Here is a 50,993-nt window from a genome sequence, read left to right as displayed (position 1 = left end):
GCAAGGTTTTTCTTTAGCTGCTTGTAAGCTGTCTGCATGAGTTGCTTGCAACCTGCCTGTTTAATAAGAAGCTGCTGCAAATCATTTCATTGAGCTGCTTGCAACCTGCCTGCATCAGCTGCTTGTAGATAAAGTTCAACAGAGTACTAAATGGATAATCTTCTTCAGGAAGATTATCTATAGCGGAGTAATAAATTAACATCCACAATATAATTATTTCCATAACACTTATCATAATTTATAATTTTGATAGTTGAGTAAATTTTTATTTTTGAAAATGTGAAAGTCATTTATAGTTCCATTATACACTATTTCATAACGTCGTTTCTTTCTTTGAAACATCCCAAAATAAAAGGAGTATCCCAAATTAATTTGACGAAGGATCGCGAGAATGCCATTTTCTTTCGAGAAGGTTTCCCATTAGCTCTTTTAAATACTTTTGTATGTTGCGGGCAAATGTTTGGTTTTATTGGGTTTGTCTTTGTTCTTTTTGAGTGGTGGTATATCAGCGATTAAGCTACGATTTTTATGCACATGCTGAAGTGAATATGTTTAATTCTTTTATCAACTAATTTCTTATCTGTTTTCTTCTTTTAGTTGATGTATTCCCTCCGGTCCATTCCCGAGCCGAGGGTTTATTGGAAACAACATCTCTATCCTTACAAGTTAAGGGTAAAGTCTGCATATACTACACACTACCCTCATTTTCTGTTTTTGGGTGCACATAAGTTTATTCTCATTTTGTGCAATTATTTTATGCTGATACTTTCTTCTTTTTTACTGCAAACAAGTTTTTCGACGTAGAGTTTCGAGACAGACTTTGATCATCTGTGATGCTAATCTTTATTTTCTGTTCAGCTCCTCCTTAAAAACTCTTTCACGTAAAATAGTTGAAGAGGAGAAATATTAAAGTATTCAGACTATGCAATTGATGCTTCACAAACAATTTGCGTTCTTGGAATCAACAGCCACAACAAATAGTTGCAATCAATAAACTACAGCAACAGACAGCGGATCATGTGCTCCCCTGAACCAATTACATTAATACTAATAAACAATAAAACCATTCAACAACACCCCCCCACCCCCACTCCCCACCCCGGGGCCCAAATATGAAAATATCACACTTCTCTTTGTTCCAGAATGAAGCAATAGTAAACACCAGCTACACAGGCATGTTAAAGCCGAGATCCGAGATAAGATGAGATTGATCATTTTCTGACATATATACCACAATTAATCTAATATTTGTCTTGTCTTATCAGAAAAATTGAATAGTCCTCTCTTATATCAAGCACACAGTGCAGGCCAAGCTGGCAGAAATCAATCACAATATTACATCTGAAGCAGTCTTTCGTATACACGTAGTTTTAGCAGCAAAGGCAGGCTCAGCTATAATATTCACACATATCATATTAAGCAACATTCAGCCAGTTACAGATGTCTTTGCAGCAAGGTGTGTGAGTGCACGTTTGTGGTAACTGTATCGCAGTTTTTTGTACTTCTGCACAAATGTTGTAAGATCAATTTCCCCATCAAGAAACTGTCTGTGTAGACTTTCAGATTCCTCGTCAGTCTTATTCATGGCATCTGTATCAAGAGTAACATCAGTTAGAAAATCCATCGCCAAGTCGCCTATTTTACACCCACCATTGAAAACCATAGTGCAACTTTCAAATTGGTCTCTCAAGAATGGTTGATTGCTATAAGCAATGTAAGTTCCTAAGCTCCTATCAGCCAGCTTTATTGCATATCAGATTATAAACTTCCAAGGTTAGAAAAAAGAAAATACTAGACACCTCAAATGGGAAAAATGTTTGTTGGTCTATACAGGTCACCATTGAATTTGTGAACCCCCAGCCCTTGTCCCCAAAACTAGCACAACCAAAATGAACATAAGCATCTGAAAAGAAATTAGGCGGACACAACTATGGTAAAAATTTAAATTGCAGAAAAAATTAGTCTCATTCCATAGAACTTATAACACTATGGCATGTTCCATTGCCAAATTAAGAACCAAAAAGTCCTATGAAAGCATTTTAAATATCATTATTATAGTAAAAGGAAGGTCGTATCAAACACCAAATCTATTCCAGGTGATGACAGCTAACGGATGAAAATAACTTGTTGACAATTCTTGATTCATGTCAACCTCGCTAATAGCTTCAATCACAACCAATAACGCAAAGACTTGGGTTCGTCAAGTCTTGTTGAAGAATGAATAATTGAGATTCAAGCACCAGCTCCTTAAGATCGCTTTTGTATGGAGAAAAGGGTTTTATTGGAATGTCGTAAATACTTGATTAAGAAGTAAACAACAACAACAACAACAACCCAGTGTAATCCCACTAGTGGGGTCTGGGGAGGGTAGTGTGTACGCAGACCTTACCCCTACCCTGGAGTAGAGAGGCTGTTTCCGATAGACCCTCGGCTCCCTCCCTCCAAGAACTCCCCACCTTGCTCTTGGGATGACTCGAACTCACAACCTCTTGGTTGGAAGTGGAGGGTGCTTACCACCGGAGCAACCCTGATTGAGAGAATTGAATAAATTACAAGCAGTTAAATAAGAATGTGTATACTAGTTAAGGTAGAACAAGGTAACACCATTCGAGAAAGTAATATAAAAGAGCTAGAGTGTAAACGCTATAGTATGGAGTCACCTAAACATCTAAGGCTACGGCTATGTCTATACCAAGGGTCTGGAGGACTGTGGGGGACAGTTTTGGTAGCAAGTTATAATGCATTGTGACATATAAAAGGCAAGTCTGTGTTATGGTAGATTTTAGACAAAGGCAAATAAATGACACTTAGTGAATGCGCTACTGACACTTGACTGTTCCCAGGAGCTTTAGCAGAAATCATTTAAGCAATTTGACAGAACAGTAAAGTGTAAACTACAGAACATTAGAAATTTAGAACTGTCATGCAGCAGCACCTGTTGGGTCAAGAAAGTTCCCAATGCATCAATCCTTACAATATATATATTCTTCTTTAATATTTCTTTTTGTTTTTCATAACCGCGGTCTCCGAGCCAGCTTGCGCACCCTCGACTAATTCCGAAGGGTACCTACTAGCTCCCACCAACACAAGCACAAGCACCGGGTAACTCTGTCCACCAAAATTTGAAAAAATAGAATGAAATCACCTAGTGTTTTTGCCTCCGCCGCTGAGATTTGAACCTGAGACCTCATGGTTCTGAACCCACTTCATTGGCCACCATGACACACACTTGGGTGCTACTATTTCTATATTTAAAAATGATCCTTTCTTAAAAATCCAAATATGATGCAGACTGAACTCCTAAGAGGCCCTTCACTTTGTTGAAATTGCAGCATTAAAACCATAGTTCCCCAAAATCAAAGATCTAAACTTGTTCTACTGATGTGTAAGTAACTACTTATAGTTTGCTCCACTTGTGTTCTCCGTACAAAAGGAAACTCCACCACCACCACCCCCAAACCCCCGGGGCCCCTCCCCACCAAAAAAATATGCATTTCCAGTTTTTACCTTGTAACAGATGGAGGAGTGATGCAGGAGAGTATAATTTCAAAAGCTCTTCTTTTCTCCTTTCCAGTTCATGCAGCTTTTCTTGAGCAGCAGCCAATTCAGTGGTGCGGATGATTCTGCACTGTAATCAGCAAAATAGGAAGGACACATAAAATCTTTCACAATCAATGCTTTGATGCTAAAAGGTCAAACTAGTCATTTAAAAAGTGTAAGTGAAAGTAACAGGGAGAAGTAATAAAAAGATTAAGTAATATCTCACCTGATTCCTAAGCTCCATTATCCGCGGTTCTTTCTCTAAATTCTCCCCTGCATAAAAAGTGAATTCAAAATCTATCTGGTTTAATGGATAGAAACATCTCAGCTACTAAGAAGTGACCCAAACTTACTAGCAAGCTGCAGAGTTTCATTCCGAAGCTCATCCCTGATCTGATTAGATAATTTATGGGAAAAAGGGTCAAATCCAATTGGAGAAATGAAGTAAAAAGAGATACTACCAGTTACAGCAAAATCTATATCAAGATGACTATTATTTGTAACAATTTTTGTCTCATATGTGTTAAGCGGGCAGGAGGACAAGAGGATCTGTGGCTCATCGTGGCAAGAAAAGGAAGAAAGAACAAGAAATGCTTATTGACCATCCCAGTTTGCAAGTATTTTAGGATATTAAATTGCATGAGTGAGAAATTAGAGAAAACAAATAAAGCACAGTAGACACAACTTCTACAGTAACTCTCAACCAGATTGTAAAATACTAGAACAACTCCAACGCATTGCGTCATCTTAAATTAAAAAATATACCATTTATGGAAAAACCCCATACAAAAGTAGAACAACTAAATTCATATCATTTCCTATACTTGTCCCATAGATAACTTGAATACCCGCTGTCTGAAACCATTTTTCATTCAACCAGGTACATCGGATATTTTGTGGAGCACGATAAGAACAGATCAGATCAATCATGCATAACACGAACAATCCTCAACAAAGAAAACTTAACCTCTTACCTTATTCTGAGTTTTGACAGGCTCAAGTGAAAGTAAGAAGTTCTGATAAGCATCGTCGCCAGATAGAAGCTTCCTTAGCTCATCAACACTGAAATTTTTAGCAAGACGGCAGATCAAGAATCAAACACTAAAAGTAGAAAGCAGAATGAAGGAAGACATCTAACACTTCACTTAATTGTTTAATCACTACAAACAAGATATCTCTTCTTATCAATCCCAACTCCCCAGCATGAAAACGAAGAACTTCAGTCATGAATATTTTCTAAGACAGGATTATCTGCTGGCAAAAGAAATTTTGCACAAGTCAAAGTAAAATCTTACCGTTTATCTTGTGTCATTGTTAAAATATGAGCATTTGGTAACTTAAAGGGTGCCATAAAACATTCAATCAATAATTCACAGAAACTAATGGCAAAAAAGAAACTATATATGCCTACCAAGATGCATAGCGAGATCCTTCTCAGTCTGAAGCAAACCTAAGGACAACTTCTACCAGAAAACATGTATGGCATTTGGACTAGAAAACTGTTCCATTTTGAATTAGCATACATACTTAGCAAGATGCATAGACGGGCGTTTCTCCCCTATCAGGCAAGCCTGAGAATCAACTCGTATGTTCCATCTTCTTGTTTTGTTTTCAAATCGTTTTCTTAAAACCAGAATATCTGGAAATCAACTCCAATTTTTTCTAGAAAACCCACCTTATTAGTATCGATTGTCCATAATGTAATAAAGCAGTTTTTAATAACGTCTAAAGGTTCTACAATCAAATAAAAGGAACCTGTACCATTACAGCAGATATAACCATATGCGCTCCAGTTCATCACAAACACTTGAATTTCATAAGACTCCGTAAGATAACAGGCCAAAATTCTTTTACAAAAGAATAATATTAAAAGTCTCTGTTCCAAGTGCACGATGGTAGAACTAGTGCTTCAAGATTTATCAGGAGTTTACCGAATTATTTATTGGGATTAGAGAGCTATATAATTATAATTTTGAGCTGGTTACATGACCGTTCTAGTTCCTAGTCATGAAAATTTCATGAGTATCAAAAGCTTCGTTACAGAGAACAGTGTGCATACTTCATTATACTGGATACCATACCTCTTATCCTTTAAAGCATTAATAATGCATGCAGCCTCTGCAGGGGAAACGTGTGATGCTGAGCTTGGCCTATCTGTTGGTCTTTGGGCACCAAAGCTTCCTGAAGAGCTTGGACTAGGAGTTGCGGGACGGGAAGACCCGGGAGAGCTGCTTGCAGATGGTGCATACCATGGATTATTATTACCCTCCTGTGGACGTTGCTGAGCTTGTTGCCCTTGAGAACCCCTGCAGGAAATTAACAAAAGGTACATATGTTAAATATAACAAGCTGATTTCATGCATCCTACTTACTGAGAGCATACCATGCCTATATGCAAGTCAATACAAGCTACTAAAATCTTATGGTAAAAAAGACATACAAAATGGAATTACACTCGTTAGTTGGTGCTACATGTGTAAAAGCTAAGGGGAAGAAGTTGATCATCTTCTACTGCATTGCCCTGTGTCCTGGGGTTTGTGGAGGGCAATCCTGAATCTTTTTGGTGTTCAATGGGTGATGCCAAACACTGTAAAGGAAATGCTATATAGCTGGGCCGGTTTCCACAGAAGAAGCAAGCAAAAGGCGTGGAAGTTCGCCCCGTTAGCTCTCATGTGGATAGTCTGGGGAGAGAGAAATAGGAGAGTTCTTTAGGGGATTGAGTCTCCTTTTTCACATCTTAAGAATAGTCTTTTATCTTTGATCGCTTTTTGGTGCACACATATAGCCCCTACTTGTGTAGAAGATTGGGCGTCTTTTGTAGAGAATCATGTTCTGATGTAAATTCTCTACTTCTTGGTATACTTCTTGTATGCGGGAGTTTTTTTTCCCTTTTGATTAATACAATTTACCTTATAAAAAAAAGACATACAAAACTACATGCAAAAACTTTTCTGTTTTCTGAATGCTTAAGTGACTCAGGATGGAACAGGAAAATGAATACAAGACACCACTAGCATTGTCTTACTAAATGCTCCGTTAGAAGGAGATAAAGGAGAAAATTGGAGTTCATCTGACTATACAATAGTCATCACTACCTTATGATCCTATTAACCATAGAAGTATAAGCTGCTATCTTAAAACGGAGGGACATCCAAGATTTAAACTTTATAGGTTCAGGATGCCACTGAACCCACTGAACATTGAAGTTACTACAGCAACAACAACAACAACAACAAACCAGTATATTACCACATGTGGGGTCCGTGGAGGGTAGTGTGTACGCAGACCTTACCTCTACCTAGTGAAGGTAGAGAGATTGTGTTATGATCTGAGCAATGAAGAGCTAATTGCACAGTTGCGGGAAGTAGTACTTTTAGCTTAAAGAGTAGTAAGGAATAAAAGTAGTTAAGTTTGTTGTTAAGTTCTGAGAATTACAGTTAGTATTACATTTCAGTCTATTAGTTATTTTATTTTTACACTTTAGCCCAATTCTTCTTCACGCGTGAGAAGGGAGTATTTGTATTCGTTCAGGGTCATTTGGCCATTTTTATCGAAGAAAGTCAGTTTCTAGTTAATTTCTTCTTTTCTTAGTTTAAGTAGCAGATGACACAGAGGTAGAGCAAGTTGATGAACCAGTAGAGATTCAACGAGTATTACAGGAGTTTGAGGAAGTGTTCCAAGAACCCAAAGACTTGCCTCCTCTCATGGAACAATTTGATCATCATATTCCCTTAAAAGAGGGAGCCAATCCAATCAACAGCAGGCCTTACAGGTACTCACATGTGCAGAAAAATATTATTGAAGAGATGGTGCGGGAGTTACAATCTCAGGGGTTGATACAGAATAGTTGCAGCCCATTTGCTTCTCCAGTGGTGTTGGTAAGCAAGAAGGATGGAAGTTGGAGGTTTTGTGTGGATTACAGGGCTCTCAATCAAATTACCATCAAGGATAAATACCCCATTCCCATCATTGAGGAGCTATTGGATGAACTAGGGGATCACAGATTTACTCCGAGATAGACCTGAGATCAGGGTACCGTCAGATTAGGATGGCACCCAATGACATTCACAAAACTGCATTCCGGACTCATTCAGGCCACTATGAGTACTTGGTTATGCCTTTTGGCTTAACTAATGCACCTTCAAGTTTTCAAGGACTTATGAACCATGTCTTCAGAGAACACTTAAGAAAGTTTATCTTGGTATTCTTTGACGATATACTCATATTCAGTATAAGTATGGTGGAACACATTGGACATTTGAGAATCACTTTCCAGTTGCTGATACAGCATCACCTTTATGCCAGGAGATCTAAGTGCCAGTTTGTTATATCCAGTGTAGAGTACTTGGGCCACTTCATTTCTGCTAAGGGAGTTTCAACTGATCCAAAAAAGATACAAGTTGTACAATAATGACCCTTGCCTAAAACCATCAAGCAACTGAGGGGTTTTTTAGGCTTAGCAGTCTATTACAGAAGGTTCATCAGGAGTTATGGTCAAATTAGCAAACCTCTAACTGATTTGTTGAAGAAGGATTGCTTCAAATGGACTGAACATGCATCTACTGCCTTTCAAGCATTGAAAAATGCCTTGACCTATGCTCCAGTGTTAGCACTCTCTGATTTCAATCTTTCCTTCACAGTAGAGACAGATGCATGTGATATGGGAATTGGGGTTGTGATCATGCAAAAAGGACAACTTATTGCTTACCTGAGCAAAGGATTGTCTCCTCAACACCAAACTATGTCTGTTTATGATAAAGAACCGCTGGCTTTGGTAATGGCTGTGACTAGGTGGGGGCAGTATTTGGTGGGCAGGCATTTTGTGGTCAAGACTGATCAAAATGCCTTAAAGTTTCTTTTAGAACAGAAACTGCACACAGGAGCACAACTTAAATGGGTAACCAAGTTGATGCAATTCGATTTTGATATTGAATACAAGAAGGAGAAGGAAAACAAGGTTGTTGATGCCTTGCCTAGGATTCCAGCAGTGGAACTAGCTGCTCTTACATTGTCTACGGTTAGAACTGATCTTTTCTAAGCCATACAAGATAGTTGGAAGTTTTGACCCTGAGTTGGTGGAAATACTTCAACAGTTGCAGGACTTAAATGGAGAAATCAAAGGCTACTCATTTGTCAATCAACAACTGAGGAAAAATGGCAAGTTGGTGATTGGGGCTGACACTTCTTTAAGAAGGGAAATTCTTCACTTATGGCATGATTCTGTGAGAGGAGGTCATTCTGGAATTGACCACACCTTCAAGCAGTGTTGTAAATAGCGAGCGCTACGTCGCTAATAGCGTGTAGCGAAGCGGCGCGAGGCAGTAGCACTATTTTGGTCTGTTGCGGTGCGATTCTGAAAAAGCGTACGCCTCTGCCTCTGTAGCGAGAGGCGCTGCGAGGCGAGAGGCGTAGCGTAGCGACGCTATTTGGAGAAAAAGACGCTATTTGGAGAAAAAGAAGAAAAAGGCAGCGACAGTGTAAAATACAAATATTAGGGCATGGGTTTTAACTTCTTCTCCTTCAGCGAATACAACTAAGCAACTTCAAAAATTAGGGCTTGGGATTCATCTTCTCCATAATCAAACATCAGCACAGTAAACCAGGTATGTTACTTTCTTCTTCGACTTCGACTTCGACAGTCGACACTTGGATTCGACCATTGCTGTCATCTTCTTTTTTCTTTTTCTTTTTCTTCTTCTTTCTTCTTTCTTCAGTTCAGCGATCTCCTTCTTCTCTTTTCTTCTTCTTCTTCTTCTTCTTCTCTTCTTCTTCTTCTTCTTCGACTTCGAGAGTCGACACTTCGATTTTTCTGTTTCTTTTTCTTCTTCTTTCTTCTTTCTTCAGTTCAGCGATCAACTCCTCCTCCTTTCTTTCTTCCTTCTTCTTCTTCTTCTTCTTCTTGTCTTATTTTTGGTGCTCTGTTTTTCGAGCAGAGGCAGAGCAGAGCAGGGGCTCTTTCTTTCTTTCTTCCCTTCCTCTTTCTTCTTCTCTTATTTTTTTTTTGGGTTTGTTTTTCGACAGCAGAGGCAGTACCGCAGTAGCAGTAGTCTCTTTTTAGGCTCTGTTTTTTTTTTTTTGCTATGTTTTTTCAATTATAAACTTATAGTCTTATAGAGTAGAATTAATTGCATACTGACGTGATAATTGTTTTTCTATAAAACAGCATTGAAATGGCGTCATCCGATAGTAATAAACGAAATGATATAGCTTGGAATTATGCTATAAAAGGCTCATCAAGATCCGCAATTAAATGTGTATTTTGTGAAAAAACATATCATGATGGAATAACTCGTCACAAGCAACATTTGATAGGTGGATTTAAAAATGTAGTACAATGTCCTCTTTGTCCGCCCGAGGTTAGGGAGGAAGTAAAAGCATTTGTTGATAAGAAAAATGTGACAAAAACTCAAATGAATTATGAAGCATCGGTGAATCTAATTGATGAAGATGATGAAATGGATGAAGATGATCAAATGGGACCTCCCCCCCCAAAAAACTCAAAAGATATCTTCTAATAGTTCTAGTGGGTCATCCACGGCACGTACTGTGACAAAAGGTCCTCTCAATCTTTATTTCTCGGCAAAACAACAAGAAAAGGGAAAAGATGATTCTAGTTCAGGTTTAGAAGCCAAGAAGATTTTGAGGGATCGCGCCGTAAGTGCCTTTGCAGCATGGATGTACGATGCAGGGCTTCCTTTCAACTGTGTTAACTACAAAACTTTTGATAAATTCATTGAGGCCGTAGGACAATATGGCCCAGGAATGAAGCCTCCTAGCTATCATGAAGTTAGAGTAACTCATCTTAAAAAAGAGGTGAAGAAGATAGACAAAATTATTGAGGAGCATAAAGTGGAATGGAACAAGTTTGGATGTTCCATTATGATGGATAAATGGACAGCGCGGAATGGGAAAATGATCATAAATGTGTTGGTGAACTCTCCAAAAGGGAGTGTTTTTCTTGAATCTTACGATGCTAGCAACTCTTCTACGGATGGAAGCAAAATGTACAGCTTGTTTAGAAAGACTATTGATAAAATTGGAAAGGAAAATGTTGTACAAGTTGTTACCGATAATGCTAGTGAGAATGTTAGTGCGGGTAAGATGATGGAAGCTATGTATCCACACATTTATTGGACTCCATGTGCTGCCCATTGTATCAACTTGATGTTTGGTAACATATTCAAGGAAAACCCATATGCTTCAGGTAACTTTAATATAATTATCTTTAAAGCTTTAACTTTATTTATAGTTTTATACTTATGTCCTATTAAGTATTAACTATAAAATTGTTATTGTTAATTTTATAGTTTTCACTAAGGCCGTCAAGATATATTCTTACATCAGTCAGAGGCCGTTATTGTTGAATTTGATGAGGAAATTCACAAATGAAAGAAATTTGGTGAGACCGGCCAAGACTAGATTTGCAACGGCTTTCTTAACTTTGCATAGTTTTTACTTGCAAAAGAAAAACTTGAGAAAGCTAGTTCTTTCAAATGAATGGAAAGATAATAGATATGCAAAGGAAGCTGCGGGGAAAGAAGTTGCCAAAGTTCTTATTTCTCCATCATTCTGCAATGATGTTTTTCGGGCTCTTAAAGTTGGTGGTCCTTTGATTAGGGTGCTTCGTATGGTGGATGCGGAGAGAAAACCACCAATGGGCTATCTTTATGAAGCTATGGATAGAGCCAAAGAGACTATTGAAGCGTCATTTGAGGGAGATGTTAGGAAATATGAGAAAGTTTTTGAGATTATTGATAGCAGGTGGTCGAATCAACTCCATCGACCTTTGCATGCAGCAGGCCATCTTCTGAACCCAGGATTATTTTACAAGAACACTAGAGATGACACTTTGGATTCAGAGGTTTGGGTTGGATACCATCAATGTCTTGAGAAGTTGGTCCCTGATTCAGCGATGGTAGATCAAATAGGGGAGGAGTTTGGTAGGTACTCACAAGCAGATGGCCTTTTTGGTTTACAGGCGGCCATTAGAGCCAGAGATATAAGGTCGCCAGGTAACTAACTTTAATATGGATATCCTTATAGCTTTAATTTAATTTATTTGATTTATACTTATTAACTTTTAAAATATTTTTCTATAGTTGAATGGTGGATGCAATTTGGACATCAAACTCCAAACTTGCAAAAGTTTGCCATCAAAATACTAAGCCTAACTTGTAGTGCATCCGGATGCGAGAGAAATTGAAGCGTATTTGAGCATGTAAGAAACAGACTTATTATATTAAAATATTCTATATTGTATTATTATTAGTATCTATTAATTAATCTAAACAATTTATGCGCAGATTCACTCCAAGAAAAGGAATAGGCTTGAGTTATCGCGTCTCAATGATCTAGTGTATATTAAATACAATAGAACATTGAGGCGACGTTATTAAGCTCGCGATACCATTGATCCAATTTTGTTGGATAACATTGACGAGGCAAATGAATGGTTAACTGGAACCCCACAAAATCATGAAGAAGAACAAGTATATGTAGGAGATGATCTTGATTGGGGTACTGTTTCTATGGCGGCTGGAGTTGAGGAGAATATCTATGGTCTTAGAGGGAGTTCTTCAAGTTCAAATTACAAGGTAAAAGGAGTAGCAAGTTCAAGCCGGTCCCTAAATGATGAAGACTCCGAGGATGAAGAAGATGATAGCCAATATAATGCTAACATTCATGAAGTTCTAGAATTTGAAAATCTTGAAGAAGAATAGATGTTGCGTGTTTTACACTTTAGACTTTAGTTTATGAATCTACTATGACTATCTGTTGAGTTTAACTTTTGAATTGATATATTTATTAATATATATAATATTTTATGTTTTTGTATAAATTATCGCTTCACATCAAAATGGCGAGCGCTTCGCTGCACGCCTCTCGCCTCAGTGAAGCGGACCTTCGTCGCTATTTGTCGCCGCACGCTATCCAAAACACTGCCTTCAAGAGAATTGCTTCTCTTTTTTATTGGAGAGGGATGAAAAAAGATGTGGAGGACTATGTGAAGAAGTGTGTTGTATGTCAAAATAGTAAGTATGATAACTCAGCTTATCCGGGATTGCTGCAGCCACTAAAAATTCCAGCCTTAGCTTGGAGCAGCATTAGTATGGATTTTATTGAGGGATTGCCTAAATCTAAAGGGAAGGAGGTGATCTGGGTGGTCGTGGACAGATTAACTAAGTATGCACACTTTATAGCACTTACACACCCCTATTCTGCAATGGATATAGCTAAACTATTCATGGAGCACATCTTTAAGCTCCATGGTATGCCTGAGGATATTGTTAGCGATAGAGATCCAGTCTTTACGAGTAAGTTGTGGCAGGAACTATTTGCTATTCAAGGAGTCACCTTGAATACATCTACGGCTTATCACCCTCAGTCTGATGGACAAACTGAAGTTGTCCACACGTGTTTGGAGACTTATCTTCGATGCTATTGTTCTGACTCTCCTAAAGATTGGGCACAATACCTGGCATTTGCAGAATGGTGGTATAATACTACCTTCCACACCTCCATTCAAACTACTCCATATGAAGCTCTATATGGTCAGCCTCCACCCTTGTACCTTCCATACATTCAAGGAGAATCTGAAGTTTTAGAAGTTGACAGAAGTTTAACTTCAAGGGAGTTGAAGTTACAGTTGCTGAAATTCCACCTTCATAGGTCACAACAGAGAATGATGGATCAAGCTAACAAGCATAGAGTGGATCTACAATTTCAGGTAGGGGATTGGGTCTATCTCAAGATACAACCTTATCGACAGCTCACACTTTCTAGTAAACACTTCTCCAAATTGTCTTTCAAATACTATGGGCCTTACCAAATTGTTCAGAAGGTGGGCAGGGTGGCATACACACTGTCTTTGCCATCCCAGTTACTGTTACATCCAACTTTTCATGTCTCCCTTCTTAAACCCTGCTATGAAGTGCCTTCATCTATCACACACCCACCAGTCTTAGATTTTTCCAGTCTATACTGCCCATACCATGCTAAAGTTTTGGATAGGAGAATGATTCAAAGGGGAACAAGGCTGTAGCTCAATAGTTGCACAGAAGAGTTAATTGCACAGTTGCGGAAAGTAGTACTTTTAGCTTAAAGAGTAGTAACGAATAAAAGTAGTTAAGTTTGTTGTTAAGTCCTGAGAATTACAGTTAGTATTACATTTCAGTCTATTAGTTATTTTATTTTTACATTTTAGCCCAATTCTTCTTCACGCGTGAGAAGGGGGTATTTGTATTCGTTCGGGGTCATTTGGCCATTTTTATCGAAGAAAGTCAGTTTCTAGTTAATTTCTTCTTTTCTTAGTTTAATTTCTCTGTTTGCTATCTGAATTTCACAATCCACATCAGTATATTACTACATGTGGGGTCCGTTGAAGGTAGTGTGTACGGAGACCTTAACTCTACCTAGTGAAGGTAGAGAGGTTGTTTCCAATAAATCCTCGGTTCAGAATGAACATTTAAGTTACTGGGTTCAAAATCTAATATTTGTCTTTATTTAGTAAATTTAACACATATATGGATTTGAGCCAAAACTACTGGGTTAGATTGAACCCGTAAGTAATAATGTACATCTGCCCCTGACCATAAAAGTCTGACATTATGAACCTCTATCCTATCCCTAACAACAACATCCTCGTCGCTTCAACTCAAACTAGTTGAAGTTGACTCTATGAATCATCTGTATCTATTCCGCTCAAGTTGGGCACAAACTTATTCAAATACTCTATGATCCATATTTTAAAACAAATTAAGGATTCTCTAAAACTAATGTTCTCTAAATCCTAAACTGATCCCTAAACTAACACACAAATCACGCCCTTCCCGGATTTAGTGCAAGTATAAGAAATAAACGAATTATCAACGAATTAAGAAATATATCATCCGCCATACAAAATTTAGAGTATAGTAAGGTAAAAGAGAAATTTTCAAGAGATGAATTCCAGAAAGTAAGTAAAATGAACCCTATTGAACAATGAAAAACGATAATTAAAATTTTACAAGGGAATAACAAAAACGAAATATAAATTGGTGATTAACAGAGAAATATTACCAGAACTGTTTGAACATGATTGGGATAATCAGCAGAAACTGGAAACTTAGCAGAGGAGATAGTATTTGCTTTCTTCAAAGAAACAGCGCATTAATTTTCAGAGATTTTCCTAATATTACTATTGTGAAATTGTATATACTCCACATATTAAATAGCGTGGGCCGAGGGCCCAAGTCGCTGAATATTTAGAACTGGCCCGTCTAGATTAAGAAATTTTATAATTTTTTAAACGAATTGATACGAATTTTTGAATCTGTAATGTGTTACCAGTGATTGATAAATGTAAATTTAAATTTAGGGTGTTTTGGCATGATGAGCAAGCGTATTACATAGTTAGATATTTTTATTTTAAAAAATAATTTTTATTTTTTATATGATTATGTATGGTGTCAATTCTTTTTTTACCATCTGCAACCTTCAAAACTGAGTATAATGAATCTGTCCCTATATTTTTCCTTACCATTTTTTTTAGAATCTGGAACTTTTGTTAGAACATACTAAGGTGCTTTCACACTGTTACACAAAATACTAATACCCTCAAGGGCATTACAGTTGCCAAGTTTGGCCAACATCTTACAAGCATCGTCTACTACATACTTAACAAAGGTAGCATTGTTTTTGTCTGCCACCATCCTTGTCATAACAAAAGGAGGTGGTATTTCTAAATAAATAGGTTTATTGATGTTGGTCTCGTAGGCTACTTCCCTAGCTAACAAGTGAGCTACTTCATTTTCTTCTCTGAAGTTATGCATGACCTTCAGCTTCCCTGTTCTGGATATTAGCCACCTTGTGTGAGTGCCAAGATTTAGCATGGAGTGTTCTCCTTACCATTTTGCTTGTGAGTCTTCAAAATTATTTGTTAAATTATTTATTTTTTCATAAATTTGTAGCTAGGTCGCTCTTGTTGTATGTTATCGGTAAGTATATTTGTTATGGTGTTGTCGTGCCATCCGATATAACATATTTCCTATGTAAGAGACAAATAATACATTTTGTAATTAATTCATGATTAAATATGTATATTGAATTATTGTAAGGACCAAAATGAGAAGTGACCAATAACTGAGGAAAAGGTGCAATTTTGATATAAATGTTAATGTACCCAACTCCTTAATTAACGAGCTTTGGATATATCATTTTTGTTATGAAACAATAAAAGGAGAAGAAGAATATTGCAGAGAAAAGTAGAAAGAGATGATTCTTATTGATTTGGGATTAATTACAATGGAATAGAATCTCTCTATTTATAGGGAAAAAGTGACTTAGCCACCAAGTAACAAACTCTAAAATATAAACATTCACCATAAATAAAATACTATTTATAACACTCCCCTTTGAATGTCTATTCACCAGACAATGTGCTTCGTTTAAACCTTAACTAAAATAAAACTCAGTGGGAAAAAATTCTAGAGAAAAAAAAAGAGTACACATGTTTAGAAATACGCTGTTTGGTTGCCTTGTTAAAAACCTTGTAAAGAAAACCCAATGAGACAAAACATTATAAGGAAAAAAGATTACAACACGTATTAACTCCCCCTGATGAGAACATCAATTCAGATATTTGAGTCTTTGTATCCCAATCTTGTGCACCATCTTCAAAAATTGTTAGTATAGATTTGATAAACAAATCAGCCATATTAACCTGAACGAATTTGTTTCATCTTGAAATCATCATTCTTGATAGAGATGTATTGTCTTCATATGATCTTGTTAGAATCATCATTTCAATATCTTCACATAGGGGTAAAGACTCTTACTATCGTATTATCATGCTTATAGTTATAGCAAGATATATATGTGCACAAATTGCACTTAGGATGTAGTACTTCATGACCAAGAATTCTATATGCTTTAAGCAATTTAAATCCTTCAGGGATTGTCATATAAGTTAAGTCATATAAGCCATATGAATAGACTTTAGATGCATATCAAGTTTTTATGTTATGCTAGACATATAAGATAGATAAAAGTAATTGCACACACCATTGACTTTATACTTTCAAGTGTTTGAACTGCATGTCCAAAACTACATATCTTTCATATGAAATCAATTCTATTCGAATTGTGTGTCTTTCATTTGGCCAATATTTTTGTGTCTGTATTTGACAAACTTAAGATCCTCATCTATACTTAGTGTTATCATAGATGTCGTCGATGAATATTTTATATCGGTTCCAACCTCCTTTTTTTTAATAAAGATATAACATAGAGATCTCTTCATTCATATTTTCAGGTACCTGAACCTCTCGTGAGATTTTATGAAGTGTTATGTCATGTGATCTTCTAGATCACTTGCCTCCTTGTTATGATCATTTTGATCATTTGCTCATCTTCATTATCAAGAATATTATTTAAAACTGATTTGTCTATACGTTTTAAGTGTACCATAAACTTTGTCCTTTTAGGACTTATTCTTATTGAAGCATTTCTAGTGAGAATATAGTTACTTTCTTTGGGTCAGCAAAATGTGTCTGGCATGCTTTGCAATATATTGCAGATGAATTATCTTTTTATGAACTTCAAGTTCATATTATGTTATTCGAGGATCTAGATATACAAATAATAATTCATTCCACGTAACTTTTTCTCAATTGTTTATCCTCTCTCCCCCTTATGTTAGAAAAACTAACTTGCTTCCTCAACTTTGGGAACCCATCTTTGTGCGTTATGGTGTTAATCAAACGCATATCAATAATAATAAAATGAAATTATTTGGTTCCTGACCCTGAACCACTTATGATGGGATAATGTAATATACTTTCGTATATAGTCTATATCAAACTGATATAGATAACTTTGTTCTCATAAGCAACAATTTAGCTATTAACTGGAGGTATTCAATAAATTATTTTGCTAAATCAAATATGATGTAAACTAACTTATCAAGATGAACTGTGTTAAATAGAAAATCTGAAAATTATGCTCTAAATTAAATTATTAAGCAAGTTACCTCGCAAACACCATATTGCGGGTTAGTAATAATCGCACATGTAACCATCTCATAGATGCATCTTATGTGGTATACATGACAAGTAAACGAGCCCATATTCACCTTTGATATTTGTAGCATTTATGGGATTCAATCTCAATTTTAGTTGGTCTATTAATTAATGAGAATGAGCAACATAAGAGAATTCATAAAGAACTTTCTAGTTCTTTAATATTTACCCATGTGAATTCTCTTTTATTTTTGCACATCATACTTAAATTGATATGGCTAAACTAGTTAAGCCAACCAGATAAATTATCAATATTGATAAATATTAGGTTTACACCATGACGTGTGCAATTACCAATAAACTCCAAGTTCATTACGATATAGGTTTTTATATCAATAAACTTCTAGTTTATTGCGTCATGTAATTTCACCATATTTTATATTTATATAGTACAAATCAAGCAATAAAGTGGATAGTTTTCATAAACATATTACCCCGCTACAGTTATAGTAATATAAAGATATTAAATCTTCTAATTATTTATAGTCTCAATATAACCATCCGCTTTCACGAATACTTTAGAAACTCAATAAGTTTCTTTGAGACTTACTACAACATAATACCTTATTGATAATTAATTTTATTCCTCCAAAATAGTAATAATTGGCTCTTCTAGAGCTCTCAATTAATTTGGTACTACCCCATATTCATCAACATCCATATGGTGAATATCTCTTTTAAAAAGAAAGTTATACCATTATAGTCATGGTCAAAATTATATGCAAAATCCGTTTCTTGCATTACTGTTATTCTTTAATAAATCACATTACCAAAATATTTTGGCGTACAATAGGTACGTAACCAATGACCATTCATGACATAATAATGACATTATTTTCTTATAGCATCTCAAACCTCTTTCTAGAGGTGAGTGTGGTATATTCACTACCACTAGCATGTTCATATTCTTCCAAGAATGAATATGTATTCATAAATCACATGTTATCACATTCACATCATGAATTGACCATAGTCATCTATATGTACTTTACAAAACTTCAAGTCAAATCGATGACAAACATTACTTTCACAAAGTGAAGGATATTTTGAGAATCCTTATTATTCTCATTACCACAATGATGACGATTATAATTTCGTCAATTGCCACGTCCATATCCATTGATACCTTCACGGTAATAATTTTATCTTCTTTCGGACTTATTGCATATTGCTACCACATTCTCTTAAGGGAACGAGAATGAAGCAAATTCAATGGGACGGGTTTCCACTTCTTGTGCTCATAATCATACATGAATTTGATCATGGCAAGACATAGAAATTTTACCGCTTCAGGTGGTTATAATTTCTCACAAACTCTATTAGAGTTATAATCAAAATTTATTGTCTTTACTTGTATTTAAAATCAAATTATGAAATTTCAAGAATTTAAAAGAGAAAAAAGGTAAAATACTTACCTTAAATCCAGAAGTTATTCTTGAAGGTAGTTCATGGAACAATTGACAATTATTATACTTAATATTATGTACAAGTTGAGCATCACACACGTATTCCAAAGCCTGGTGACCAAAGCAGATACCTCTACTCAATTTGTTAGAGTCTCGTGTTGATAACGTGTTATGAAACAATAAAAGGAGAAGAAGAATATTGCCGAGAAAATTCTTATTGATTTGGGATTAATTACAATGGAATAGAATCCCTTTATTTATAGGGGAAAAATGACTTAGCCACCAAGTAACAAACCCTAAAATCTCTCTAAAATATAAACATTCACCATAAATAAAATACTATTTATAACAATTTTAAAATTCTTCTTTAATTTCATATTTAAGTCATAGCCCTAATTTTCTTAATTTCTTTAGGGAAGCGTAAACTTTAATCCCACAATATGAAGGAAAGTGTGCTATTAGAAATCATAAACCGAACAAAAAAGGAAAATACGGAACAACCCCAATCCCACAGTAATAAGGAAATTAAATCGTCAACTTAACACCTATTTAAACCGTATAATAACAAACACAAAACACAAGAAGAAGAAAAACATTCACAAAATTAAACACGATGAAGCTTTTAGGTCAAAAATTAGTTCCCAATCAACCAGGTACAACCACCATAATCCCAGAACAACCAGATGATTTATGGTTTTTGTACAATCTTATTGCCAATGGTGACATAATTTCTGCCCCTACCACAAGAAAAATCCAAACTTGTTCAGACAAAAAAAACACATCAAGGGTAAAACTTGAACTCGAAATCAGAATCACAAGTTTTGATTATGACAAAAGTTGTTCCATTATTCGTGTTCGTGGCAAGACAATAACGCCGAACGATCATGTCAAGTCAGGAGTTTTTCACACGTTGGAGTTAGGAAAAAACAAAGAATTCAATCTCATGAAGAAGCTTTGGGATGAAGAAACAATAGGAATATTAAAAGATGGATCCGATCCAAATGGTGGTTCAAAGGTTGATTTAGCTGTTATTTTAATGAAGGAAGGATTGGCTCAGATTTTCTTGATTAGACAAAGTGCAACAAGTCATTGTGCAACAATACAAGGTGATAAAATTACTAATAACTCGGGTTCTAAGAGTTTTTTCGAGAATATTTTCGTTTCATTTAGGAAGCATATCGATATGGATGTTATTCCTTATGTGGTTATTGCGAGTTGTGAGTCCATAAAAGATGAATTTCGAGTTTACTTATTATTAGAGGCACATAGGTCGAAGATAAAATCAATAGAGAATAACAAGTCGCGTATACTCTTAGTGAATAAAAATAATGAGAAGGAAATTTTGCATGATAAGGTTGTGATGAGTATGATGAAGAATACGAAGAGTGAAATTGACATAAAGGTTTTGGATGAATTTATGAATATGGTATCGACGAATTCTAAAAGGGCATGTTATGGTACAAAAGATGTGGAATATGCACATGAGTTGATGGCAATTGAGACCCTTTTAATTACTAAAGAAATTTTGAGAAATGAGGACAATAAAATGAGGCAAAAGTACTTGAGAATGGAAAAATCAGTGAAGAAAGCTGGTGGGAAAGTGGTCCAATTTAATCAAGATATAGGACAAAGACTTGCTCAATTGACAGGAATTGCTGCAATTTTGAGGTTTCCTTTGCCTGATGTCGATGAACTGGTTTTGTGATGTTTGTAGTTGTTTAACATTTTGCATAGAGATTAAAGGGTTTATATTACTTTTTGACTTATGTTTACATTGTAAGTTTTACCTTAACGATGCTTTTAGGCGTGTGTTTTATAGAATATTTATTGATTTGACGAATGATGGTTTCCTCATGAATTGCAGAAAGCCAAAGTTCACGTAGTTCTTAATTAGTGAATATGCAAAACTAGGAACAAAATTGAAAGAGTTATAAATTCAGATTAATCCTACCAGTAACCAATGTGCTGAACTGAATCGATAATGCATATACCAAAGTTGCTCCAAAGCTTTATGTTTAATTGATATGAAATAACGATCACCTTTACGTTATAGCTTTCTTTTCTTTTTCCCTTCTTTTTGAAGTGCGACTAGCAAAAACTTAATATAGAAAAAAGAAGACAAACTAGGTCAAAAGACAATGGTGGTAAATTGGTAATGATCTGTGATAAACGTTTTCGACAATGGTTTTTGCCTTTATGGTACTTTAAAAATCATGACTAAGATTAAAAAAAAAAAAAAAAATTCAGTATTGACAGTTTAAGAAGCTATTAATTTAAAGCTTGATGCCGAGGGTCTATTGGAAACAATCTCTCTACCTGGGTAAGGTTACATACACATTACCGTCTCTCTACCTTAAGTAAGGTTACATACACATTACCCTCCCGGATTACACTGGATTTGTTGTTATTGTACAGGCACATGACTTATTTTTCAAGAATTAGTGTTTCAATTTCAACTTTCAGTACTTTGGTCAAATTATCTGGAAGTAGTTCTCAGAAAATAGCAAATATGCATAGGGCGCATCCCTTGAACAAGGCTAAAAAGGCAGCTAAAACACAGCAGCCAATGCCTCTCTTCTAACATATTCTGCCTGTATCATTAGACATGGGTTTACGCATAGCACAGAAATTGAGACATGGTAAGCAGAAGGCTTGAAGCCCGGGGGACAATGTTCCGATAAAACCAGAGTTCAATAAAGAGAACACAATTTCAGTGCATGATAGTCGACTAAGTTTGAGTCTTTGCAAAAGCATTTAACAAAATGCAAAGCCCTTTAGCTTCATCATGCCATACAAGAAAGAGTTTCTATGTCAACCACGTGCTTGTCATCACAAAATGGCACTGCTGACAACCTAGTTATGTGTAAAGATAGGTTTCTGTTACAAATTATCTTTACCTGATAAATAACAGATAAACAGCCTACCCCTAACTTCCTATCTATATCTATGATGAAATAAGCAACAAGAAAAGGTTAGGACTTAAAAATTACAGGGCAGAAGACAGTGGGGTAGCATATGGACTTGAGTTACCGCCACTTCTCCTCTAACTCTTTCCTCTCAGACCAAATCCATGTTACAAAAATTGCTATAACAAGGGCAACTATCGTGATGAGAAGCAAAGCATAACTGAAATCTTCAGTAAGAGAGTCATAGGTTCTTGAAGGAGCGAGCCGAGTGAAAAAGAGATCCACTCCATGAGCAAAGACAAGGGTGGTCGACTCCAGCTTTGCTGGTACAGTTATTATGTTTCTAAGGCCTTCCACTTTAAGGGCATGTGTGACATAAGCCTGCAGGAGTAACCATCAAAATCAATATGAAGAACCAACATCGATAATTATCTCAGATGTAAACAAGGATCAGAAAAGAACTTCTGAGATGCCTGAATTAGTAAATGCAAGCCAGCATCTTGTATTTATTATACAGTCAGGTATATAGAGAAGCTTGAAGGGCCAAAAAAGTTCTTCCAACCAGTATATGTTGGAAATTAAGATGTAATACATCGAAAAATCTTTCCTACAAAAGATATCTTTCTAGGAATCCCATCTTTCTATCATCATTGGCACATAGACCATCAAAGCTTACTCTGATATCGTCAAAGAAAAATCCATGTTCCATCATTGTGAAAGATGTATATATCTTGATATTTCTTTTACTATAAAATATGTAAAATGAATCTATGTAACATCACTGTGAAGGAGTCTATTTACTAGCTTGAAATTTCTTTTTTAATTTGTTGAATAATTTCCTACAAAAGATGTCAAATGCATGTACCACGCAAACTAGCAAAGTCTGAATTGTTCTAATGAAAGAGTGATGTAATACATTAACCGAGAAGAGTTTTCTTTCCTTTTTATGCTATAAACATTTGCAAGACTTCTTTCATTTCTAGCAATGTTTGCCAAGTCATATTAGCTGCAATACAAGGTGCTCCAGCGTTTATTTTTTAACTTTTTTTTCCTTATATACATTGCATTGTTATACCTTGTGAATGATTATTCATTTTTTATACAGATCATAAATTTCATTATGATGTAATGATTTTGACTAGTCAAACTGGCTGCATTAGTGAACCTGCGAAATGGTTGCTAGACTGTGTGTCTCGTCTGATTTTAGATACAATTTTCAGCAAGAAGGATGTCTCAAAGAAACTCTAGTCATTCCTCAAAGTGCAACTAGAGTACTCAAAATCAGGTCCCTAATCTAGACGCACATTCAGTACCAATTGCTTGGGCTCTGTTTACACAAGAGGATAATCAGAAAACAACGCACTTCTATCTAGACCAACATGATGAATGTGAATGCCATCTTAACCGAACCATGAGATTGGAAAGCTGGATGATGGTTAGTGAAAGTTTGGCCTTTAGCCTTTGATACACTTGGTCAGGCAACACAGTGAAAATAATGGGATTACCCAAAGTAAAGTATAACCAAGTGTACATATAGAGACCTCGAGATACAGATTCAACCAACCTATCACTTTAATTGAAGCAAATATGTTACTTCTTTACCAAGAAGATATACATATGGCATGTTCTACTTGCCTATCAAATATTGGCCTCAAAGATATGCAAGTTTTCTTTGCTCAAGAAAACTCCATCTTTGCCTTATCAGAAGTTCAAAAATAAAGTTCTCACCTGTGGCATAATTGGCAATGTGTCGGTAAGAGGTATAATCCCTTCCTCTTTTTCAGCTTGAGTAGGGTTCACTGTTCTTCGAGGATCTAGATAACGCTTGTCAAGTGCCAAAACCTGAATTATATCAATAGATGGAGCATTAAATGGATATGTAATCAAGGAAACTAAAATCATGGGTCTCCCTGGAAAAGGCTAACAAAAGTGTCTTCTTGAAATTGCATTTAAAGCATAACAGAGATGCACAACAATTGAGAAAGTTCAAACTTATCCAAATGAATAATAGTAGAGTTGCTATAGGAAGGCCAAAGATATTTAGACAAAAAATTAGTAAACCTAACCTGATCCCCAATTGTACCAATAAGCAGCTGCCTGGAAGTAATGCCTTTTGCTGTTGCCGTCACTGCCATTGTTTTCACAGAGTGTGGGAAAAAGTACGATTGAGATTTAGTTATCACTTCAGGACGTGAGTAGGAAGAGAGAGCTGCTGTGAGATTATGCTTTCCCAACACAAGCTTCAACACATCTTTGTTGTCCTACAGTTAGTTACCAATTCAAATATGGAAAAATGCACGACCAAAGAGAACAAGAAAAATATATTTCGGAAGCAAAATGTACCGCTCGAGACTGATCATAGATCTCAATGACAGACATTTCATATCTATGCGCTCGTAGATTGAAGTAGTGGTAGACAACCCAATTCTCACTAAAGACCTTCAGAGACAAAGAAATGTGTCACAATGCTCAGTTGATTTGAAAGTAAAGATGGTGAAGATAGTACTCTAAATTGCTAATATTTTCACAAGTGCTGATACATGGAGAGCAAGGTAAACTTACTGCATGGACAGGTCCCTGCGAGCCATGATGAGACATCCGGTGCAGTACACGGCCAGTTATCGTGTCAACAAGATAAACAAACAGCCAGGAATCTTCTGGAATTACTGAGCCAATCTCACCAGTAGATTTGGGTGTAACAGTGGCCACAAACAGAAGATTCTTAGATATATATTTGTACGACACATCCTGGTCCGATGTTACCTTAGCTTGTGTATGAACCACCTGAAAGAATAACATCAGAGAGTGTATTACATTCTACAAATTCAGCATCAAGAGCTGGATAGGTTAAAAGAAGGCCTGGTGAGAAACTAGAGCTACATAAGCACGTGATTTCTTTTCTATTATATGGTTCAATAATACCTACACCTGACGAAGGACCATGATAACCACCTAAAAGTCCCAAAAACAAAAACTATGTGCTCAAGATAACTTCTGCATTTGTTGTTGTTGCAGGGATCTTTTAATAATTTACATTTGACTATATTAATAGCTTGTCAAAAACTTGATTCCTTTACATCAATTTTCATGTAATTGGGTGATGAATGGACTCTATTAACCGAGATTTAGACGAGTCAACAGAAAGTGAACTGAAAGTTTAGGCTCCCAAGTTTCCTTGGGAACCAAACTTATCATCATTGATCATACTATGAAAAGAATTCTTCATCTCCGAGTTAACACAGTCATGCTGCACAAACTATTAAGTATAAGAATTAAGACCCTTCACAAATTGCCTGGATTTAACTTCCTCTTCCTCTCTGTTCCCAGAATTGGACAAGATTTCTCAAAATTAGCATTTCATCCTGCCATGATTCATGAGCCTAGAGACCTCCTTCATCCCATCCCTTTCTACATCAAAAACTATTATACCATCATCCTCATATTCTTTTTACCTTTCAAGCTTCTAATTTCATACCAAAGAATTCTGATATTTTCCCAGCATCTCATCCCTTAAGCAGCCCATCTTCTGATGCTTTATTAGTACTGAAGTTACAAGATCCTCTTCCAATGTCGCAGATAATTAGAGTAAAATCAGATGCAATAGGACCAAAAAAACATATGTTATCATCCCACCAGTAACTGAAAGAGAGAGGTTGTAGCCAACCGACTAGCATATCCAGATGGTCAGCCCAGGGCAACTCACCAATAAGATCAATGTCATGAGGCACAGATAACTAAAAAGAGAATACAAAGTAAATTGCAAATATTCATATATATCAATCAACTCTGTCTCAACCAGAAACTTGTTGGCGATTCACATATAAAATTAGAAGTACGTTATAAAGCAACCAAACCATTACATGATAGCTTAGCTAGTAAACCCAATCTGAAAGATGAAGGGGTATATATTTCACGAAAGAAAAAAAGAGGAAACAGGAAAGAGTGTCACGGGGTCCATCAATGTCTCTCCTCAGACCCAGTTAAACATTAGAAATGTAATGGAACCAGTCTCCAATCATAGCTTAGCCATCAGCAGCAAATATTTTCAATTGATATTAAAAGAATAAAGAAAAACGCAAAAGAATACCTCACTTAGTTTTCTTGTTGATGTTGCAATGATCTTTTCTGAATCCGAGGGGAATACAACAGACCAAAGGTCACTGGATTCAAAACGATAGTCATCACCTATCTCAGGTACGCAATTCTTCTTCACCACATGTCCCCTTAAGACATTACTATTTACTTCAACTGAGTACCAATATATGTTTCCCAACTCCTCCTGAAAAATGCTAATTGCCTCAGGATTTTTGGGATACAGGTGGCCATACCCCTCAGCATCTATTAGCAGATGCAGGCGCTGCTCGATGGAATCCGTAAATGGCAGTGGAATAACTTGTGAAATAGAATGATGAGGTGCTATGTAATTAAGCTCCACTCCTTTGTAAGCATCAACAAAAGAGAGAATTCCAGATGCATCTGAATTAAGTCCACAAGTGCCAACCACAAGGACTGATGGGTTCTCATCTAATGCATGATGATGGGGCACCTGCCACTGATGTATCTTGAGCCCCCTGGGATTTTCACATGTCACTGATTTACGAAAAGCATTCAGTAAGAGAGACCAAACAATTCTCCCATCTCCTGTGTGAATAGCAAAAAGTTTTCCTGCTCGCGTAAGTACAATGAGTAGCTTCCTAAACCCATTGTGGTCTCGAGTCATCTTGCTTTTCTCAGCACTTTGTAACCTCAGTCTCTGAATCACTGCTATATCATCAGGGGTGGCAAGCATTAGGGTCCCTTTAAGTTTCAGCAGATGTCCCTTGCAACAAAAGAACGAGATAGAAGACACACAGTCAGGTACAACAAAATAGAAAATCAGTGTCAAAGATATCATCAAATTAAACAAACACTGCAACAGAGATCATAGACCATAAGTACCACTTCCATTGTTATGTTTCTATATCAAGGATAAGAAGTGTAAAAAAGATTCATTATAAATTTTTTCCCAATCTTACGACCTTAAAATTAACAAATAGATGATTAAGATGTTATGACCAACTCATAAGGGAGTTAAACATAAGGTCCAAAATAATGTCTTCGAAAATAAGGAAGCTAAAGTATCAAGGATCAACATACCTTTTTTTATTGTTAGGGATCAACATACATTTTGTCAAAATAACAATGACATTTGTGTATTTATATGAAAAATTATGAATCAAAAGCTATGATGCCTTCTATATAAACTTAAATTTGAAACAGTTCTAGGAGCTTTGTACCTTGAGCCATTCAAAGAGGCTATGCTCCACTTTTGCGACAGAGACCCCATCCTTCTCTACAGGCAATTCTGAGGTTGTAACATCTATAATAGATGCAAGTCCATCTTCTCTATTCCAAACAATCTCACCCTGCTGCATCAATAGCAGTGAATGGTCTTCCATGACAATCAAAGCCCTAAATCCATATGTTCGGTCTGTCCGGATATAGTTGTTGATGAAAACCTTATGGACAAGTCCCCTATGTTGGTCTATTTTGAAACTTTCTTTAAGTAAATGGCTCTTCCAATCATTACCAGTCTTTAATGTGAGATGAATCTTGGTACCATCATGCTGAATCAGCCCAAAACCGCTTTGGCCTTCTGAAAAAGGCAAAGAATCACTTACAGCTTCAACATGAGGAATTGTATCTACCGCCTCCAATCTGCCTTCATTGGTAACTTTGATGAATGACAAAGATTTCCCAATTTTCACAGCGACCATTCCTGCAAGTTTAGAAGGCAATAGCACTGCCGAGCCTGAGATGTGCTGAACAAGATTGGCAATGTTCACCTGCTGAAATTTTATTTCTCCCTCAATGAAGCTTATAGAGACTAAAATTGACCCAGAAGAGTCCAGCACCACAGCTTTGTCACTTGCGACCAGAGATATATCACCGGAAAATCCACCAGGAAATGACATACTGCTGTGCTTCAGCAGTTCATCACTCCTAGCATTGATTATATATGCTTCAAACTGGGACAAATCACTCACTCCTATAGCATATATTGTCTCACTTCCTTCCGGATGAATCAAATGTTGAATGTCAACGCTGCAATGGAAGGAGCACATATATGATCAACATTTTTTAAGATTAAACAGGAAGACACAATATGATTTGCAGTAAGTTGCAAACCCTTTATGTGATAAATCCATCTTCCAGAGAATGTCACCATCAATGCTCGAAAGATAATGCAGGTAGCCATTGCCATACACAAGAATCACATTGTCCTTGTCAGCTTTCAAGTTCGTCTGGAAAAAGAAAACAGAAGATTTGTCCATCAATGGTGTTCACTTCTGGCCTTAAGCTAACATGGAAATCACATTTCTTCAAGTATTTTACTTAAAGGTGCTAACACTTTAAATTGTGTCTAACTGCAGCAGTGAAAAGTGTACAATTTTGATGCTCTATACATATCAAGAATGCTTGTAAGAGGAAAAAATAGTGAAATAAAATTCTGCACTTACTGGAGTCAATAACAATGACCTGGAGGGCTTTAATCCACGAAGGAACGACTCCCACACCATCTGGCCATCAGGAAGGTTCCAAGCTCTTAAAATGCTTCCCCCTGATGATAGGGTGATAACATCTGCAAAGAGATAAATGGCCTGGTAACTAGTAGCATTTAATTTCGATACCAGATATTTTTTATAAGTATACCCAAAAATATTATTTTGATAACAAAATAGAGTGTTGCAACAATTACTGTAGCCAACAGAATATTTCGTCATTACTACTTATTAAATTCCAACTTAAAAATAGACGCAAAGAAGTTCGGATCGGAATAATCGCGTGATGAAGACAAGAAACTTTCTTAAAGAGAAAACTAAGTTAATAGACACATAGTGAATGTTCAACCACAGTAGAATTTACACTTGCATTTATTAGAATGCTTGTATCTATCATGTTCTTATTCTTAAAAGAAAACAGAGCAGAAGGTCCAAATTTCGATTTCCAATATTACCCATTTGACTTGTGTAGAAAGAAAGTGACAGAGTCCTAATTTTTAATCATTTTCCTCAAGCTATTAGCAAATACAATCAAATAAATTAGAAAGTGTACTTCTTAATAAAGAATAATAACCAAAAATTGTAGCTACTAGGTCTGGCATAAACAATCCGAAGGGATGTCGAGAAAGGATGTCATCTGCTAGTCACCGAATGTTCATCATGCATTATGTTTGCTATCTTAACCTTTACTTCACACCTTTTTCTTCTTCTGACCATCTTGACTTCTCTAAAGTTTTGCCTGCACCACCTTTTGGACATTCTATTATTACCTCTCCTATATCTCCTCCCACAGAACCACCACTCTTAGCCTATCATCATCGCCAGCCAACCACCTGAGGCCCAGAGGATTTGTGCCTAGCATCATATCTTTCTTCTCTGCCGACTTGACCTGTCCATATTCCATGGTGGCAGTTTGAAGAGGTATTCGTTTTTCTCGTAATATTCTCCTATTTATACCTTTCTGAGTTATCATTGTTTTTTATCATCCGATTACGCCTTTGAATCGTCTTTGCATTCTATTTCTATTCCTAGGTTTAAATTAAATCTCTTTCTCATTCAGTTTAATGACATGCTATAGTGAGGAGACACCTACTACACACTCAAGTGCTACTTGAGAACTCGTTCCGTGCTTATGCCAAGTAAATCCACTGGTGGATATTGGAGGTGTGCACACTTAAGGTTAGTTCAAATGGTTAGATGAACACCTTAAGGCATGAATTGACTGATTTCATAATTTGTCTTGTAAAAAAAAAACACTTCCCACATGATACAAAAGGAGAGTTTATAAGTTATAACTTTCTAGAGCTGCATGTTACGTGTAAGTGTGTGCTTGTTCGAGATACAAGCAAACGAGTTTATTCAGCAATTCATGTACTATTAAAAATAGAAATCCCAATTATCAACCAATTCGTAATAAGTGAAAAACAAAAACAAACAGACGATGATACAAAGTTATTACATTTTCCCATGGAGATATCAATCGCATCAATGGTGTCATTGTCCCCCAAAACATGCCTCCAAACTGCACATAACAAGATATAAAACGAAGTCAAAAGATCAAATTTCCTCCACAAGATGCCATTAAATAAACAAAGTACTAATGTAATAAATTTGCATCAAATTGAATATAATTAGCATTGAATTATGTGACCAGAACATAATCAACTCACAAATCTCGCCGTGGCGAAGATCCAGCGAAGCAATGACATTCTCTTCGGTAGATACTACAACACGCTTCCTACCAGCCTTCTGGGTTTGAAAAACTGCGTTTTTCACTTTTCCAATGTATTGTTGATGCCTGCATAAATAATTGCTCGACAATTAATCAATCATCTAAGCATCAATCTCAAATTAATTACTATTTCCCTTTATTCGAGCTAATTTCATTCTAATACTAAGTAATTCGTATTTGACACAAATTAAGCTCCACCAGTTCAACTATCAATATCGCCAATAAATTCAATGCATATTTATGCAAATTTTAAAGTTAAATTTACCAGTCCATGAGGCCAACTTGATCTTCATAAAGGGCGACGGCATAATAAGACGAAGAGAATAAGATTAGTAGGAGAAGAAAAGCTCTAATCGCCATGGCTAATGGCGAGGAGTTGTTGAATTTTCACTCTTCGAGTGAGAAATAGATCTGACGAAGTTCGTTAAGCAGTGTTCTACTGGAAGTGGGCGAAGGCCGAAGAGTACAGAGTGCAGAACCGGTTTAAACTTAAACCGGCTAGGAATTTCTTTTTATTGGGAAAATTAGAGACGAATTTTCCAGCAAAAATAAAAACTTGTATTTCTTTAATGACAAACAACAAAGAAGAGAAAATGATAAAAATGGTCCACTATTTGGGTAGGTTCAAAATAAGTTCCTAATACCCTTAAGCAGTTTTGATCTGCTTGTTAAGGGGAGCATTTTCTATCGCTGTAAAATACTTCGCAAATTCTAACAGTTAGATTTAATAAATTTAACAGAAACCTACATTTGATGGTGCAAATTTTTTTAATTTATAATTTTTTTAGTATGTATTTCTAGTATTTGGTGCAAGTTTTTGCGTTTTAGTTTTTTTGGCATTTGACGGGAGTCCCGGTGTTTCTAGTTTAAAAAAAAAAACACAGTGAGTCTAACAACTAAAGTATATTAAATATTTAATAGCAACAAAAAAAAATTCCTTTTGACAAACTTAAAGGATCAAAATTATTTAAGAGACTATTTTAACCTACCCCTAAAATAAAGGACCATTTTTGTAACTTTCCTCAACCAAAATAAAAGGGGGACAAATGAACATAGACAAAAAGTAAGGGAAAGAAGGTACATTTGAAGTTTGTGTTTCTGAAAATAAGTTTGATTTGATTCAATGGTCAAATCAAATTGCCCTGTTACTGTTTTATACAGCTTTCATGATTCAAATTGCTCTTTAACTGTGAAATTTTTAAAATTTTGATCTGATCATGTTTTCATAGTCACGCTAATTTCCAATTATCACTCTAGTATTTTTCTTTCGCTACCATAATATAATGTACACAAACAACATTTTATCTCGGCTTCTCGTTTGGTGTGTTTCGTGTTTCTCTCTTTATTAATGTGGTGCTTTATGCTTTTTTGAGCCGAGGGTGAAAACAGTCTCTCTATCTCAATAAGATAGGGGTGAGGCTGCGTACACACTACTCTTTTTAGATCACACACATAAGATTATATTAGATTTTTTATTGTTGCGGTTGTTGTTTTAAGAATATATATACATAGCACATGGATGGAAAAGGATTGGCCTTAATCTCATAATTAAATTCAACAGTACCGTTACAAATTGTCTTTATTCACAAGTTAAAGCTCACATCACATAAAAGCTAATGAACATGATCAATATAAGGAGGACATGTCTCACTAAAAATAGATAGACCTTTAGCAAAGGGAATTTTGGTCCCTAAAAATTCGAACTCTAGTCGATATAAGTTTGGATCGATAAGACGTTTCAACAGGATTAGTCAATTTCATAACATGCATATTGTATTAATAAAAAGAATAATAAACTCATAAGATATTTTAATAAATAAAAATATCATATCAAGGTTCAATTTGATTGGTCAGTTGTATTTAATTTTGAAAGTCGTAAAATTGTATTTATATCAAATAATGTCAAATATTTTGAAACATCTTAAGATGAAAATAGTGATATATAAATGGAACAAATAAATAATTTAATTTGTATTGTGATACCTAGCCCTGTTTTTTTATTCTATCAACTGTCTCAATTTGTAAAAATATATAGCTTTGCACTCAATCAATATCTCTCTCTCACTCTCACCCTAAGACTTAGACATCTATGCAAGTTAGTACAAACAATACATATTTTGATAGCGTTTGGACATAGATTATGTTGAAATTTAAAATACAAAAAAAAATGCGTTGAAAAATAGTTTTTTGGAACTTGAAGTAGTATTTGAACATATATTTTACTTGAAAAAATCATAAAGTTATGTGAGTGAAAGAAAAAATTTCACCCAAACTAATTATGAAAATTGAATTTTTTAAAAAAGAAACTGATCATATTTCATGAACAAATAATTTTTTTATTTTTTATTTTTGAAAAATATATTAAAAAATCTATGTCCTTTTTTAACGGGAGCTTTATCCCCATCTAATATGCTCTGTTTCTTTTTGTTTTTTTTTATATCCGATAAACTACTTATGGACAGTTTTGGAATCATTAATCATTAATCAATATCCACTAATAAATTTTTAGCATTGTAAAAGATATAATTTTTTAGAGAGAAGGAGGGATTTTGTACCTTTTCCACGTATGTTGTACTTGTAGATGTACTTAAAAAAAATATCAAACTCTTTTTTTTTTTTTAAGAGGGAAACCCGTAGCCGCTATAATCTCTGCCCTTCGGGTGAACACTTTGTACGCATTGGGTAAACCTCCCCATGTGTAATAGCCCGCAAATCACACATGGGATGTAAATCGAACTAGACAAGCCAGGCTCAACTCAGAAGGCATTGAGGGAGGATTCGATCCCAAGTTAGGACCTTCTAAACCAACTGGGCAACCTGAAAGGTATATCAAACTCTTTTGCAATATAGGTTTTCATATGTATCTTCGAATCTTTCTAGCGTGTCAAAAATATTTTATTACTTTCCACTTGAGAAAGAACATCATATGTTGCTTACGTACTCGTGATTTGTTTAACCAAGTCCCCCTCCTAAATTTTAATATTCCCAATATTAAATAGGACCTTAGCTTCCAGTAAATAAGTTGAAATCTAACAGAAAGATTTATCCCGCTTTAAGTCCGTTGTTTCTCAGTAGCTCAGTGATAGAGCGGTCGGTTGTTAACCGATTGGTTGTAGGTTTGAATCCTACTTGGGGAGAATTTTTAGTTATCGCTTTTCTGATCTAGCGACCCCTGTCCTTCTCCTTTGTTTCTAGACTAGCAGAATCGTGGGACATCAAAAGCGGTAAGTTGATTGTTGGTTTTTATTCCTCACTCTCGTATAGGTTAACTTGGTTCGTTCCATTCTTAGGGATAAAAAGGATCCACTGGAAAGACTGGAGTAGTATCTTCATTAGCCGGAAGGAATTAGTCTCCACTAGCGTCATTCGAAGAACGAACAAGAAAAGGTTTACTTTTTAGGATAGATAGATGTGTCCCAATGGCTAAAGCTCTGCCAGCTTCTTGTAGACTGAACTCTCTTCTCTTTAGGCTCTGAGTTCTTTTTTGGGGATGGTCTAATTTACTAGTGGCAACGAAGTTCTTGGTAATTAGCAAGGGGGGAGGAGGATCTCCACTCATTTTATTTATTTAGTACCTGCGGTGAGGCGCGACCCATAACAAATGAAGGGGGAAAGCTTGCTTTGCTTGCTCTAACCCTATTTTTCTAGATTAGGCTTGGTAAGCGTAAGCTATATTTAAGTAGGCTCGCAGCTTCGCTCAGCAGAAGAGCCTGACTTTTTATTATATTAGTAAAGCGCTAGCGCCCAACCTATACAAAGGCTTTGAAGGGATAGAGGAAGAAGAGAAAACAAAGAGGGTCATTTTCTTTTAGGAATATGGCTCCTTCATTCATTTGCTCATGAACTCGTAGCTTCGCCAGAAGCGATGAGGTGGGGCTGGGGAAGGCCGACGACTATATGAGGGGGAAGCTTTCGTAGAAGCTTTACCCCTTGCTTTACAGAGATAGTTATGAACTGACTAAATGACTAGATTCTCCCGGAACGCAAGCTAAACTAATCGTCTTAGTTCCCTTCAATTAAATCAATAAGCTTTTTGATTGATTTAGGGCACCACCCCCCTTCTTAGAATTAGAACCCATTGAAGGGGGGCTCGGCCTGGGAAGGGGAGAGTGGCCTAGTGGTCAAAAGTAAGGCAAATTTGAAATTTATGAGTTCTGAATTTCCTACAGAACTCATAGCTCGTCCTAGTTACAAGGTTCGCAATTTAATATTTATACATATTTAATAAATTTCCTAAAATAAATATAATTTTTAAGCAAAAGTAACTTGGTTCGGCCGAACCCGTACACGATAGACTAGCTCCGTCTATGTGTATGCACTAAATCTGTAAATTTTATGTGTCATTTTTTTGGTAACAAACAATTTTATTAATCACCAAATGAATATTTGTATATCATTCTTCTTATTATGTATTAACTTTTACCATTATCTCAATTTAATAGGTATTTTTTTATTTGTATTAACGCTTACTCTACGAGTTATGTTTTTGACGGAGAAACGATTAATTATACTATAGTTTATATTGGCACCTACTAACATAACTATTAATTAATCAATTGTCCTCCTAACTTGATTAAATGCAGTGAATGTTCTTCCTGCTCGAGTTTGCATATCTTTTGGACGTAGATTTCTGACTTAACCTACTTTATTTACGATTATAGTTGGGTCCAAAGTTATGTGCCTTACGTCTAATAATTTGCTTCACTCATTCGTGCTTGGCTTACATTTTTCCTATACATTGGCTAATTGCTTTAGGTTAGGCAGCCGAAATTAACACGGGGCAGGCAAATTTGCTAGTGCATTCATGGTTCAAGTAATTAATTTATCATGTGCTATAAACTGCAAATACGTTGTTATTGCTCAGGGGCGGCCTTCCCTAAAGTAGGTAAAATACCTACTTTAGGCCTCACATTTATAAGAGCCCCATTTTTTATTACACTTAATAGGTTATATATAAGGGGGGGAAAGTCTACAAAGTGAAAAATACAAACGCAGGAAATTGCATAAAAAGGGAAAACAAATTTGACATAGTGATTGAATGTTCTTTAAAGCATAACAATCAATCCAATATTGATAGTTTAGATTTATTTTCTAAATTGAAAGTATTAAGGGAAATAGTACAAGTAGAAGATAATAGTTTAATTGATATACTCAATCAAATATAAAGACTTTGTTCTTTTTCAAAAGTCTATATTGCTTATAAAATAATGTTAACAACTCTTATTACCATTGCTTTAGCGGAAAAGAGTTTTTCAAAATAAAATTAATAAGATCTTACCTAAGATCAACAATGTCTCAAGAGATTAAATGGATTAGTTATGTTGTCAATTGAGAAAGACTTATTATGAGAAATTAATTATAAAAAAATTATTAATAATTTTGTATCTAAAAAAACTAGAAAAATAGACTTCAAATAAAAAAAAATTAATAAAGTTAAGGTCCCTCATCAAAGTTTAGCTTTAGGTCACAAAATCCGTCGGGCCGCCCATATTAATGCTAAGGGCCATATTGGCGTAAGTGTACCATATGTGTACTAATGGTGTAAAAAGTATTTAGAGCATATTTGGCCAAGCTTTTAGGAGAACAAAAGTACGTTTTTGTTTGTCAAAAAAGTACTTTTTGAAAAATTTAAAGTATTTGACCAAAATAAAAAAAGTACTTTTAAGTAGTATTAAAAGCATTTTCCTATTTGGATTTTTACCTTCCTATATTACATATGAAACTTTATTAGCCTCCCTAATCAAGTTTTAACTTAATTACATGGCCATATATAATTTACCTATTATATACAAATTAGTTTTAAATGAATATCTCTTTAAATTAGGAATTGAATAAGGAATCAATTATTTCTCATCCTTGTTCTCGCTCTCTCCTGCGCTCTCTATCTCTGTCTCTCTCTCTCTCTCTCTCTCTCTCTCTCTCTCTCTCTCTCTCTCTCTCTCTCTCTCTCTCTCTCTCTCTCTATCTATCTATCTATCTATCTATCTATCTATCTATCTCTCATTCTCTGTTCTTTCCTCGGTTTTTCTTCCTCTGATATTCTCTACTTTTTATCCTTTTATGTTGTATATATTTTTAATGGAATTCATCAATAAATTTTATTCGTTTTACTATAAAGTTTTAACTTAGCAATTTCCTTTCATGTTGCACAATTAGTGTTCAAATTGAAATTGTCAATCAATAAATTTTGAAGGTGTTTGACTCTCCACCACTTACAATCATTAAAAAGCTTTGAAATCAAATTTGGATTTTTAAAAATCATTATTTGTTTGGATTAGGTGTTGTTGTGAACAATTGAGAATATAGTTTGGAGTTTATATCTTAATTTTGAGGGTGTTTGGCGAAGATTAAACTTGATTTTGGCTGAATTTGAGATTGAAACTCGAAGAAGAAAAAGAAGAAGAAGAAGAGAAAGAAGAAGAAGAAGAAGAAGAAGAACACATGACATACAATATACTTACGAAATTGTAGTAAATTTGTATTATAATTGTATGTAAATTGTATTCTGTTGTGTGTGTGTGTGTGTGTGTGTGTGTGTGTGTGTATATATATATATATATATATATATATATATATAAGTTGAAAAATAGTTGTATAATTTATGAATGTTATATAAAATTTGTATTTAAGTTATCAATACTATCTGTTTACATAAAGTTGTTGATATGTATCAAAATTATATTAAGAGGGTAAGTTTTGATTGGAATTTGTAACGATCCAACCGGTCGTTTTGAGCATTTGCACTTCGCTCGGTAGTTTATGGGCGTGAGTAGCTATGTATGATGTATTTTGACTTGTGTGAATCATCGGTTTTAGTTTTCAGGTATTTCAGAATCGAATTGGAAGAATGAATTTCATTGTTGAAACTTTAAATTAGGAGAGTTGGCAAAGTTTGACTTTTTAGCATTTGACCTTGGATTAGAATTTTGATGGTTCTGTTAGCTGTGTTGGGTGATTTTTGGACTTACGAGCGCATCCAGATTTTGATTTGGAGGTTCGTGGTGCTCGAGATTTTGGAAAGATTGGCCGAGAGTGAATTTTTTGATATCGGGGTCGGAGTCCACTTCCGGAATTTGAAGCAGGTCTGTAATGTCGAATGTGACTTGTGGACGTGATTTGATAGGTTTCGGCATCGGTTGTGGAAGTTGAAGTTTCAAAGCTCATTGAATCCGGATTGAGGTGTGATTCGTCGTTCTGATATTGTTTTGTGTGTTTTGAGGCCTCAAGTAGCTCCGTGTTATGTTGTGGGACTTGTTGGTATATTTGGACGGGGTCCCGAGGGGCTCGGATGTGGTTCAGATTGATTTCGGATCATTTTTTTTCATTTTGGTAGTGTTGTGTTCTGCTATTTTTTGGTATCTCAGTTCTTCATCGCGTTCGCGTGGCAAATGTCACTAACGCATAGTGCATTTGGATGGCAGCAACAAATTGTTCTTCGCGATCGTGAAGTATGTCTCGCATTCGCGTAGAGTTGGGGCAAGTCCTCTTCGTGTTCGCGTATGGAGGATCTCGTTCGCGTAGTGTTGAGGTTGGCAGCTGGGAATTTGAGTGTTCTTCTATGCGATCACGTAAGGTTAGTCGCGTTCGCGAAGCTTTGGCAGCAGTGTTCATCGCGTTTGTGTGGGTTGCATTGCGAAGGGGTAGAGTCTTTTGTGGCAGTGTGCTTTTTGTTCATCGCGAACGCGATGGTTTTTTCGCGTTCGCGAAAGAGGAGGCCTAGGCAGATTATAAAGTACTCTATTTCGAAGGTTTCAATCATTTTTGCATTTTGGGAGCGATGGAGCTCGGATTGAGACGATTCTTGAAGCAATTTTTCACCATATAAATTGGGTTTCGAGCCGTTCGGAGGTCAGAATGCGCGGGATGGCATTTTAGAGCATCGCTTGGCTTGCTCGGTGTTGGAATTGGCTTGTTCGAGGTAAGTAACTCTTCTAATCTTAGTGCTGAGGGTATGAAACCCTGAAATACGTGTTATGTGATTGGTATTGATGTGACGCACATGCTAGGTGACGGGCGTGTGAGCGTGAACCATGTGAATTGGGACTTTGTTATTTCCATGGCACTGTATAGCGGTCCTACTTTGTTGATATCCGTGTTTTCATCATGTGATAAAGTAGTTAAGTTGTCAATCATGCTAGATATCATGTTTAAGCATTATGTCAATATTTTTTGGACCCATAGTGGTCATTTTTTACTGCCATCTCAATAATTTCATTGATATTTCATACTTAGTCATATTCATGCATTTATATCATATCTCAGTCTCAGTTATTTATCGATACATCATATTATTGTTGTCGGGCTAGTTTCATGACATTGTGAGCCCGTGAGTGAGACTGAAGAGATTGATGACTGAGTGAGGCTGGGGGCCTGTTTGTAAGGATGTGGTCACTATAGCACGTGAGTTGTCCGTACAGCACGTGAGTTATCCGTGCGATTCTAGATGTTGATATTATTGCACATAAGTTGTTTGTGCGGCATGTGAGTTGTCTATGCGATTCCAGATATTGATATATTTGCACGTGAGTTGTCCGTGCGGATTATAGCGCTTGGGCTGAAAGGAGCCCTTCCGGAGTCTGCACACCCCCAGTGAGCGCAGTCGACTATAAATAGGGATCAGGCTGCACGCCGCAGCGGGTATGGTACACCGCTGAGTGTTTGAGTGTGCTGAGCATAATGAGAGAGAATGCAAGACGGTGAGATTGAGTACTCTGAGAGTGTGAGTACATGAGCTCATCGTCGAGATGCATTGCATTTGACATGCGTACTTGAGATACATGCATAGAGATGCATTTCCTTCTGCTACCCAGTTTTGGGGACATTTTTATGATTTTACCTGTATCTTGACATGTAGGCATAGAGAAGTACCTTCCTCATGCTATCTGGAAATGAAACATCTCACTATTTGTCGAAATGAGTTTTTTTTTTTGGAAAAAACACAGTTTTCAAACTTACTCGTATTTTGGCCTTTTCGGTTAAAGATTTGGATTTTCACTGAGATACTTGAAAAGAAATGCCTTTTTTTTTTTCTGGAACTGTGAACGGATTGAGCCTTTTATTTCTGAGATACTCTTTTGTTACGTGTACTATGCTGTTATGAACTGTTGTGGAATATTGGTATTGGCTCCGACCTTTCTGTTAGCTCGTCAATACTTTCAACCTAAGGTTAGGTTTGTTACTTATTGAGTACATGGGATTGGTTGTACTCATACTACACTTATGCACATTGCGTGAAGATGTTTGTTGTAGTTGTATTTGATGGGAGCTGGATTGAAGATGTACCTGCGTCCCGGCTGTAGCTGCCTCTTGTTCGTGGTAGCTTTAGATTTGTAAAACTCTGTTTATGTACTATTCAAACAGACCATGTATTTATTTTATTTCCGCTTTGTAAACTCTATTCTTAGAAGCTCATGATTTATACTACCAGTTCTTAGGGAATGTATTAAATTCAGATATTTCTTTTGAATAGTTGTCTTATTAATATTATTGGAAATTGGATAGTTGTTAATTGGCTTACTTAGCGGGTTGGGTTAGGTGTCATCACGACTAGTTGGATTTTGAGTCGTGAAAGAATTTTAGAGAGAAAGAAGCACACACCACATACATTAGACTTATTTTCTCCAAATTACTATGGAAAGATACAGAGGCGTATCTAGGATTTTCGGAGGATGGGTGCACCATTACTTTTAAAAAAACAATTAAACAAAAAAGTTGGCAGGGGATTTGATTCCCTCACCTTATGCTATTGGAAATAAGAGACCAAAACTAGTGCACCACTTTGTCTCTTTTGACCATGGATTCCATCAAATATATATATATATATATATATATATATATATATATATATATATATATATATATATATATATATATACTTTAAACCCGAGGACCACGGGTTCAAGTGAACCATATTTTACACTGTGGACCCGCCTCTGAAAAGATAGAAAATTCAATTGAATTAGTTATACATACATCTTAACTAAAAACTCATGAATTCGTGATATTGTGGTTCAGCGTGTGTCTTGTGCCTTTTTCTCTTTTCTTCCATTCTCTCATGCTATTTGATTAATTTTTTTCTTTATTCTATTTAATTGATTGACTAATATTTTGGAAGAAGAAGAAGAAGAAGAAGAAGAAGAAGAAGAACACACGACATACAATATACTTACGAAATTGTAGTAAAGTTGTATTAGAATTGTATGTAAATTGTATTATGTTGTAGTCATATATATTTTTTTATTTGAATGTTGTATGAAAGTTGAAAAATTATTGTATAATGTATGAATCGTTGTATAAAATTTGTATTTAAGTTATCAATACTATATTTTTATATAAAGTTGTTGATATGTATCAAAATTAGATTAAGAGAGTAAGTTTTGATTGGAATTTTAGAGAGTAAGAAGCACACACCACATAAAACATATATACAAATCAGATACAAAATATACAAAAGACATATTGTATAAAATTTGTATGAAAATTGTATTTAAGTTGTATGATATTGTAGTTATATTTAAATGGGTAGAAATAATGTATGAAAGTTGTAGATGAGTTGTAAATAAGTTGTATACTATATAATTAGTTGTATAAATTTATTTTTACTATGTATGTTGTTGTAGATATTCAAATTTGCATTAAATTTGTACGAAATTTATTTTAAATTTGTATGGTGATGTACCATACGTTGTTCTTTTCTCGGTTGATTTATTAAGGAAAGGAAAGTAGAGAATGAATTCCAAATCGACACATATGCACTGATTCATATTTATTTGAACGAAAAACTTGAATATTGATGGGAACTGAATGATTTGGGTGGAGAAATTTCAAGTTTCACATTAAAAGTGTCATCGTCGTATTTCGGAGAAACTGAGTTTTATGTGAGATTTAAATTTTGTGTGAGAAAATAACTGGGTAGCATAAAATTGTGCTTAATGATTTAATCGAACATATGAACCGCCAAAAGCATCATATCACATACACAAGGTATGAAAGACTCCCACGACTAGCTAGAGGTTTCGCTCAACTGGATAGGTGGGAGATGGCCTCATTCAGAATAAGATAATTGAAGGCAGCAGAGATTCAGTTCGAGCCACCATGAGTGTTTAGCTATAGCTTTCGTTCATTTGTTTACACGTTAATAGGTATAGGCAAAGGAGATGGAGATTACTTTGATAATCTCTCATATGTAACCAGGGGCTTTAACCCCACAACTTTATTCTCTGCCCAGTTTTAATAAAAGGAGACGGTTTGGTTAAAACAAAACCACCAAAATATAAAACCAAGACACAAAAAAAGAAATATGACAACTTCAGCAGTATCTCATGGCTTTGACGGATGTATCACAAAATAATTATCAAACAAAAATCCCTAAATATAAGTTCGATCTAGAGAGAAGAAGGGAGAGATGAGAGAAAAAAGAAAAATGATGTAACTAAATTCTTTGATTGAATGCACTAATAACAGATTGGGAGCCTTTTAAGGTGAAATGTATATAATTTATAAGTAATTCTTATTTAGGGCGGGTAATATACAAAATTAGAATAATTTTGGTAAATAAGTTTTAAATATTGTATAAGAACGAAAAAAAAAATCCCTTTTCTACTTTTAGGGAGAAGCTACAAATTCTAGCTTATTCCACAAAGTAGACATAGAAAATTATTTTGTTCAAGACAAAGATAACCTTACAAGAAATTTATATTTCCAAATTATCCCTAATTAATTTAATATTATTTTTATTTTCCTTTTTATTTTTATTTCTACTATACATTCTTCTCCTTTTTTTAGTTATATTTTTATTCTCTTTCTCTTATTCCCAACAGTAGATTTTAAATTTATATTGAATGATGTATTTTTTGACATATTTAAATTATTATATAAACAATAAGTAATACCAAGCACAAGGGTTGTGCATAATTTGGTAAATACCGAATTAACGTACCAAAATCTTCAATTTTGGTATTTGATATTCAATGTTTTGATATTTTGGTATGGTATTTAGTTTAAGTTTTTTTTTAAAAAAAATGGTATTCGGTATTTAAAAATAATATACCTAAATTTCGATACCGTACCGAAATATATATATATATATATATATATATATATATATATATATATAAAGTTATACAATACTCATATTATTGATTATAACATAAATATAAAAGTTCTAAATTTTTCTTTCCGTTATTTTTATAGTTTTTTAACCTTTACCACCTCTATTTTCCATTATAATTGCTTTTTCCCTTTTTCTTTGGTTGCCTACTTACGTTTCAACCTTTCTCTCGTCTAGGTTTAGTATTTTTTATTTTTATCTTTTTTTAACTATATTATATATATATATATATATATATATATATATATATATATATATATATATATATATATATATTTCCGTATTTGTGAGTATCTCACTTAAGAATATTACATTCTATAGCTTTCTAGTTAATATTCGAGCTAAACAACCGAAGTTACTAGAAAGAATAAACCAAGACCGAAATGAGTAAAGGCACATCGTACCGAATTTTATTAGGTATGTTATTGCTATAACATTTTAAGAAGGGAAAAATTCTAAATTTGTCCCTCAACTCTAATAAATTAGCCACGTTTATCCCTAATTCTACTTTTGGTCCCTACCGATAAAATTATTGCCCAAACAGAAGTCCACCATGACACCGGGACCCTTCTCTTAGGGAAATATTAACCCAAATTTTAAAGACCCATGCCCATTTCTTTGACCCATCTATAAAAATATGGGTCCCACCTTTCTCTCTCTCACTCTCTTTCTCTACCGAAGCTCGCCGGCGAACCAGACCCCCCAACATGGGGCCATGTCACCTGCCCTCTCCACGGGCAAAACATAAAAATTTGTTTCTCAGATCGTCACCTTCCATCTCCCCTTCCACCCTATGTTTTCTTTTCTTCTCATTTTTATTATTCTCAAATCTCAAAATCTTCTAGTGTGCTCCAATCGGAAGTAACTTATTCTATGTTCTTATATTCATTTTCTCCTTTTTAGTTTCCTGTTCAAGCCCCTTTATGCAAAAGATGATCAAGAATTATCAGTGAGGAAACTTATCGGAGTTAGGTTGGAAAAAGCTTCAACAACTACTCCTTTCTATGTCTTGCCATCAGTGAAGAAACTCATCGAAATTTGGTCGAAAATCCGGCTTTACTAGTGGTTTTAGATCTATTGGGGCATTTGGTTCATTAATATCTATTTACGAATCCAAGATGACGCCACAACCCAAAATTTTCACCTTCAAGATCGCGATGGCGCCTAACATTTCACTTGCCAGGCAAGCCAACGTTAAAATAATTTTAATTATTTTTAAGCAAATTAAATTAAACAGAAGTCAATTACTGACATAAAGTGCGGAAGGCCATAGCTACCGAATCATCACAATAGATCCCCGAATTTGGTGTCACAAGTGCACGAGCTAGTAGAATAATACAAATAAAAGTCTGAATAAAATTCAAGATGTTTGAAAGATATTACACAACTAAGATAAGATAGAAGGGGATTTCAGAACTGCGAACGTTGTGCAGTTATACCTCAAGTCTCCTCTGAGTAGCTAAATCCGAGCACGTCTATGGTACGCCACTGGGACCAACTCTAAAATCTACATAATAAGTCCAGAATGTAGTATGAGTACTACTGACCCCATGTACTTCATAAGTGTCAAGCCTAACCTCGACGAAGTAGTGACGAGGCTATGATAAGACACGTACGTAAACAACATGTACAAGTATATACAGATACGAAGCAACAATAATACAATAAATAATAATTTATAAATTGGAAGGGGACATGTGAAGAGGAATGATATAATAATTTCAGCAGGAGAAGTATCACTTAGCGGCCAATTAATTCATCAAAAATAAAATGAGCAATTGATAATATGAAAATGGCACGGCACCACCCTTCGTATTTTTACTCTCATTCCTCCCATAAACTGATAAATAAATAATAATAATGGGCACAACATCACCCTTCGTGCTTCAACTCTCTTTTGGCTCGACATCAGCCTTCATGCTTTTACACTCTCTGAAAATGGCACGGCATCACCCTTCGTATTTTTACACTCAAAAATGACACGGCATCACACTTCGTGCTTTTAGACACTTTCTCACCATGACAATGATAGTATAAATAATAAAAATGGCACAACATCACCCTTCGTGCTTTTAAACTCTTTCTCACCATATTCAACAATAATTAAATCAATAAAAATTTCATGAATAATGATCAATCAATCAATAATAAACTTAAGCAGGAATATCTTAATTAAATAAGCAATTATTCAAAATGAAATAAATTCCTCCAGCATGCTTTGACTCAACCTTTGCCTCATGAATAATGATCAATTAATCAATAATAAATTCCAATAAACCTTTGCCTCGCGAATTCGTGTCTGAAATCCTCAAATCTAGTCATAAACAATTTAATATACTCAATACAAATCGTAGGAATTAATTCCATATAAATTTACTAATTTTCCAGATCAAAACCCGAAATTCATATAAAAAATCAACAGTGGGGCCAACGTATCGAATCTTGGAAAAACATACGAAATCTGAACATCCGTTCCGAGACGAGTCCAACCTTATGAAAATTATCAAATTCTGATGTCAAATGGACCTTCAAATCTTAAATTTTTATTTTTGAAAAGTTTTACAAAAATTCCAATTTCTTCCATATAAATCCGAAATAAATGATGAATATAGATATGGATTTATGAAATATAATCATTTTTGGTTATAGAACACTTACCCAATTCAAAGTCGTGAAAATCGCTTTGGAATCGCCAAAATCCGAGACTCAAAACTCAAAAATGAGTAAAAATGTCTAAAACCTGATTTTATATATTCTGCCCAGCATTTTCGCACCTGCGGACTCGCATTTGCGAGACAAAGCTCGCATTTGCGGAACATGGCAGCATGTCCAGCGCCCAGAAATGTCGCACCTGCGACATCGCAGAAGCGCTCCATTGACCGTAGAAGCGGTCTTCCTCGCAGAAGCGGCTCGCCCATCACGGAAGTGGTTGCGCACCTGCGCTCATTTCTTTGCAGATGCGGAGCTCGGCAGGGCTGTCCAATGTCGCAGAAGTCCGTAGGAGCGACCACGCACCAGTGCACAGAATGTCGCAGGTGCAACGCACTAGAACCGGCAGTGGGCAGCAGGTTCCAATTGCTCCATGGCTTGTCCGAAACTCATCCGAGCTACTCGGAACCTCGTCCGAATATTCCAACAAATCCAGAATATAATACGTACTTACTCAGGATTTCAATTCACGTCAAATAACATCGAAATTACAATTCACACCTCGATTCGAATTTTGATTTTTCAAAATATTCACTTTGCAAAACTCGTGCCAAAACATATTAAACGAATACGGAATGACTTCAAATTTGGCACGCAATTCATAAATGACATAATGGAGCTATTCTAATTTTCGGAATCTCAATCCGAGTCCGATATCAATAAAGTCAAATCCGTGGTCAAACTTTGGAAACCTTTAGCATTTAGATTTCTTGTTTTCGTTAAATAGCGATAATTTGAGCTAGGGACCTCCGAATTCGATTTCGGACATACGTCCAAGTCCCAAATCACGATACAGACCTATTAGAGCCGTCAAAACACTTATCTGAGTCTGTTTGCTCAGAATGTTGAGCAAAGTCAACTCAGTTGAGTTTTAAGGCTCTATTTCATATTTTAATTCATTTTTCAGATAAAAACTTTCCGAAAAATTATACGGATTGTGCACGCAAGTCAAGGAGTAATGAATAGTGCTTTTCGAGGCCTTATAATATAAAAATGAATGTTTAAATTAAATATGATATTTTGGGTCATCACATTTTCCACCTCTAAAACAAACGTTCGTTCTCGAACGGAACTCGAAAAGTATCTGAGCTGGTGAAGATGTGTGGATATTTACTCCGCATGTCCGACTCAGACTCCGAGGTAGCTGTCTCAATTGATTGATCTCTCCATTGCACACGAACTGAAGGATAACTCTTAGACCTCAATTGTCTGGCTAGAATAGCCACCGACTCCTCCTCATAAATCAAATCCTTGTCCGATTGGACTGAGCTGAAATCTAACCCATGGGACGGATCACCTTGATATTTTCGGAGCATAGACACATGGAACACCGGACGAATTGCTGATAAACTAGGCGGTAATGCAAACTTGTAGGATACTTCACCCACCCTTTCGAGAATTTCAAAGGGTACAATATACCTAGGGCTCAACTTGACCTTCTTTCCAAACCTTATTACACATTTCATAGGTGAAACCCGGAGCAATACTCTTTCTCTAACCGTGAAGGCAACATCACGAACTTATGGTTAGCATAACTCTTTTGTCTAGACTGAGATGTGCGAAGTCGATCCTGAATAATCTTGACCTTATCCAAGGCATCCTGTACCAATAAGTACCCAACAACCGAGCCTCTGCCGGTTCAAACCAGCCAACTGGCGAACGACGTCATCTTCCGTATAATGCTTTATATGGAGCCATCTAAATGCTCGACTGGTAGCTGTTATTATAGGCAAACTCCGCAAGTGGCAAGAACTAATCCCAAGAACCTCCAAAGTCTATAACACAAGCGCGAAGCATATCTTCCATCTCTCTGTGGATGAAATGGTGTACTCAACTCAACCTGCGTGCCTAACTCACGTTGTACATATCTCCAGAAGTGTGAGGTAAACTGCGTACCTCGATCAAAAATAAAAAGACACGGGCACACCGTGAAGGCGAACAATCTCACGAATGTAAATTTCAGCTAACTGTTCTGAAGAATAGGTAACTGCCACTAGAATGAAATGTGCCGACTTGGTCAACCTGTCCACAATAACCCATACTACGTCGAACTTTCTCTTAGTTCGTGGAATCCCAACAATAAAATCCATAGTGATACGCTCCCACTTTCACTCAGGAATTTCTAACTTCTAAATTAAACCACCAGGTCTCTGATGCTCATACTTGGCTTACTGACAATTTATACACTAAGCTACATATGCAACAATATCCTTCATCATTCTCCTCCACCAATAATGTTACCGCAAATCTTGATACATTTTGGCGGCACTTGGATAAATAGAATACATGGAACTATGTGCCTCTTCAAGAATTAATTCACGAAGCCCATCCACATTAGGCACACAAATACGACCCTGCATTCGCAGAACTCCATCTTCCCCCACAACAACTTGTTTGGCATCACCGTGCCGCACCGTGTCCTTAAGGACAAGTAAATGAGGATCATCATGCTGTCATTCTCTGATACGCTCATATAAAGAAGACTGAGCGACTGTGCAATCTAGAACCTGACTAGGTTCTGAAACATCTAACCTCACGAACTGATTAGCCAATGTCTGAACATCTGCAGCTAACGGTCTCTCACTAACCGGAATATATGCAAGACTGCCCATACTCACAGCCTTTCTACTCAAAGCATCGGCCACCACATTGGCATTTCTGGGGTGATACAAAATGGTGATATAATAGTCTTTCAACAACTCCAACCATCTTCTCCGCCTCAAATTGAGATCTTTTTGCCTGAACAGATATTGTAGGCTACGATGATCAGTGAATACCTCACACGAGACACCGTAAAGGTAATGCCTCCAAATATTTAGTGCATGGAAAATGGCTGTCAATTCTAAGTCATGGACAAGATAATTCTTCTCGTGAACTTTTCACTGTCGCGACGCATATGCAATCACCCTGCCATCTTGCATCAATACTACACCAAGCCCAACGCGAGATGCATCACAATATACCGTATAAGATCCTGAACCTGTGGGTCATACCAACACTGGCGTTGTAGTCAAAGCGGTCTTGAGCTTCTGAAAGCTCAACTCACACTCGTCTGACCATCTGAATGGGGCACCCTTCTGAGTCAATTTGGTCAGTGGGGATGCTATGGATGAAAACCCCTCCACAAACCGGTGATTATAACCTGCCAAACCCTGGAAACTTTGGATCTCTGTAGACGAAGTAAGTCTACGCCAATTCTGAACTGCCTCAATCTTCTAAGGATCCACTTTTATGCCTTCAGTCGATACTACATGCCCCCAAAAGGCAACTGAGTCTAACCAAAATTCACATTTTGAAATTTTGGCATATAACTGATTATTCTTCAAAGTCTGAAGCACAATCCGAAGATGTTGCTCATGCTCCTCTAGACTTCTGGAGTAAATCAAGATATCACCAATTAATACAACCACAAAAGAATCCAAATAGGGTTTTAACACCGTTTCATCAAATCCATAAATGTTGCTGGGGCATTTGGCAGCCCAAATGATATCAATAGGAATTCGTAATGCCCATACCGAGTCTGAAAAATTATCTTAGGGACATCAGATGCCCTAATCTTCAACTGAAAGTAACCAGAACTCAAGTCGATATTTGAAAATACCTTGGCACCCTGAAGCTGATCGAATAGATCATCAATTCTTGGCAACGGATATTTGTTTTTGATAGTGGCCTTATTCAATTACCGATAATCTATACACATCCGCATAGAGACATCTTTATTCTTTACAAATAGTATTGGTGCACCCCAGGGTGAGACACTAGTCTAATGAATCCATGATCAAGCAAGTCTTGTAATTGTTCCTTCCATTCTTTCAACTCATACGGGGCCATACGGTATAGTGGGATAGAAATAGGCTAAGTGCCCGGAGCTAAATCCATACAAAAGTCAATATCTCTATCGGGTGGTATTCCTGGCAAATCTGCAGGAAATACATCTGGAAAATTCACGGACAACTGGAACTGAATCCATAGAAGGAACTTCCTCGCTGGGATCGCGAATATAAGCCAAATAAGCTAGTCACCCCTTCTCGACCATACGCTGAGCTTTCACATAAGAGATAACCTTGCTGATAGAATGTCTAAGAGATAACCTCGGCATGGCTAAGGTCACCGTTTTGGCGTGACAATCCAATATAGCATGATAAGGTGGCAACCAATCCATACCCAAGATGATATCAAAATCTACCATGTCAAGTAGTAGAAGATCCACGCTAGTCTCAAGATTCTCAATAGTAACCACACACGAATGATAGACATGATCTACCACAATAGAATCTCCCACTGGTGTGGACACACACACAGAAACACTCAGAGAATCACGAGGCACAACCAGATATAAAGCAAAATAGGAGGACACATAAGAATAAGTAGATCCTGGGTCAAATAGAACTGGAGCATCTCTATAGCAAACTGGAATAATACTTGTGATCACTACATCGGATGACTCTGCCTCAGGCCTAGCTGGAAAAGCATAAAATCATGACTGGGCCCCACTACTCTGAATCGCGTCCCTGGGACAACCTCTAACTGGCTGGCCTCCACCTCTAACGACATAACCTTTACCTCTAGCTATCTGACCCCTGCCCCTAGCTGGCTGGGCGGGTAGGGAATAGCTGGTGCTGGAATCATAGCATGGGAACCCTGCTGCTATGAACTGCCCGATGCCCGAGGGCAAAATATAGCAATGTGTCTTGGATCACCAATATATAACAGGTCTTCGGCTATTGTGACTGCTGACCGTGGAACTGGCTATGTCGACCTGGATAACCACTTCTATGACTCGGGATCGGAGGTGCATTAATAGGAGCTGGTGGTAGCACTATAAGCTAGCTGGTCAGAATGAGACACGTTAGGGCCGTGACCACATGAAGCACTATGGGATGCCTGGAGCGCTGAATGAAACGGTCTAGGAGGATGGCCTCTACCAAAATTACCCTTACCTCTAGAAGAGGCACCACTGAACCCACCGAACTGACGGGGCCTCTTATTAGACCCCTGCCCTCTCTCCTGTGCAAGAACTATATCGATCTTCCTCGCAACATTAGCAGCCGTCTGAAAGGAAATCTCACTTCCGATCTCCTTGGCCATCTAAATCTTGATAGGGTGAGTGAGTCCCTCAATAAACCTCCTCACTCTCTCTCCCTCAGTAGGTAATAAAAGGAGAGCATGACAGGCTAAATCCACAAAACGGTTCTCGTACTGAGTAACAGTCATACTGCCCTATTGTAGACGCTCAAATTACGTGTGGTAATCCTCTCTCAATGTGATAGGGAGGAGCTTCTCTAGAAATAGTCGTGAGAACTGCTCCCAGGTCAATGCAGGCGATCCAACTGGTCTAGTCAATGTATAATCTCTCCACCACCTCTTGGCGGAACCCGTCATCTAAAATACAGCAAAATCGACCCCATTGGTCTCAACTATACCCATGTTCTGCAATACCTCATGGAAGCGATCAAGATAATCCTGTGGGTCCTCAGAAGTTGTACAACTAAAGTGAACTGGAAAGAGCTTAGTAAACTTGTCTAACCTCAATAAAGCCTCAGAAGACACGGCGGGTCTATCACCGGTCTGCACCGCAAAAACTGGCTAAACTACCCCAACTGGCGAGGCTGCTAGAGCCTGATACTGGGGGGCCATCTGCTCCGGAACGGGAGTAGTGGGAGTTTGTGCTCCTCCCCCAACATGTGAGAAGGCTGGTGCCACTAGAAATGTACCATTGTGGGCCATGCCCTCCATAAGACTCACCAAATAGGCTAGAGCATCCTCAAGTATTTGAGTAGCTATGAATCCTTTCGGAACCTGAACTGGTCCAACCAGTACAGTCTGAACTGGAACCTCCTCCTGAAGATCCACCTGAGGTTCTACAACAGGTGTTGCTGCTCGAGCTCTAGACTGAGCTCTACCTCGGCCTCTACCTCGGCCTCTAGCGTGACCTCGACCTTGACCTCGACCATTACCCCTGGTCATAGTTGCCACCGGGGCTCTGATACCT

At 36.4% G+C, this 50,993-nt stretch overlaps 3 protein-coding genes and 1 non-coding gene across 4 annotated transcripts; 2 read left to right on the top strand and 2 right to left on the bottom strand.

The window, feature by feature from the left end:
* Positions 1–904: 904 nt before the first annotated feature.
* On the bottom strand, positions 905–14,748 carry LOC104114441 (vacuolar protein-sorting-associated protein 37 homolog 1-like). The gene is made up of 7 exons (XM_009624897.4): positions 14,599–14,748; positions 5,622–5,846; positions 4,515–4,602; positions 3,894–3,933; positions 3,767–3,813; positions 3,508–3,628; positions 905–1,590 (listed from the first exon to the last, which is right to left on the bottom strand). The coding sequence occupies exons 1-7, from the start codon at positions 14,613–14,615 to the stop codon at positions 1,427–1,429; spliced, it is 702 nt and encodes a 233-aa protein (XP_009623192.1). The 5' UTR covers positions 14,616–14,748; the 3' UTR covers positions 905–1,426.
* Positions 14,749–19,616: 4,868 nt separating this feature from the next.
* On the top strand, positions 19,617–20,708 carry LOC104114443 (protein PELOTA 1-like). Its single transcript, XM_009624900.1, has one exon. It carries the CDS (start codon positions 19,617–19,619, stop codon positions 20,706–20,708), a length of 1,092 nt encoding a protein of 363 aa, XP_009623195.1.
* A 967-nt stretch (positions 20,709–21,675) lies between these two features.
* On the bottom strand, positions 21,676–30,688 carry LOC104114440 (uncharacterized). The gene is made up of 12 exons (XM_009624896.4): positions 30,449–30,688; positions 30,122–30,249; positions 29,911–29,973; positions 28,410–28,531; positions 28,078–28,193; positions 27,186–27,993; positions 25,997–26,728; positions 24,472–24,693; positions 24,253–24,348; positions 23,976–24,170; positions 23,638–23,751; positions 21,676–22,290 (listed from the first exon to the last, which is right to left on the bottom strand). Exons 1-12 carry the CDS (start codon positions 30,541–30,543, stop codon positions 22,030–22,032), a joined length of 2,952 nt encoding a protein of 983 aa, XP_009623191.1. The 5' UTR covers positions 30,544–30,688; the 3' UTR covers positions 21,676–22,029.
* A 2,560-nt stretch (positions 30,689–33,248) lies between these two features.
* On the top strand, positions 33,249–33,320 carry TRNAN-GUU (transfer RNA asparagine (anticodon GUU)). Its single transcript has one exon. It is a non-coding gene; the product is annotated as a tRNA-Asn (tRNA).
* Positions 33,321–50,993: the final 17,673 nt, after the last annotated feature.

The sequence above is a fragment of the Nicotiana tomentosiformis genome, chromosome 2 (genome assembly GCF_000390325.3).
Source record: "Nicotiana tomentosiformis chromosome 2, ASM39032v3, whole genome shotgun sequence".
Taxonomy (NCBI): domain Eukaryota; kingdom Viridiplantae; phylum Streptophyta; class Magnoliopsida; order Solanales; family Solanaceae; genus Nicotiana; species Nicotiana tomentosiformis.
Note: the sequence above shows the minus strand (reverse complement) of the source record. Positions and strands in the feature narration are given on the sequence as shown.

Coding starts and splice junctions, on each gene's coding strand:
- LOC104114441 (XM_009624897.4), bottom strand. Junction 3,934..4,514: donor CTGTCAAAACTCAGAATAAG/GTAAGAGGTTAA, acceptor TTATCTAATCAG/ATCAGGGATGAGCTTCGGAA. Junction 3,629..3,766: donor TAATGGAGCTTAGGAATCAG/GTGAGATATTAC, acceptor TGCTGATTACAG/TGCAGAATCATCCGCACCAC.
- LOC104114443 (XM_009624900.1), top strand. CDS start 19,617: ATGAAGCTTTTAGGTCAAAAATTAGTTCCCAATCAACCAGGTACAACC.
- LOC104114440 (XM_009624896.4), bottom strand. CDS start 30,543: ATGGCGATTAGAGCTTTTCTTCTCCTACTAATCTTATTCTCTTCGTCT. Junction 29,974..30,121: donor TCTTCGCCACGGCGAGATTT/GTGAGTTGATTA, acceptor TGTTATGTGCAG/TTTGGAGGCATGTTTTGGGG. Junction 22,291..23,637: donor CATTGCCAATTATGCCACAG/GTGAGAACTTTA, acceptor TTACTCCTGCAG/GCTTATGTCACACATGCCCT.